Source organism: Drosophila grimshawi, unplaced genomic scaffold (genome assembly GCF_018153295.1).
Source record: "Drosophila grimshawi isolate 15287-2541.00 unplaced genomic scaffold, ASM1815329v1 contig_44, whole genome shotgun sequence".
In the NCBI taxonomy this organism is placed as follows: domain Eukaryota; kingdom Metazoa; phylum Arthropoda; class Insecta; order Diptera; family Drosophilidae; genus Drosophila; species Drosophila grimshawi.
In genome coordinates, this window is record NW_025063240.1 from 3,387,690 (window position 1) to 3,459,778 (window position 72,089).

Here is a 72,089-nt window from a genome sequence, read left to right on the forward strand (position 1 = left end):
ACGTATTAAGAGTGCTTGGCATAAAGGTGAGAATTAGTTGTATGGTTTGTGCATACCCAGAAAAGGTTCAAAATATTATACAAGGAGTTTTGAAGTCAACTTTTTTTTGCTGTCTCAATTACAACTCACTAAAGAAAGATCTTTCGAAATCAGATCAGATCATTAGGCTTGAGGTAAATGTAAGGTTGCTGGAAAATGCATATGTGTCAATTAAGAATTCTTTTGCTTTGGACACGCTCATCATTCATTCACTCATTCATTCACTTTCCACAGCAACTTGCCGAGCTGTGAGAAATTCGATCACTTCCTCTGCTCGTTGATAATGCAACTGATATATTTCAACACAAAAAGAAAAACTTGCTGTCGTTGAACTCAGAAGACGCTGCTGCTGCTGCTGTTGTTGCTGTTGTTGCTGAAGTCATCGCTGGCTTTCCTAGAATGCCCACCAGAGACGCCAACACAACCAGCACAACACACACACACACACACACATATATATATCTATGCTTATATGCAGTAGAGAAGCCACAATATTTCCAGCTCAAATATGATTAATTTTTGGGTTTCTGTTGCAGACATAGTGCCTCTGTCTATAAGTCATGCCTTTTGCAATTGGCTTGAAACACGTGTTTGCTCCCACTCTATCTCTCTCTCTCTCTCTCTCTCTCTATCTCTCTCTCACTCGCTCTCTTTTGTTTCTGTGTGTGTGTGTGCTTCCTCTGTTTTCTCTATGTTCTGGCATTCTCGAAATCGCAGCTTTCACTCATGCGTGGAACACGACTCTGCGATGCGACTGGGGGAAATGCGCATGTGCAAACGCAAATGTTGCATGGCCAAGTTTGGAGATGGAGACGCGACAGCGAACAGCGAATAGCAAACAACAAACAACAAACAACAAGCAACAAACAACAACAGCAACTACATGACATAGTGCCTGTCGTCTCATTAGGATTAGACCCACGTTATTTAATTGCATGTTAGGGATTCCAGCTTATTTATAATGAGTTAGTTAAATACACACGCACTCAAACTGGCATTGGGACTGCGGCTGCGACTCGAACTAAGACTGAAACGGGGACTGAGACTGAGACTGGAACCTTTCTTGACTCGTTGCAGGCGTTGCCGCTGTCCACTGCCAGGGAACAAATGATTAATGAGAAGAGCGCGCGTTAGGCGGGTCCACTTTAATCTCCCTCTTTCTCTCTCTCTCTCTCTCTCTCCCTTTTATGAGCATATTTAGGCGTACACAGCAAAAAAATGTAGGTATTTTAGTTACATTTAATATCTGTAGACATTGCTTGTGGGTATTCTTTTTTAGACTAGACAATTTGATCTATTCATATTTTCTGTCGTTTTTCTTTCCCAGCTTATGCTTATTATTATATTACTGGTCTCTAATGAATAATCAGTTTTGTAAAAGTTAATAAATCTAAAGAAAAAATATATATATTGATGATTTGCATTTCAAATTATTTTCAATCATTTTCCATGTTAAACATTATGCAAAATTTGTGTTAAATTATATTTAATTAGTTTTATTCAATTTGATTTCAAAAGTTAATTGAATAAACTTTAAACGAAATTATTGCTGTCTCTCAATTTAAATTGTGGTGTTATTGTTATGCATAGAAATGATTAAATTAAATCCCAATTTTTTATTGTGTACAAATCTCCCTGCTCTTAAGCGCTGTGTTTGTTTTTCGTGAATTAATTTACAAATAAAATTATAGCTTCGCCCTTGCATAGCCAACTGGTAAGGCAACAATTACAACAACAGCAGCAATAACAGCAACAACAACAACAACGACAACAACTTGGCTGACCATTTAAACACCCCATAAACAATTTGCCATAATTTCGAGCAGCGTCAACGTCACAAAGTTAAGGATGACGACGACGCCGACGACGACGAAGTTGGCGCTCCCTCATTACAAAATGACGGCAAATTGCAATTTTCGTTGAAGGTTGAGTTGAGTGGAACCCGCGTGCCAGTGGCAACAACAGCAACAACAGCAACAGCAACAGTAGCTGCAGCAGTAGCCATCGACAGTAGCCAGATCCCAGCTTGGCAGTGGCAGGCCATGCAACGATGCTGTGACAATCAACGCGCACGTCCCGCCCGATGATGTGATGTGATCTGATGTGATGAGTGCGTCTATCATATCGTCGATGTGCGTCGTCAAACTCAAACTCAGCCTCATCTTCTTCGTCATCGTCGTCGTCACTGTCAACGACAACATCATCATGCAGTCGCAGTCGCAGTCGCAGTCGTTGTAGTTTGCCTTGATCTTGATCAGCCCAGATGCAGCGATGCTGGCAGCGATGCAAGCAGCGAACCCATCATCGTCATCATCGAAATTGTCATGTCACGAAAGTTGGCTCCCAGCTGCTAAAGCTAAGCCTGCGGAGGTTAACAACGGCAACAGAAGGCGGCGGCGTCGTCTCCGCTCTTGTGGTATTTGCGGCAATCCTCCGCCAAAATGGGGTATCATTATTTTGTTATTAAGCGTGTGCCCAGCACAGCAATTAAGTGTTTAATCATAAAATGTTACATATCCTCTTCTAATTGACAAACATTCACACGTTTCCCCCCGAAGAAAAGTTAAATATGCATTATCGCATTGCTCAATCAGAGTCAAAAGCAAATGAACACGAGTAAACCATTTCACTAATGATGATTCCTATAAATGATTTAATGATAAAATTGTCTTATATTAAATATGACATGTGTCGATATTCAGTAATTAGTAAGCGACATCAAGATCATATATAAATGTATATGTACAATAGGAGCTGAATTTGTTTAGCTAGAATTTAATTGAACATTTTCAAAATCTTTTTAATTCATTAGATTCAGCAATTGCTTTAAGAAATATTTGTATTTGAAATGGAAAATTATATAAACAATAAAATAAGATCTATTGATTTTTCATGCTTATGAACGCATATTTAATAATTAATTTAAGTTTAAAAATTATTACTAAAGCATTTTTAATTCTATAATGTAATTTAATTACTTAATGTTCGATTTAAAGAATAATATAAAATAAAAAGGTACTGTTATTTATTGATTTAATGTTCACTAACATCAGTTGACACAGATCAGCAAAGTAAAACATAAATTAAATTTTAACTAAAAATTAAATGTTTTATTTAAATTTTAATTAAAAAGAAATACAATTATAAAGATTTTTTTAAATGCTTAAATGTAATATTTTGCAAGGATTGGTTAAAAATTATAAAAGTGTAAGCAAAGTAAATTTAAAGTAACTAACTAATTACTAACTCGTCTTAGCCAGAAGAAGATGTGGTATCTCAGGGAAACTTGTTTTAAGCTCGCTCAATCCGTAAACTGGCATTGGTGGTAATTAGGTTATATGCCTGATATGAGATGAGAGTGTATTCAATATTCGTTAAATTGCAGTGACTTTGGCTCACTTGCTGTAATTGTTGCGGCATCTGCTGATATTGCTGCTGGTCTTGAGAGTTTGTGGCTTAAATGCCTTTTAAATGCAGCTCCCCACGGGAATATGCCGTCGCCAGTCTGACTGCCTCTTGTTGTTGTTGTTGTTGCTGCTGTTGTTGCTGCTGCTGTTGCTGCTGCTGTTGACATTGTGATCAACGATAGCGGCTTGACAACTGATGGCAATCACTTGTCGCGCTTCAGATCATCCGCCTGTTGCCTCTGCCACTGCCTCTGCGTGCCGGCCGCCGCCCGCCGCCTGCTGCCTGCTGCCAGCTGAATGTTGAATGTTTGATATTGAATGTTTGCTGTTGCATTATTGTTGCTGTTGCCCATGGCTTGACACAGATTTGTTGGCCAAAGTTGGCGACAGCGTCGTCGCCTTTTTAGGCCCAGGCGTCTAAGTTGCAGGCAACTGCTTGTTGGTTGCTGCATGTTGCCTGTTTATCTGCTTGCCCCTTTTTGTCGCCAATTGACAATTGACGCAACATCAAAACTGTCTAATTAAAAACATTGCCCGCAATGCGTAACTGAAATCGATGAGAGGCGAAATGCCGACAAAGCATTTGACTTTATGACATTTGGAAATGAGCGAGCAAGATAGCAAGTACAACATGGCAAATAAATGAAAGAGACAGAGACAGCACTCGGCCAACATGCGGCACTCAACTATTTATTTTGTAATTTTTCTCAGCGTCTTACTTCTTTTGCACGGGTGTTCTCTGTGTGTGTTGTGTGTGTTGTGTGTGCTGTGTGTGCTGGCTAAATTATGGACTCTCGCAGCCAGGCTAAGCAACAGAAAATAAAAAGAGAAAAACGAGAAAAGAAACAACAATGATTCGTATAAATTGGAAACATTAAAAAAGCAATCAAAAATGTTCGGGCCAAGGCAACCAACAGCAACAACCACAACAACGGTCTTGGGTCAGTTTAACCTGCGCTGGCGTGTTAACCTGTTGCTGCCTCTCCACGCAACAGTTGAAATTTTAGAAACGACACACCAAGATGCTGCAGCTTCACACGATTGTAGGGGGAGGGGTAAGGGGCATACTCGATTGAACAACGATCGAGATCGAGGTTCGAGTGGTAAGAGTCTATGGGGGCAACTATGCTGCAACCTTACTCAAACTGAGCTGCGGCGCGTTGACTGACTGATATGAGGCAACAACAACAGCAACAACAACAAGCACAATAACAACAACACAACAACATCAACAATAATAACAACAACAGCGCGTCGATTGTTAATCAGTTAGATATAAAACAAAATACAGCAAAGGAATCAAACTGGAATCTCTGCGCCTATCTACGACATGTTAATGATGTTTCTTCTTTCTTTTTTATTTTCTTTTGGTGTTAGATAAAAAAAAAACGAGTGAATAGGCAAAGAGAGACAGAGAAAGAGAGAGAAAGAGATAGAGAACGAAACGAATAAGAATGTTTCGTAAAATCGTTTCGACCACGTTTCCTAGAAGTCCAAAGCCAGCGCGTTCTATTGATGTTATTTATGTGAAATGTCTGTGAAATTATTACCCTTTTTTTTTGGGGCTAGCAATTTATTTGATTCGATTGTGTTTTACTCGCTTTTAATTAGCAGTCGAAACAAAAAGTTCACAAAACCCAAATGACAGTGTGAATGAGCAGGAGATAGAGAGAGAGAGAGCGAGATAGATTTGTGAGTTGAAAGAACAGAGATGGTAATTTTATCTGTGATTCGTTATTTTGATTTCGATCTTGATTCACTTTGGGCACTCATCAAGTAGTGTCTATGGAACTTTAAAAAACGATTACGTCTATTGATCGTTTCGGTATTTTATTTAATTTTTATTCTACGTGTTTTTTTTTTTTGTTCTCAATCTTGGCCTTATCTGTTGTTAACAGTTTTGATGCTGTTCTGTTTAGTTTTTATTGCATTTAGTTGCAAATTGATGACATATTAGTGACAAAGAGCGCACTTCAAGAAGTTGGTCCGCCCATTATTTAAGATTGTGTATAGATTGTTGTGAGCCGCACCCTGATTAGATTTGAGTTAATCAGTTTAGGGTTTTTGGGGTCAGATTTTGTATTTAAAGCAACTCAAAAGAGGGACTTTAATATGGCTGAGACAGTGTGAAATTGCGTGTAATTATTTACATTTGTTGATTAACTTGGTTTAAGAAATCGTATTTGTTTTCGTAAGCAAATAAATAAATAGATTCTAGTTTATTATTTCTTGGGCATTTTATATTAACATTCTTTTTAGTAGTTTATATGGTATTTAAATTATGTTTTTAAATGCCGAACGAGGCTTTATATTTCAGCAGATTAACTCCGATCAATAAGCACAGACGTTATATATATATGTATATATACATTTCTACGGCGATCAACCGCTTTTTATTGTATTTATTCTCAATCTGTTTTATTCATTTGTCTTACTATTATTCATATATATAAAAACGAAATTAATCTCACATAAATGTAACAAAGTAACACATTCAACAAATACAAATAAAAAAATGATAATTGTAGAAACTAAATCTTTCTTATCAACTTGCCAAGAATCAAATATATGACAAATACAGATTTAGTATTTGTATTTTTAATAGATTAATCTATCTTCCTATAGATCTGTTTGACGTCGAGTAAGAAAATATTTTTCAAATGCCATCTATAATCATTTCTGGCAACTGATCTCATCGCTTTGACCTGCTGTCTGTCTGGAAGACTCATAAAGGCGACAAGTTAATTGAATTGATAGAACTCATTTATAGAGCAACTTTCAATTTTGACATTTACATATGACTGTTTATATAAATATGCACACATACACACACACATATATACAAATATATGACACAGACACACACGCATAGTTTTTATTCATGCTCATTTCCTGTGACAGACTTGTTTGTGAGTAACCCATTGTTAATTGCGAATGAATAGAAATCAAAGCGAATGCCACTTAGCATTCGGTTCGCACAAGTGAATCCGTTCTATACTCATTTGACTAATTCCATCAAATTTGGAGTTCTTATGCTAATTCCAAGCGCTACGCCCAGACAATGTTGTAGGCCGTCTTTACTTGCTACATAGTTATTATTTATAGGGCTGGCAGTCTTGGTTAGGGGGCGTTCCATTTTATTATTGCCACAGAATGTTGCATGCGCACATATGCGAATATATACATGTGTGTGTATGTTAATGGTCAGTTTGGACTTGGCAGTCAGATCAAGGTTGTTTGACGTTGTTGTTGGTGTTGTTGGTGTTGTTGCTGCTGCTGTCGTTGTTTGTTCATCAAATTATATAGAGCTACCAGTCGAGCTACTCGGTATCCTGTGTATTCGCTCCTGCCCGGCCTGGGCTGCCCTGGCCTGGGCTGCCCTGGCCTGGCTTGGCCTGCCTCTGGCTAAACCAGCCAACAATTGGCTCATACACACACAAAAGGTGCAGAGGGCGCCGCTTCTCTCTACTTGACTGACTGGCGAAGACTTTCAGTGTTCAGTGTTCAGTGTTCGAGCTGCCTGTTTGGCCGTGTCGTCTCAACGCGTCGTCTGACATCGTCTCTCTGTGCCGTGTCCACAGCATTGATGTGCGTCCAGTCGGAACGCAAAGCCCAATCCCAAACACAGCCAGCAGAGAGTATAGATGCACCCAAAAGAGCCAAGAACCAAGAGTTGTAGTTGTAGGTAAACACTCGCGCCTAAAAATAAGTATCCAAGCATAAGTTCTGGTCGTGCAACAAGTTGGGCAACCACTTTGTAGCCCAGCCACTGAGACTCAGCTCAACTCAACTCAAGTCGACTCGAGTCGAGTCGACTCGAATTGAGGCAGCTGCAACGCGCTTCGATTAGTTGCCTCGGCCGTTGCCTGTCAGTCAGTCATTCAGTCAGTCAGTTGCCCGGTCAGGTCGGAGCAGACAAAAGGCGACGCTGACGTCGCTGCTGTCTTGTTAATTTTTTGAGCTATTTATTTTGATGTTTTCGCTTTTACGCTCTCGTTAAGTCGCACCAGACGCAATGCCAAAGTTCTACCAACAACTCTCGCAAAACACACACAATAAACGTATGAAAATAACTATGAACAAAAAAAAACAAAACCAAGAATGAGTGCTCTAGTTGGGGGAGCTTGACTATCCGCTACCCTGTACTCAAATCTGATGATTATTTTTTAATCGAGTGATTATAAGAGTCAATATAAATCGAATATATATTTATAGTTAGCATAAACGTATTTTTAATATAATTATATTTTATTCATTTAATATAGATTGAAATTAGTTAAAAATTGATTTGGTTTTAAAAACAATTTTGTTTACTCCACAATTTCAATTGTGGTTACTAATTGAATTATATAAAATGAAAAGTGAATAATTAAACAAAAATTAAAATGGAAAAATAATATACTACGCTATTTATTAAAAGCATCTTCCTAAAGCACTATCATTTATTGTAAATAGAATTATACTTAAACCCTATTTATGAATGCAAATTTTGAATAAATATCTTTTATTTTATTTTCATTATATTAAATATTTATTTAGTTATACCCAAATTTAAACTGTAACTTTAGTTGAAAATTAAATTAAAATCCTTAATAACTTTTTAAAAATGCTAAGCTATTTTTCAGATTAAATAAATAAAATAGTATTATATTAAACTAATATTTATATTACATACTATTTTAAATATTTAAAAGGCGGCAATTCATCTTCTTTTACCTCTATAATTTATTGTGCAAAGAAATTTACTTAAACCCTATTTATGTGTGCCAATTCTGAATGGGTATCGGGTATTAAAAAAAGCGAAAATATATATTGTGAAATTCGCTGACCCACGCGAATGCGAAAGCTCAAAGTGGTCTTCTGCTGCTTCGTCTTCCTCAACCACTTCTTGTTCTTCCTTTCATTTTTTTTTTATGAGTTATGTTGTCTTGCAGTCTGTGTGTGTGCAACGTTGCATCACGAGATAGTTAAAGAGATATGCATACAAAATTGGAAATGCTAATTAATATGTTTTGCACAGCAGATACGAAGCGATACGCGAGAACTGCGAGTGGATCTGTTTACATAAGCGTTAACCGCACACCCACCACATATTGAAATACACACAGACAGACAGACACACACACACTCTCGCAATACACGGACAAATTATATTAAATTTTATTAGGCGTCAAGCCATAAAGAACATAAAGAACAGCTGAGCCGACTGCTGTCGTCCGAGCTGAATGAATGGGAAGCTCACATGACAACGCTTTATAATTAAGAACAATGCCAAGTTATTCAAATATAGAGATAGAGAGAGAGAGAGAGAGAGATAGAGAGGGATTTATTTAGCAAATAGAGTTGTGGAGGGGTTCATTCAGTTGCACTCATAAATTCCATTGCTGTGACACATATTAATTGTAATTGCAAGGTTTTCTTTGCACGACATTCATTGATGAATAATTCTGGGAAATACTTAGCCATTACACAAACCACATGCTGGGTAATGTGTCCTTGATATTTGTTTGTAAAATGAAAATGATTCCTTCTGTTTGCGTATAGTAAATTTCTTAATTAATCTAATTTTTCTTTTTAATAAATATAATTATTATTTAAATAAGAAAATCGTATTGGTTTACTTATTTATATACCACTATGTAAATCTCCTGATTGCATAAATAATAAAATAAAATAAACCCACAACTAACAGCAAAGGAACATCAATTTGAGTCTTTGGTTTGTTTCCTGTCGACAAGCTCCCTGTTCTCAGATTGTTGCAATAGATACTTGGCCAATGTATCCACAACAGATTTTTTAGGGTTGTCTTGCGATTGTTCGACAATTCATTGTCATTGATAAAGAGCAAGCCATTTTCAAAACGCCGAATAATTTGCGCAAGCAGCAAACAGCTGCTGCCAAAGAATGTATGTGTGTGGCTGTGTGTGTATCTTGTATCTACAGATGCCATGACTCATAAAATAACTGCAAATGGGTCTGAGACTGTGACCCAATGAGCAATATCAACACACACACACACACACATATACATATGCACCTACAACACGAAAGACTTGGTTGGGCAACAATAACATCCAAGACAAGCGAAACGATTACAAAGAAAAAATAATTTGCGCAAATTGAATGAAGTAGAAACAAACTTCGCAAGTGTGCGATAAAAAGAGGGAGAGAGAGAAAGGGAGAGAGAGAGAGAGAAAGAGGGGGAGAGAGAGAGAGAGCTGAGAATAATAGTAGTGATCCGTCATCGAAGCGAAATGTTGCTGAACTCGACTAATCTAATCAAATCGAATCAAAACGAATCAATGGCCATATACAGTTACAGAATACATATATATCTATATACAATGCTGATCTGACATATTGTGCAATGGCAAGAAAGAGGACTAATCCTGCAGCACTTCCTGGCTTACGTTTACACACCCAACTTGGCCAGATCAGTCGATAAAAGAAGGCAGCCAAAGCAAAGCAGGAACAAACAATTGAGAGGATCGCTCTTGAAACAAAATCCTAGATAGAAAGATACGCACCTGAGAGAGAGAGAGAGAGAGAGCGAGAGCGAGAGAGACAGATAGAGGGGATAGTGAGGGGGAGGGAGAGTGCAAGCAAAGATGTTTGCACGGTCAACATTCAACAAATTGCTTGGCAGCAGGTAGTTCATGTTGATGTTGTTGGTGTGGGTTTTCCTGAGAACAGGCTCAAGACTCAAGACTTGAGAGACTCTGCTAACAGGCTGGCTGACAGATACGCATCACTGACAGAGCCACTGAGGCTGTGTGTATGTGCCTGTGTTTGTTTAATCAGCACCTGTCGCGGTGCAGCGGCGTCAACAGGTACACAGAAAAGTTAGCGGCAATCAGAGTACAACAAATTTGGAAAAGTGCTAGCAGAAAGTGTATCACTACAACCAAATCACATGCGTAGATCCCGCTAACAAATCACCTCCAACTATAAAACAAGAATCGCAAGCATAATTCAGCAACATCAAAACAACAAACAACAAACAGCAACAAAAAACGAAACAGAAACAGATCGTCAGTCCGCTGATTGGAGGAGCCGTTCAGTTCCCGCGATCAGTGATCAGCGATCGGCGATCAGTTAAGGTTCAGGCCCAGAAAGAGGCCGAGGCAACTGCTCTCATAAATCAAGAAAAATCAGTCAATTTTTTTTACGTACGTATATCAAACTGACATTGGCTGAATTAACAATTGATTTCAATAATTTTTTATTATTATTATTTTGCCTCTCGTCGCTCGCTTAAGCCGCTGCCAGAGATCAGAGTCAAGCAATCGCTCACATTCAATTTAACTCAGCGCTATTCAGCGGCACTCTCTCTCTCTTTGTCTCTCTCACTCATGTGCTGAATATGAAGTGCACTCAGTTTAACTTTGGCTCAGCTGGATAAAAAAGAAACTCGTTTAACCGGTGTGACGAGTGTCAATGTCTCATTGGCAATTGTTCGCTTGGCGTTGACGCTCAACGAAGCAGACCGGGGAGACATCGTGCACAGTGGGGCAAGTGTGCTTCCGATTAGATTATTCAGCGGATAGCATATAAAATATTTGAATCAATCAATACTTATTTTTCTATATTATTTTTTGATTCATGTTAATTTTCTTAGATTCTTTTTAAAACTATGACCAGAAATTAAAATATATATTTGTTAATAGTTAAATAAATAAATGTTAAATACTCTTAATCAAAATGTATTATTGCTAGGTATATTTGTATTTAATATATACTGGTCTTATACACTTTTGAATGCAAAATTGGAAATCACATCACATTATGTATGTATATGAAATGTATTAAAATAACATTTATGAAAACTTTAATTCAAGCTTATAAGAAATGGAATCTTGCGATTTATTTCTAAAACTGGCTCCTAGGCAATCGATTATGTAAATGAAGAATTTACGAATTTGCGTAGATTAAGCATTTAGATACTCTACACAGTTGCTATATCTGCTATCTATTTGATCTTATCTTCCGCTGCTCACTTTTTGTTTCATTCACTAATCCAAATTTGAGCTTCAAATATCACCTGTTTATCTCTCGATCTCACTTCCTCCACTTTATCTCATCTTACAACATACAGCACTTCCTACTCTCTCACACACAGTCACACACATACTATTTATTTGCCTATTCACTGCCCACACACGCACACACACACACACGCACACGCATTAATCTCGCTCTCTCCTTGTAAACATTTAGCCCACTGTGCAATGCGTTGCGCTTTGCCTCGTTTGCATTGCATAGTTTTGTTTGTTCTGCTCACCCTTCTCGCTCGCTAGCTCTCTCGCTCAACGCATGTGTGTGCAGTTAGTTTTCTGCCGTCACAGTGTTTGTGTGCGTGTTCATTGAGTGCTCGCCCCGAGGCATAATTTGAGCAGCACGAAAACTCACTCAATTGCTGAACGCGCTGCTCAGCGGCACTTGCTGCTCTCCGACGTTCGCAGTGTGCGATCAGTTTTTGAGCAGACTTTGAGCCGAGCGCACGCGTTGTCGGTAAAACGCAACGAAGCGAAACAAGACGAGACGCGTAATGAAGAATCGAGTGCTTCAAAGTTACCCAAAACAACACACAATCTACACATATATTTATCATAGCTAAAAAAAAGAAAAAATATATATCATCGCTATCGCACCCCCCACTTGGATTACGGTCAACGCGCGAGCAAGCAATAATAGCAATAAAATTGAATTAAAAAGAAAGATATAACAAGAAAATCATAATAAAATAGAGCCCGAAAGGGAGCTATATATTATATATATATATTTGATGTGTGTGCTGTGTTTTTATTGATATTGTTGCACGATTGTGCAAGCAACTATAAAAAAAATATCACCCACAAAATGGGCTGCAAATAACGAGCAACAAACGAAAAAAAAACCAAACCAATATCATCAATTCCCCCAAAAAGAAAGAAGCAAAACCAAGTCTAGCTAGCTAGAAAGTTAGCTAGAAACAGGCCAAAAAAAATCCACACATACATAATGCTAGCTAGCCATATGCTTTATGTCTTAATTGCTAGCTGTGCCATGCCCATTTTTGGGGCGGCACTGAGTAAGACGGTGCTGTATCAGGCGCCCGACGAGTGCCGCTGGTCCGGCGGAGGGGAACACGACATCACCTTGGTCTGTCATCTGCGGACGATCAACTCGGAGCTGGAGAACACCAATTTCAGTGTGATCCAGCCACATAATACGGTCAGATTACGCCTCGAGTGCAACGATGCCCTCTTCTTCCAGAGCAGTCTCAGTCCGGATAGCTTTCGCTCGTTGGTCGAGCTGAGGGATTTGACCATTGAGTATTGTAAGCTGGGCAATCTGACGGAGGGTTCATTTCGTGGCCTGCACGAGTTGAGGAATCTAACGATACGCACCCACAATGGGGATTGGTCAACGATGTCCCTCGAGATGGCCTCGAATAGTTTTGTGGAGTTCCGGCAGCTGGAGAGATTGGATTTGAGTCTGAACAACATCTGGCTAATACCGGATGGAATGGTCTGTCCACTGAAGTCGCTGCAGCATCTGAATGCCTCGTACAACAAGATCCAGGACATTAGCAACTTTTACTTCAGCAGCGCCTCGCTGACCTCCTCGAGGAAGTCCCGCATTTGTGGATCGACGCTGGAATCCCTCGATCTGAGTGCCAATAAAATGGTCAGTTTGCCGTCGGCCATGTTGTCGGCACTGGTGCGTCTGACCCACCTGAATATGGCCAAGAATAGCATGAGCTTTCTGGCTGATCGGGCATTCGAGGGTCTCGCATCTCTCCGGGTTGTGGATCTGTCCGCCAATCGGTTGACCTCGCTGCCACCGGAACTCTTTGCGGAGACGAAACACCTGCAGGAGATCTATCTGCGGAACAATTCGATTAATGTGCTCGCACCGGGCATCTTTGGTGAGCTAGCCGAGCTCCTGGTGCTCGATTTGGCCAGCAATGAGTTGAACTCACAGTGGATAAATGCGGCCACATTTGTGGGGCTCAAGCAGCTGATGATGTTGGATCTGTCCGCCAATAAGATTAGTCGCCTAGAGGCGCACATCTTTCGCCCCTTGGCGAGTTTGCAAATACTCAAGCTGGAGGAGAATTACATTGATCAGTTGCCCGCTGGCATCTTTGCTGATCTGGGTGAACTGCACACATTGATTCTCTCCAACAATCGCATCTCGGTGGTTGAGCAGCGAACCCTGCAGGGTCTGCACAGTCTACAGGTGCTCTCCCTGGACTACAATCGTCTGAGCAAACTGGATCCACGCTCGCTGCTCAACTGCAGCCAGTTGCAGGATCTGCATCTCAATGATAATAAGTTGTTGGCGGTGCCAGAGGCACTGGCTCATGTGCCACTCCTCAAGACACTGGATGTGGGCGAGAATATGATCAGTCAGATTGAGAACACGAGCATTACACAACTGGAGAATCTTTATGGACTCCGCATGACGGAGAACTCGCTGACCCACATACGTCGAGGTGTCTTCGATCGGATGAGCTCTCTGCAGATACTCAATCTGTCGGGGAATAAGCTCAAGTCCATCGAAGCGGGTGCTTTGCAGCGAAATACCCAGTTGCAGGCCATTCGCCTGGATGGCAATCAATTGAAGAGCATTGCTGGTCTGTTCATGGAGCTGCCCAATCTGGTGTGGCTGAACATATCGGGTAATCGACTGGAGAAATTCGATTACTCGCACATCCCCATCGGTCTGCAGTGGCTGGATGTGCGTGCCAATCGCATTACCCAACTGGGCAATTACTTTGAGATCGAGAACGAACTGAGTCTGAGCACCTTCGATGCCAGCTACAATTTGCTCACAGAGATCACAGCCAGCTCCATACCGAACAGTGTTGAGGTGCTGTATCTGAACGACAATCTGATTGCCAAGATTCAACCGTACACGTTCTTCAAGAAACCCAATCTCACCCGTGTCGATCTCGTGCGGAATAAGTTGACCACGCTGGAGCCGAACGCGCTGCGATTGTCGCCGATTGGCGAGGATCGCGAAATACCCGAATTCTACATTGGCCACAATGCGTACGAGTGCGATTGCAATCTCGATTGGCTGCAGAAGATCAATCGGGAGTCACGCACACAGCCGCAGCTCATGGACCTCGATCAGATCCACTGCAAATTGTCCTATGCACGCGGCTCCACCCACGTCTCCCTCATCGAGGCCAAGTCCAACGATTTCCTCTGCAAATACGAGTCGCATTGTTTTGCGCTCTGCCATTGCTGTGATTTTCAGGCCTGCGATTGTAAAATGGAATGCCCCGATCGTTGTGCCTGTTATCACGATCAATCCTGGACCTCCAATGTGGTCGACTGCAGTCGCGCATCCTACGATCGATCCCTGCTGCCCTCGCACATCCCAATGGATGCGACACAGTTGTATTTGGATGGAAACACATTTGCCGAGCTGCAGAGTCATGCGTTCATCGGACGGAAGCGGTTGAAGGTGTTGCACTTGAATCACTCACGCATCGAGACGTTGCACAATCGCACCTTCTACGGCTTGCTCGAGCTGGAGGTGTTGCAGCTGCAGAACAATCTGTTGCGTGCACTCAACGGCAACGAGTTTCAGGGCTTGGATAATCTGCAGGAGTTGTACTTGCAGCACAATGCGATTGCTACGATTGACACGTTGACCTTCACCCATTTGTACCATTTGAAGATCCTACGACTCGATCACAATGCCATTGGCTCCTTTGCCGTGTGGAATTTCCTGCCCAGCTACCTCAATGAGCTGCGCCTGGCGGGGAATCCGTGGAGTTGTCGCTGCGAGTTCATCGACAAGCTGCGCGACTTTATGAGCCGGCATGAGTATGTCTTGGATCGCCAGAAGCTTCACTGCGAGATGCCCTCGAATAGTACCCAACAACAGCAACAGCAACCCGTACAGATGGCCATTTATGGGGCAACGGGAGACTCGCTGCCCGTGGTGCAGTGCAGCCAAATGCTGCAACTGGGCCTGGACAACAACTTCAACTATGCAGAACGTGGGGCAGCAGGAGGCAACGATGCCAATGGGGATGCGATGCTGAATGGGAATATGACGTCGACAAAGATGATCTTGACACAGCCCCCGAAGCAGGATTATATACCCATCCTGGTGGCCATATTGACCGCCTTCATCTTCATCATGATTTGCACACTGCTGGTGTTCATCTTTCGCCAGGAGATGCGTGTCTGGTGTCATGCCCGCTTCGGTGTCCGACTCTTCTACAATGGCCAGAAGGATGTGGACAAGAACGAGCGGGAGAAACTCTTCGATGCCTTCATCTCGTACTCCTCCAAGGATGAGCTGTTCGTTAATGAAGAACTGGCACCGATGCTGGAGTTGGGCGAGCAGCGCTACAAGCTCTGTTTGCATCAGCGAGACTTTCCCATCGGTGGCTATTTGCCGGAGACAATTGTCCAGGCCATCGACAGCAGTCGACGGACCATCATGGTCGTCTCCGAGAACTTCATCAAGTCCGAGTGGTGTCGCTTCGAGTTCAAATCGGCGCATCAATCGGTGCTCCGGGATCGTCGCCGGCGTCTCATCGTCATTGTGCTCGGTGAGGTGCCGCAGAAGGAACTGGATCCCGATCTGCGTTTGTATCTGAAGACCAACACCTACTTGCAGTGGGGCGACAAGCTCTTCTGGCAAAAGCTACGCTTTGCTTTGCCCGATGTCTCAGCCTCCTCCGCTGCCTCCGCAGCAGCAGCAGCAGCCGCCTCATCGCATGTCCAGCGTTCCGGTCAATCCTGTCATGCGGCCATGAATCATCCCGCCTATCATCATCATCATCATCATCATGTGCAGCAGCAGCCGTTGCCGTTGCCTCTGCCTCTGCCATTACATGGTGGGCATCCAGTGCAGCATCCACATCCGCATCATCATCTGCAACAGCAGCAACAGCAACAGCAGCAGCCGCAGTTCATGTTGCCCCCGCCACCGACTCTGCAGCCGGGCAGCTTCCGGCGGCAGCCTTCAACACAGCAGTCGCATCGCCCAAATGCCACAAGCAACAACAACAACAGCAGCAACAACTGCAACAATCCACAGCAGCAGGCAGCGTTGCTGATGGGTGGTGCAAGTGGTGCCAGTGTTGGTGGTGGTGGTGCTGGCAATCTGATTGCTGGCGGCGCCCAGCCACAAATGATTCCCCTGGCGGGTGGCATTCAACAGCAGAGCTTGCCACTGCCGCCGCAGGTGACGTCAACGCAGCCAACGCCAGCGTCTCGTAATTTGCATATGTGAGAGTAAGTGAGACAAAAGTCAGAAAGAGAGAGAGAGAGAGAGAGAGAGAGCGAGTGTTGGGAATAGTTGAAACAAATCAATGTTGAAGCTTTTGAATTAAGCACAACAAAAATGCAAGCAAGTCAAACTTTATAAAAAGACAGTTCAACTTCAATTTTGAGTCTGAAAAGCAAAAGTGGTTGTAGAGAGAACGAGAGAGAGACAGAGCGAGAGAAAAGATAATGATTAAGTTGTTGCAACAATTGAAATAGAGAGGAATCGCTACTAAAATAAATTATAATTGAAACAAATTAATGTTGCAGCTGTTGAGTTAAGCGCAACACAAATGAAAGCAAGTCAAACTTTTAAAAAAGGCAGTTTAAGTTTAAAATTAATTAAATTCAAATTGAGTTCTGTTTTGGGCGACTTACTTTAACTCGTAAAGACAAGGACAGAGATAGAGATATGTGGTTAACACAAAGCAAACCGAATTAAATCCAGTTTTTGAATTGCATTCGGTTTGTGCTCGGTTTTTTTGGTTTCGGTTTTGGTTTTTCAAAACCTGTTTGTAGCGCCAGCCAGGAGCAAAGCGCACAATTTGGCAAAGGGGATTGATTCTGGAAAAGCTTGAGGAAATCCACCCCTCGAAATGAAATGAGATGAGAGTCACAGCCAGAGAGTCACAATCACAATCACAGTCAGAGTCAGAGTCAGAGTCACAGCCAATATGCAAATGAAAAGCGTTTAGCGATAAAAGCCTAGTTACATGTTAAAATAGCAGCAGGAACAACCACAATTGCAACAGCAACAGCAACAATTGCAGCTAAGGGGCAGGCAAACGAGTAACAGATAGAATGAAGAAAAAAAAAAAACCCAACAGTCGGCCAAGTCTGTGTTGCAAGTGGGGCAAGGGGAAGAGTTGCTCTCGAGCGGTATCTAAATAGCCGGCAACACGGGGGAGCCGAGCCAATTGTTGTTGGCCCTGTTCTGTTTTCTTACGGCCAGCTATTTTCAGTGTTTCCTGGCTCGTAGCAAGATTCACAAAATTGATGTTGCATGCAACAACACACACCAAAAGCAACAGCAATAGCAACAGCCAAGGCCCAAAAACTATTTTTCTTTTGCCTTTTATTTTGTTTTTGTTTTCTGTTATTTTTTTCTTTCTTTTTTCCTTTTTGTATTCTGTTATTTTCTCTGTGCACCATCATTTTTTTTCTTTTCTGTTGTTGCTGTTGCCGTTGCTGTATTTCGTATGTTGTTGCAACGTTCACTCGTTAGTTCATCTTAACTGCTGCATTTTACTGTAACAAGCTCAACGTATGTGTGTGTGTGTGTGTGAGTGTGTGTGAGTGTGTGTAGAAAATAGGCAACGCTAAACATCAGAGAGCTCATGTCTAGGCAAGATGAAGCAGCAAAAAAAAAAAAAAACGAGTGGAATAAAAATGAAAAGAAATTGTAACAAAAAGTGAGGCAAGCAACATCGTCAGGGCCACCAAATGCATTTTCAGAACAGAGAAAGACGAGACAGAGGCAGAGACAGATAGAGAGACAGAGACAGAGAGAGAGAGAGAGAGAGAGAGAGAGAGAGAGGGAGAGGGAGAGATAGACAGACAGAGAGCTAGACCGGCAACAGACAGTTACTGGGATACGTTGTGACAAAGCCGTTTTGGCAGCTGCAACAAAAACAACAACAAAAGTTGTTTTATTTTTTTGGTTTTTGGGGCCCAGCTACACGTGCCAAAATTGCCAAGAGTTGCTTTCGGTTGTCCGCTGACTGTTCGGTTGCTAAGGTTACCAGTTGTGTTCGCCAAGGGTTACAGATCAAAAAAACAGCATATGCAGAAAAGAAAAAAACAGCAAAAGCTGAAAAACACTTCGCATCAACAGTTTTAGTTATTATTTTTGCTTTTGCTTTAAGGCTAGTGAATATGTGTTGTTAGCGTTCAATTGAAATCTCAAATTGGTCTATTTAATTTTTTGGGGTGTTTGCATTCTTGCTTTGACCTTGATTTGCCTGATGGTTTTTGTACTCGTGAAGTGAAATTCGCACGTGTGATGCTGGCCCAAAAACTCTCGTTTCGCGTTTCTCTCGTTGCTCGCTGCTCGCTTCGTGTCTTGCAAGTTGGGCCAAGGCAGTCAGCAAAATCAAGCTGGCAATAGAATTGCAAAAGAACGGAAAAAGAACTGAGAACTGAACATGGAACTGAACAGTGCTACAGATTAGTTGGCTGCGATTAAAATCTACCTTGTTGTTGTTCGTTACGCCTGTTTTGTCTTTACTCTATTCGCTCCCACTCCCTCTGTCTCACTCTCTCGCTCGCTCGCACACTCAATTATACTCCCTCGCTGCCTCTCTCTCTCTCTCTCTCTGTGCTTGATAAGTGGTACGATAGACACATCCAACTAAATGCATTCCAAAAGCAAGAAACTAGTTAACTGTTAGCCTTTTACAAATAAGTTCGTCTCGTCTCGTTTCGTTCCGTTTCGTTTCGTTTCGAATTACGTGTGAAATTGTAAATAAATCTTGAAAGTTGGGAGCCCCGCTTAAATGTTAAATTGTACGTTTATTTGTTTAATAATTGTGATATTTTGTTCAATTAAGCTTAAATTATGTTTGAATGTAAACACATAAAAGTAAACAACAGCAAAAAAGAAGAAAAAAAAAAAACAAAACAACTATTAATATTATGTTATTTCGACGCTATAATTGTCCTATCAATGTAATACTTACACCTAAATATATATTTAAACTGTCTCCTCATAAGTTATGTTAGTCGATAAGTTAATTAACTCCAATCTGTACACATATCGAAAAAATAAATACACAACAAATAATACACATACATACACACACACACACACAAACTCATATCGAACCACACACATTATACAGCCATATTAACTCTATAAAATGTCGTGTGTCTTAAAAGGAACTATATAAAAATGAAAAAAAAAATCAAAAAAATGAAAAGAAAGGAATAATAAAAACATAAATCGACTGATTACATCTAGATATGTACATGTATCTGCTAGCAATAACTCTTGATTATGATTTACGCAATGTGCTTGTCGTTGTAAATATTGTATTCTATTTTTATTTGTATTTGTATTTGTAATTTTATGTTTTCTAGTTTATAGCCAAAAAAGCGAAAAAATATATACCGAAACAAAACTGATAATCGAAAAACACAAAACAAATTCCAAATATTTATTTTTTATTTTATGCCTCATTTAATTTGCATGTTTATAGCTGAATTTCGCACGGCAGCAGTTTTCAGTAACCGTAAATTGTATTTATATGCTATATAAGTATATGGCTGATATATCATAAACCATCAGCATTGACATTTGATACCCGATATACCTACACAAACAGACCACTCACTGACCACTCACTGACCACTCACTGACCACTCACTCCACTCACATATCTGAATCCTAATCTGAGAGTGAGTGGGCTCCGTTTTGCTTACTGGCTGCTCAGTCACTCCATATCTATTATAAAGAATGCTCAACAATTTGCAAGATAAACACAAAAATGGGAGCAGCCGAGTGCAGTTTGGAAAATTTATTGAATCATTATGATAGATACCAACCAACAACCGGAACTCTTAAAAACCAGATAAAATGGATGAGTAAACTATAAAATCAGCATAAAAATTAGTATTTATTACTATTTTCATAATATTGAAGTATTATTAATTGAAGGGCAGTTACAAATTTAAATCTGAAATGAGATCAAAAATTGTGTTAACAAACTGTCCTCATCTGCCATCTCATCGTTCAACTGATCAAGTCTTTGTCTTCCAGTTTTTGGGGATCTTAAGTTAACTGCCTGTATATCTTGTCGTTGTTGACATAAACAACCCACGATTGCTTTATTGGTATTTAGCTCAATCACATTTTAGCCGCCTACTTTTTCCCAAGCTTTTTCCCCGTCTTCTGCTCATGCATATTTTATGGATATCGTTGAATGTTTTTCTACGACTTTGCAGACAATGAAGTCGCCAAGTCAGCCAAGCATATTTCGCTGATTTTGCAATCGTTGTGGAAATTAATGAATAATTTGTATGATCAATTAAATGAGCAATAAAATTGATGAGGCTCCCCGAGCCAACAAGTCCATCAGCGAGCTGCTCGCGTTTGCCAATCTCTCCCTGCTCGACCAACATCAATTCCCATTGCTTAAATTAGCAAGTTTTACAATCAATCATTAGGAGGCGAAATGCCGCCAACGTCGATGTGGCTTTGATCTCCAATCAACAAGCCTGCGGAATCTCAATCTCAATCGCAATATGTATCTGAATCTGTCTCTGTATCTGTATCTGTATCTGTGTCGGTTTTTGTGTGTTTTACTCATATGGTGGGCCACGTATTCGTTTATGGGTTAACCAGCACCAAGGCGCAAAAAGTTCAAGCTCAAGTTAAACCCTTTTCAATTTTTTCATCTTTTTTTTGCTTTACTGCCCCCTTTGCTTGTCCCTCGTTCAATCACCTCACCGGATCGACCTATTTCAATGCGAAAAGTTTGCAAAAAACAAAAAATACAAAAAAAAAGTCAAATATTAAAAACTTTTCTTTTGGTCTTACTTTCTACGGACTTCTTTCCTGCATTTTTTATTTTTTATTTTTTTTATCAATTTCGTTTGTGGGATTTGTTACGCCGTAATGGATGAAGCCTTGCCACAGCCGCCTACTAAGCAAAACTTTCAATTGAATTTTTTCTAATGCCAAGCGAAAGTAAAAGTCTATCCTGGGGTTGGGGTTGGAGTTGAAGTTGGGATTGCCCTGTGGCTGCGGGTAGCTTGTCATTTTGCGAACGACGTAAATATTTCGGTTAACAAGTCAGTTTAGTGTCAAAAGAGAGGTTTTTATTTTTTATTTATAGATACGGAAACTTTTTCGGTTAACAGGACCGAACTTCTTGCACTCTCTGGAACTTAAATACAGTTTTTTCAATTAAATAGCTGGGAAATTGTCTAAACATTCTTGGTTTTCTCAATGCTGACGAAGCAACAATTGTGCGCACTTTGGCCGCTGAACCGCTCCTGTATTCATTTTGGACACTAACATTTGTGTTTGGTGGCCATCGTACCTACATCAAAAAATTGGCTCAGTTTGAAGTTTTGGGCTCAAAGTCAAATCAAAGTGCTTGCCCCGCATCTATGCTATCTAATCCAACCACCTGAACTTTAACCATATATCAGAGCTGAACTAACTCAGCAAATTGCCTAACGAGCGATTCTGAGGCACACAGACCTCAACTACTAACTACGTGGCTAGCTGGCTGACTGGCTGGCTGGCTGACTAGCTGGCTCGTCAATAACTCGCTCTGCCACCCAATCGGTGCAGCAAGTGAGCAAGTGAGCAAGCAGGCAGGCGACCACTTGCCTCATTAGACTCCAACGAATCGAGAGTCATAAACGTCTGCGATGCAGCTACAATAACAATTCATTGGTGCTATAGGCAGGTATATCGATGACGAGGCTGTGTATAAATAAATATGCTTTTATTGGAAGACGACTACAACTGTTTGCAATAAAAGCAACATTTTTCTTAATTTCCATTTCTTGCTAATTTACCAGCCATAAATTGGCGGTCCATGTGGCACGCCGGGGTCTCGTTACCCAGGGGGGATTGCTGGCTCTCGGAGAAGGGGCGAATGGGGATGGGGGCCAGCCGAAACAAGCCAAGCTGAACCGCCGGTAGACACATAAAATTGGCTACAAATTATTGCACATTGTCAAAACAACATTGGTTTGCAATTTTCGCGCTTCAATGCCGATATGCAGAGTGATGACTAACACAGGGCTGGCGGGGCATTTGGTGTGGCAAGGGCATACAGCCCACAAATGTAGAGAGTCAGTCCAATTGCACTTTAACATTTAGGCGGGTAGTCAAACTATTTGTATGCCCCAGAGAAATATGTAAATATTTTCACTGTTAATATTTTATAGTATTTTTATGCAATTTTCGTCCATAAAAATTAATATTTTTATGCCACTACTAGATACACGTGTGGAGCTTAATAAACGTATACACTATAAAAATATTTATTTAATTTATTTGCGCAAACAAGACAAATATTAAATATTCTTATACATATTAAATTATTTGTGCAAATTGAATTAATTTATAGCACAAAAACATATAAAAATATTTTTTATGGAGATGAAACTTAAATTCAAGCATTTCACACAAAAAATACATTTATTTGATTTTCAGCTCATTTCAAGTAATATCAAAAATTGTAAGGTAAAAATCAGAGATATCTCAAAAGATATTTCCTTGACTAGTTTAGCTTAAAATAAATATTATTTGATGATGTTCTCAATATGAACTGTTTGTAACGAATAGTAACCCTCACATTAATGATTTCTTCTCTTCTAAAGAGTATTGAAAATTCGTCTATATGCAAATCTTATTCATTTACAGTTATGTATGACAATTTGCATATTTGTGTGCACTCCAAAATGGGTTAGGTTATGAACGAAGAGCAAGAGACAATGACATTGACATATTGGCAGTCAATTAATGAGGGGAGGTGTACAAACAGAGAGAGACAGAAACAGAGACAGAAAGAGAGAGACAGAAAGAGTGTGAGAGAGAGAGATATATAACTGTTGATTGTTTTTATTGAAATAAATGGTAGAGTTTGGTCTGTTGACACACGCCTGGCAGACTGGCACATTTGATACCCTGCATAAATAATCATCATAATTTCGGATGCACTCGGCGCTCTTGCATAAAGCCAAATTTGTATGCGATTTATCTTATCGTGATCACGTTGCATCTGTGCTTGTGGTTGTTGCTGTGGTTGTGCAGATGATGATGATGATGACGATGCGTCCGGACGGAGTCAGAAGACGCGTAAGTTTCACGTATTTTCATGCACGATTAAAGCCTTAATTTCAACGTTGGCCAGTCTGGACAAAATCTGCAGGTATCTCTGTTGCAGGTCCTAATTAATGGTTTGCATCGGCTTCTTATCGCGCCGCACGCATCGCGATCGCCTCTCCCCTCCTGTACCCTCTCCATTCCCTGCCCGTCGCGCTCCTTCTCTCTCTGCACTTGGCTTCTTTTGGCTTTGCTTTGCTAAGTGTTCGTGTATTGCATGGCGGCACCTGATCAAGGCAAAAAGCGATGAGATTGGCAACGGGCAACGGGCAACGGGGTGCGGTTGCGGGTAGGGGTACTCGGTACTGGGTTCTGGGTACTGTTTACTGGATTCACTCTGCTTTCTGCTGCTTTGGCTGCCCGCTGTCTGCGTACAATTTTGTAATTCTTTGTGGGCTCTGCGCAGGCAGCGATTTTATGAGCTGTAGCATTGCACATTATTGATAATCCTGATACGCGTTTTGAACATTGAACATTGAACATTGAACATTGAACACTGCCTGAGATTCTCGTGGCCGCATTTGCAGGGGTGTTGTCAAGCTGAGCAAAATGGTTTTTGCCTGTTCGGGCCCGTGCAGGCCTTACCTGGTCGACTGATAAGACCACATTGTTTCTGGGGTGTTGCAGTCGGCGATAGCGATCGATATCGGAATCGAGCAAGGCTACATTGTTGTAAGGTTGTAAGGTAGTAAAGAGAAAGCTGGCAGGGAGGAGCCCAGAAGTGTCTGCACTGATGGCAGCAACTGGAATTTGATCATGCAGAAGATCAGTTCCGATGCGCAAATGTTATACGAGTGATAAGCCATAAGTTTGGCAAGTGGACTAAATACTTTAATTTTGTTGAAGGTCTTGCCAAACATAACCCAAAACAAAATGCCTCAGAGTTAACTTAAACTTTTCCACCGTAAACCAGTTGATTCACATAAAATCAGTCAAATCAGAAATATATATCTGAGAACTATTTGTGACAATGGAGGAATTCAAAAGCTAAAAATGTATAACAATAATGTAAAAATAAATAAAATTGAACTTTTTTGTTTTAATAAATACATGTTTATCGAATTGATTTTATTGTATCAAAGCATCATTTTGAAACCCAATTAAATTCAACAGAATTTATTATTTTAAGCTACAAAAAATGATCCCAAACTTTCAGTTTTTTTCGACTTCATTTAAATGTTTTATTTTTCCCCTTTTTAATTGAAATGCTCTGTCTCTGCAAAGTTAAGTTAAAAGTTGACCATATTATAATTTGTATTTTATTTTAAACCCTAATTTGAGATTTAAATCAATAATGTTAACTAATCTTAAGAGTTGTTCGAATTAAAAGGTGTCAACATAATTTGTGTATAAATTTAAATGCACTCAATCCTAATTGGTAAATTTTAAGACAATATAATATTTATTTGAGTATCAGTGTATCAGTGTATCAGTTTTTGTCATCTAATTGCTCATAATAAACTTTTCAAGTGTATCTTTCATTAAGTTCATTAAGTAGGCGAGTATCACATACATATGTAACTGGGATAAGCTGGGTAAGTATTTAGTCGAGTTGTCTGCTGGACAAGATCTATCGATCGTTAAAAAGATCACAGTTGGGTGCGGATGCTGAGATGTTCCCACAGATCGTTAGGAGTTAAGTATGAACGCCAGGATATTTAATCTTATGCATCTGCAGTTTATGGCCTGGCTTAGTCATTCAGCTTAACAATTGATTAACTGACGCTCTTGGTCACTGATGGTCTCTCATAGCCAACAATTCATTACCAGCGTATCGCATCGACACCAACAGGCAGTTAGCAGCTCTTTCAACATGTCTGGAATTTACTCGTTTCAAGTGTATTGGTTCCCCTTCCCATTCCGCAACACAAACAAAGCGTTGCTTAAATGTTATTTTTACAGGGAATTAGGCCAGCGGAATGCACCGGCCACCGTCTGATGAGTTGGCCATCTGAGTTGGCCCCGTCTCTTAGGCCAGTTTCAAATTCAGTTTTTTGGTTTTCGGCACGATCAAGCATTTGAGATCTTCTCCGATCGCTTCGATCAACGCTCATCGCTCAGCTCAGTTCTCCTGTTGTTGTTGTTGTTTTATTTTGTTGCTTTTTTTTGCGTTAACGTTTTAATTGATCGCTTTCAGTTATAAACAAGTTGGCTTTTGATTTATGAGCGCGTGCGTGCAGCGACAGAAAAAATGCGTTTTAGGCCAGTTAACAGAATCGATTGGGGCTTGTGGCTCAGGGCCCTGGGACTTGGGACTTTCGGTCTTGGGTCTTGGGTCTTGGTCTTGGTATTGGTCTTGGTTGCTCATCATGTTTGCGGCTTTTGTTTATGTAAATGAAGTCGAAACTCAAAGCTTTCAATAGCTGCTGATGATGTTGTGTCTCTTCCCTTGTGTTGTATGGATGGATGGATGGAACGGCGACAATGTCTCTATTTCTCTAATTTCGTATTGCCCGAAAACAACAGCCCGAAGACTAAAGACACAATCGCAATGGCCTCTCATCCCCTCTCCCTCTCCCTTTCCCGCCTTGCTCTTAGCTTAACCGAAAAGCTGGTGTTTAATATTATTTGTCTAACGGTCACGAGCATTTGCCTTCTCGTTGTTGTTTGTGGTTAAGCGTCAAAAAAAAATTTTTTTTTAAGAATTTCCCGCATCGTTTAACCAGCCATATTCGTTAGCTGTTGTTGCTGTTGCACTGACAAGCAAATAAATCACGGCTTCTACACACCCCGCCCCCTCACTCTCCTCACAGGCCTAGTCGCAAAGCTAAAAGAGGCTGGGGCCTTTGTAGTTTGTAGTATATACATAGCGTAGGCATCTTAACAAATATCTTTACATTTCGGCCGAATCTTTCTTTATGTACATTTCTTTGAGAGGCGACAAATGTATTTGTTTTATCAGCTATTGTTGCGCAGTTCAGCGCTTTTTGTCTTCTTCTTCGTCTTCTTCTACTGCTGTTCAAAAAGCTTGTGAACTTGGTTTTTTTTGACTTCTTGTTGACTGGCCATAAACTTCACTTTCACACAGAGAGGCACAGGCCAAGGCAAGGGCCTGGAAACAAGAAGAAAAATGTTTGTTGAAAACGAACAAACATAAAACACAGTTTTGGATTTCACTTTGCCTGCCCTTTTTGTTTGTGTTGTTATTTTTGAGTGGCTTTTTAAGTTTTTTTTTTTTGCGGTGCGAGAGATGTCAGTGCGGCAATTAATCAACGCATCTTCAATTGGCATCTCGCCACACATCAGACTCGAGCCTGTGACTCACCCACTGAAAGTGGAACTCTCAAATGAGTTAACTGCTTCGTCTCTTAACTGCGATCCCAAAAGATGCGATGCGATGCGTTGCGTTGCGATTCGATTCAATCTGTTGCGAGTCGATTTGTTTATAGAGAAACAAACAGTTGGCTCTCTAGTGTATCTTTCAATTTCTGGATGTGTGTGTGTGTGTGAGTGTGTGTGTTTTGGCCGCTGTCCGTTACTCATGGTTGGCTAAGTGGGTCGTGACTTTTCAAAATGCAAACGTGTCGTCGTCGCAGTCGTCGTCTTCGAAGCAATATGCATGCGCAGTTGGTTCAGCTCCCAGCTCCCCAAAAACTACAAACACTGCACCCTCCGCCCCCTCCCCAGTATACATGTATCTCCCCTAAGTGCCGCCCAAAACGGCGCACGTACGTAAACGTAATGAAATTCTTACCTCAAATAGCACTTAACTCCAGTTTAAAACGAGCCAAAAGTGAATGGTACTGACCCCAAACCGTTGCACGTTTGTCTTAACACTTTGTTGTTTACTTTTTCTACAGTTCTGTGCATTTTTCTCTCAGTTTGCTTTTTGCTTTTTGCTTTTTGGTTTTTTGTGCTTTTGGGGCCAAAATAGAAAAGTTGGCGCTGCTGGCTGCATTCGATGATCGGCGACCGATCAGACGATCGCAAAATTTGTTTAATTGAATTGAATGTATTGAACGAAAATAAAAAAAAATGCAAAAAAAGAAAACCAAAAACAAAATTGAAACAAAAACAAAAAAAAACAAAGAAATAGTCAATGGACAAGTCAATGCGGCAATTTGAATGCGAGCTCATTTTAAGAGCTTGGCTCGGAACTCGAACATCAGCCTCGAAGCCAGCGCCAATCACGGTCATGTTTTCATGTTGCATGTTGCATGCTGTATGCTGCTTGCTGCCTGCTGCTTGCTGCCTGCTGCATGTTTCAAGATCAATAGCGGGAAAAATGTTGAATGCTCTTGTGGCCATTTGAACTGCTTCTTGAACTTATCTGTTTGCATTTTGTCGCCTGACAATTAAATGCTTGAATGAATGACAAGACAAACAAACGAATGAAACGAATAAAAGCTGAGCCGTTGCCACCGTTTTTTCTTTTTTCCTCGATTTTGTATGTTAAGTGTCGATCAGCAGGAAATTGTGATGAATGCCACGACAGAAACGTTGTCAAAAAGGCATATGAGAGGCTTGAGGCCCAAACGAAAACCAAAACCCCAAACCCAAGCCCCAGGCGAACCGATCACTTTAGAAAGCAAATTACTGATGATCCTCGGTCATGATCCACAGTTCGAGGTAGCAGCAGCCGTGACTGCCACATTCAGATACTGACAATTGTTAATGCGATAAGTGGATTTAATTTCTGTGGCTCCACTGCGATCAGTCAATATCAATCAAATGGCAGCACTGAGAATAACTACAGTCTGCACTTGTCTCCACTGGTTTCTAAGGAAAATATTATTAAATCACGATAAGCGCTCACTGATTGAGACCCATTCAGATATTATCAAAACTCATTTATATTTCGGCGTGAAGATCGTCAAGATTCCAGCTGATGATGGCACTCGTAAATCCCCCCGAGTTTTGCATAAATATGTTTGGCTTTGAAATTAATAAACATTTTGCATGCTCTATTTTATAATTTACTAATTTAATTTTATAAAGCTAAAATGTAGACATGCTGGTTTTTGATTCATATTGTGTCTGATTTAAATTATAATAGAAATTTGCATTCATATTTATGTGACTTATTCTCTTTGTTTGATGATCGCACAGAACTCAAAGAATAATTTTTGTAAAGCTGCCCAAAGCCTTTGTCAACAGTTGGAGTAAAAATACTTTCTGCCTAGAAATACTAGACTGACTATGAAATAGATCTCAGATTAGAGAGTTCTGGCGAGAAATACTTGACTTTGATAGAGAATTTTCTTATTAGAGTTATGAAGTTAACGAAAGTGTTTTTTAGAATGGCTTAAATTAAGCTTAACGTTTGATAAGACTTCATATGGAAACTCGGTCATTTTGTATTTGATGTGCATATTATGGTAATTGAGTAAGATTATGATTTGGGCTGCAGATATTCATAACATCAGTATAAACGTGTGAGTAGGTAGATATGTAGATAGATGGATATAAAACATAATTATGTAAATCCAATGGCTAAAGCAATAATGTAATCAGAGACTTATTGATGTGGCAATCATGAGTTTAGTTTCTTTTCAGACACCTGATAACCTGATCAACTAATCCAATGATAAAGCCAAGTTTGAATCGCACACGACAAATGCAATTCGACAACTTTCAAGATTGGCCAGCAACGTTCCAATCAAACGACAACAAATACAGAAAATTTATGAAGTTTATGACAAATATGATGACGGTCGAGGGCACAACTGGCCTGCACTTTGAAAGTGGTAAGGGGTAAGGGGTAAGGGGTAAGGCGAGGGTTTACTCCATCGTTGCCACCGTTTGAATGGGCATTGTTATTGTCTCTCTTTGCGCTGGCTCAGTCTCTGAGTGCAACGCACATTTTTGAATGAAAAACGAAAACAATGCCATTTACAAGACACTTAACGAGATGTCGAGTGAAAGCCATAGTCAAAGACTTGGCCAAAAGCTGATTGTTGCTCTTGTTGTTGTTAGTGTTGTTGTTGATAGTGTTAGTGTTGTGGCTTCTTGGCGATTGGCGCTGGCAGCGGCCCACAATTTGATGCGCTGGCCATTCGCTGATGATGCTGATGTGGATGATGATGATGATGATGATGGCGATTGGAGTGGAGTGGAGTGGAATGGAATGGTTGGGAAATCGCATGTAATGGTATGGGAGTACTATATGGAGTGAACTGTGTGGAGTGTGGTGTGTGTAGTGGCCAAGTGACGTGGCTTGTTTTGGCGTACAAGTGCACTCCAGTTGAGTTTCGAGTCCAATCTAAAGAAGCACAAGTGAGCGTAGACTTTCGGTCTAGTGTCGACTCTCGTCTCTCGACACACAACTCAAAACTCTTGACGTTCAACGCTTTTTTTTCTAATGACAGGCAAACAAACAGATGATGCAGGTACCCTCGACTCTCCCTCCATGCTGCTGCTTGCCCCCTCCATCACTCTGTATATTGTCTGTGTTGTGGCAGCAGCTACTGCAGCCGCTGCTGCTGCTGCTGCAGCCGTCAACGTACTTTCTCATGAATTTGTTGTCATAGTAATGGCACAAATGTGTGTACATGCAACGGCAACAACAACAAAAACAACAAAAACAACAACGACGACAACAAATCGAGAGACAGCGACCAGAGAAGGGAAAGAGAAATAAAAGATTTATGGCCAAAAGCATTCACCAATTGTTTGAGACACAGTTGCGGCTTCGGCTCGACGGCGGCTGCAAGAGGCGACAACTAGGACAAAACTGTTTTTGGTCACATGACTCAAATTAGAAATGCAACTCTGCTTATAATAAATGAAAATTCAAATGTGCAGCGCCAAAACAGGTTAACATACAAATTATAAAAAAAAATGGCTAACAAGACAGCCTCTAATACACAGAGGCACGGTGGAATACAGCAGAAATTCCCAACTCCGGCTCCGGCTCCGACTCCAACTTCAAGTCCAAGTCCAAGTCCAATTCCGATTCCCGACTCGAAGTTGGATGTGGAGGCAACGCATGCGCGTTGACCGCCCGCCGTGCCACACATTCTGAGAACTTTCCACTTCAATTAATAACTAATTTGATGTGTGCCGCGCTGATCGCGGTGCATTTTATCGATTTGGACAGCGCCCAGGCCGCATTTGGAGCAACAGTTGCGTTGCGGTGCGGGGGGTTGTCCAGAAGTAGCAACGATTGAGAATCGGAATCAGAATCAGAATCAGAATGAGAATGAGAATGAGAATGACGCTGGCGATATCGATGCGACGTTTTCAAGCACCTTCGATGCAGCCAGCAGCTTCAATCAAGTGATTGAGCAGGGTCCATGCGATACGTGACAGTGAATGCAACACAAGCGGGTCGGCGGAGGGCATATAGTATCTTGAGGTAAAACTATAAGTAGACAACCTTTGATTTGTGGCAACTTCTAGATGTGATTAGGGCTGTTGAGGTTCAGAGAAAGAAGATAGGTCATATGATTTTATTGACTGTGCTTCGGAATTCATTTAAAGAAATCTTTACAAATATAAATTATCTTCGCGTTGAACAATTTGAGTAATTTCTGCAGATTGTTAGCTTTCTAAAAAAAGAGACCCGATAAGCAAAACTACAGTAAATGTTTGACATTCGAAGCTTATCAAACATTTTTCTTAAGGAATATATTAAATTATTTGATGAAAAATAGAAAATGATTAGAACTATTGGGTTTTTTCAGCCATTTAAACAACTGTAGATTAATAAATAATGTTTAAATAATTAAATGCTTTTTTCTAATATTCGCAGTCTGAAATTATTTGTAATACAACATATATTTTGTAGATTTTATAGAGATCTGATTATTATATTAACTCGGCTTAATTATTACCCCACAATTATATTGAATTTGTTACTAGTCTACCAGTTTGTTCAATGAAGTAGATCAAAATTGATGCTTTGGCAAAAATGATAATTGTAAGAATACCCGCCTAAGGTTATAATTTATGTCTTAAAATCTGTAAGAGTTTCTATGGAGATCTGATTATAATATCAAATCAACTAAATTGGTTTTCTAATCTTCTTTTCAATTTTATCCCATTCTACAAGCAGATCAAAATTGAAAGGTTTCTCGGTAATCGTCATGTTTTCCCAGACAACAAAATAAATTTTGACGTTTCGATTGCAAAACTGATACTTGTAAGAATACCAGCCACATTTTCCCGAGATAACGTTACAAGAAATGTCTGAGCCTAGTTATTAGGAGGCGTTCTCGAAATTATATAATTAGTATACAAGTCGTGTGAGTCGGTCGTTGAGTAATGTTGAGTTATGAACAGTTAGTGCAGCGCATTTTCAGATCTATGGAGCAAATCGCTTTATGCGAGCAGAACCAGTCGGATCTGCGTTTGGATAATTATGGCTTATTGTAGTCCGAACGTATGTGAATTCTGTTTGAACGCTGGCGCAGCTGCTCCACACAGGTTCGCCCGCTCCGCCTACTGCCCGAGATCCCCCCGATACTCCAGCTGCATCGCCTTGTCAAGCGGTTAACCGCCTGGCGTGCCAGGCAAAATAAATCACTTGGCTAAATACCCCAAACGTTGTTTGGGCCCAACGCTTGCGTTTGCGTTTGATTTTTCTTTCTTTTTTCTTTTGCTTTGCTTTTTGCACTGCAAAACTTCAACAATAAATAACCAAGTCATATTTTTCACCTCCGTTTGCCGCTGTATGCAGTTGTTGTTGAGTCATTTCCTGGTTTTTGAACTTCACACACACACCTAGAGAACAAGACCCACAGAGATCAAGGCAGTTGGAGTGGCAAACCTGGGCACATTAACGAGCATATTACCCACTATCTGCACCAAGAGAAAATATGCAAAATTGTTGCCAGCTCTAAGTCCAAGTCGCAGTCTCAGTCGCAGTCGGAGTCGGAGTCGGAGTCTGAGTTGAGGCTGGAGTTGGAGTTGGAGTTTTAGTCGAGCTGCAAATCATTAACATCTCTCCTGGGCCAGAACCAACCTCCTCGACCAGAGCACCACGAACATATTTTGCACGTGACCTTATTTCCCCCGCACTTCCAGAACCAAAGACCAAGAAAAGCTGCTGCTCTGATGTGGTGTGCGGTTTTTTTGTTATACCCCTCAACCCATCGAAACAGGGTAAAAAGGGTATAATAGAGTTGTGCTAAATTACGCATCAAATATAAATATATTCTTGATGAGGGACAGTCGCCCAGCGACTTGCAGAGATAGAGACTTCAAATTTTGAATGCAATTTCTCGATCACCAACCCAGTTCAAGTTTATTTAATTATTACCGAAAACTTCATAGGCGTTCGAGATATAGATGAAAATCGTTTAAGAAGTCTCAATTCTCAATATGTAGACACATTTTTGGGTATATTTATTCCTTGACTATAATATTGATCAATACTGATCTTCGTCATATTTAGCAAAGTTCATAGCAGCAAATCTTTTCAGTGACTTAGCTTGAGGGTGTCTCCTAGTCGAGCTGGCTCTTGACTGGAGCATGCTTGCTGGATTTTTTTGGTGGTTGCTTGCTTGCTGGCTGGCTGGCTTAGCAGCAACATCAATTTTCGATCACGTTTTAAGTGTCTTGCGCCGTTCGCGTCGCCATCGCCATCGCCCCAGCCATCATCATCGCCATCATCATCATCGTCGTCATCGTCGTCATCGTCGTCATCGTCGTCGTCGTCGACTCGTAGACCAAGTTAAATGATTTAAAACCAACAAAAAATATCGTGCCAAGTGCTGCATATTGCACATTGTGCCCAGAAACCACCAACAGCAACAACAATAGCAGCAACGTCAGTCAGTCAGTCAGTCAGTCACTCAATCCCAATCGCATCCGAACCAATCCGTTAGACGGTGCTGGCCACGTCGCGTTGCATCGCATCGCTGCTGATTGTTGCCTTGGCTAAGGCTAAGCTAGGTAAATTTGGCACTCCAAGAGCGAATCGAAGCGGGAACAGCTATAAAGCTATACAACTATACAGCTATACAGCAAGCACTCACTAAACTGCATTATCACGCCTCTCCATTGCATTATTGGCAGCGGCAGCGGCGGCAGCAGCAGCAGCCGCATCGCCATTTCCATCACATCGTGTAGGTTAAGGTGAAAACAAGCCAGAGTCACAGAGACGATCTGAACGGAGTGGAGCGGAGAGTTACGGTGGATGCTGGAATGCCCAGTGAAGCATCGATCCTAACTACACTTCACTAAGCAGCCACAAAAATATATCTGACAGATGCGACTGGCGTTCACTCGGACGTGGATGCGGACGTGGTTCGCATTGCTACGATTCGTTGTGCTATTCACATTTAGGTGTCTACTTAAAAAATCAAAAAGTTATACAATCCGAGCCAAAACGACATTGCAGTCGAGAGCTGGCTGACTGGCCAACCGCAGGCCAAAAACACCAAATACCAAACTAAACATCAAATCTTAAATCTTGACTTTGATATACCCTCTACTAATGCTTTTTTGATAATTGAAATTCAGCTAAAAACATAGGGATATATGTAATCTTAGCAAGTCAAGGATAGACAAAAAAAAACATTTAACATATTTTAATAGAGCTAGAGCTATAAATCTTATTAATATTTTTTATTTTTATAATTTAAATTTCATTTTAAATCTTATTTTTAATTTGATTTTGTTACTTTTGTATTTTTTTATCTACTGAAATTAGTTGACATTAAATAAATAAATAAGAATGCATTGAGGATTTTTGTAATATAGTTAGTTAAATAATTTGATAATTACTACGAAATCCAATAGTCAGAAGCTAAACAGAGTCATTAATTTATTGTAGGACAAAAATGGAATTAAAAGTTACGTTTATACCAAACGGAGATAGTGAAGAATTAATTAAGATTTTAAGGCTTCTATTGCTTATAACCACAAATATATTAAGAAGTGTTTATTAATTCTTGCCCATTTGATTTCCTATTTAATTCAACAGCTATCATATATCATATATATCATATACCCACTTTTTTGTGCGGGGTACAAAAACCGCAAAAAAATGACGTGGCAAATAAAACAGAGCGACGTCTGCAACTGGACAGATAACTGGGACTGAGACTGAGACTGAGACTGCGACCCGAACTGAGACAGACTGGGAGACAGAGGCCCCAGATCGAAGACGCAGGCTTCGAGTTTGCTTTGCGGTCTTGGCTTGTGTGCCTTTCATTGTGTGGTGTGAATGTTATGGAAATTTGTTAAGTTCTGCATACACAAAACTCGAAACCCGAAAAGCACTTGGCAATTTGCACGAAAGTTACCTCGAAACGGCATTGCCAGCTGTGAGTTTCTCTGTGTGCTCTAAGGGGGATGACAAACCAGGAGGCAGGGAGGGAGAGAGGGAGGTGGACATATGCGAAATAAGTTTTTTTAGGTTTTCACATCCAAACAAGCGAGCAAAAGGTATACAAAAGGCTTCTTCTTAGTGGCGGACATATGTGACAGCTTTATTGGATTCCCATACACACCCAAAGCTATTTAACAGCACCGGCAATTGATATATGTACGTAAGAAGAGTCAGAGAGAGAGAGAGAGAGAGAGAGAGAGTGAGAGAGGGGAAACCAAGCGGACAGAGATTTGTGTTTGGACTCGCTCAACTCGCTTGAAAATGATTTGTCAGTTATGGATTTGCTGCAGGTAATTGGGGATTCGAGGCGATTGAGGGGCAGTAAACCGCCTAATGCATTTGGTATTCAATAATTTAAATGCTATTGGAACTTGAAGTTGAAGTTTTCTCTTCTATATACAATTGGTTTAGCCAGCTGCTGATTGATTGAGAGCTTAACTCGCTATTTCCTTTGAGTTGATGATTTGTATGGATGGTGAGTTGGGTCCTTCAGTCCTTGAAATACCACAATATCATGTATCATGTGTATCATGTATAAGATGAATAATAGGCTCTTTCAAGCGCATGAGGATGTCTCCCTAATCCTTGAAGACTTATACAAAATATTCATTCCGGTGAATCAGATGGATCAGCATGATGCCATGCTAAACATATATCAGATTTTTAAAAAAAGGCACATCCAATTTGTAAAGCATTTTTTTGTTGTGTAGAAAAAATAAATATTTATTTTTTGCAAGTGCGTAAGTGAATTGAAGTGAATCAGTTGATAATGTTTGATGCAATAGAGAACGTAAGTGTACAAATACAAATAAAGAGAGTTACACACAATCGTAATCCTTAATATATATATAAATAAACTACGACTTGAAGAAATAGTCGTCGCCCTCCTTCGCAAACAGGAGTTCGTCCGTTCCCCCCATTTCGTCCGAATCGCTTGGAACAATTGATATTTTCTTTTTCCTCATTTTGTGTGTGACCTGGGAGAAATCGGCAACAATGGCTGATATCTTGCGTTTGCCTTCTTCGTCGGCCAATTGCTGCTCAAATCGCTTGGCAATATCAAGAAGACTTATACCATCCTGATAACCCTCGAGTATTTGTTCTCGATTGGACCAGTTCATTAACATTTTTGGGGTGCACTCCTCGTAGATGCGAAAGATCTTGAAGTTGTGCTCAAAGATCTGTGACAGTTTACGCACATGCATCTCATTAATGTTGGGTATGCGCAGATTTGGCTGTCGTATTATGTAGTATGGGTCATTTTCCTCTGAGAAGTTGGCATAGCGCACCGAGGGCCAGTCCAACGATAGGATGGTGTTGTATAACTTTTTCGGGTGGCCGAGAATCCCGTGCGACACATCGATCAAATGCAACTGCGGCCCCGGCACAATATACTCCAGCTCGACCTCGGCTATGCGATGATCAGATCCCCTATATTTCCGTTCCCCGATCCATAGTAGGGGCATGTCTTCGTGATCAACATGCTTCAGGTCCTGAATCAATGGCGAGCACTGCACGCGATAGTTAAATATCTTATAATTGCGCCCAAAGAGCAAGCTGCGTTCGACGGGCGTGAACTTAATATACTCTTTGCGATTCATTAGAAAGTGTTCGGATCGGAAGAGTCGATTCATTTCCATCTCGATGATAAAATAAGCCCGTCTGTGCATGGTGATCCAAACGATCTGAATCAGCACAGCCAGGAGCTGCTCGTGAAGAGCTCGATCCTTGATCTTGGATGAAATGTTGACGATCTCCTTGGTATGGTAAAACTTTTTCAGATCACCCTCGCCACTTATAATCATGCAGTAATTTCTGGCGACCAGCATGCGATATTGACGCAAGTGGGTAGAGAATATTCGCTTCATCTCATTGGTCTGCTCACTTTGTACTTGGGCCATTTTGCACGCTAGCTCGTCCCGTCGGATCAGAGTAAACTCAACCATGCGCAGAAAGTATTCAAAGTAGATGATTAGAGAATGGATCAGCCTGTGCACCGCCGGCTGATGTATAAGCGATAGAAACTTTTTTGACAGAAACTCCTTCGGCATTAGGAATAGCACGAGATCGCGCACATCATTGATCACCACAGTGTCCGTGTCATATGTGGTGTGGGGACGAACAAACTTCTTGCGAAAGATAACCTCTTCAGTCGGATTGAGGGTGCGAAGAAATTGGTATCCATTTGTATCCATATAACGCTCGTCTGCATGCTCCAAATCGAAATGTTGCTCAAAGTGCAAGGCATCTCCCTTGTCATCCCAGGACCACTTGCCACTCTGATACTTGGGCTCGGAGTTAGTCACATGAATGCGATTCATCGTCGACCTCAATTGGAAAGTATGGAATAGTATAATAAGAAATTGTAATGTATTCATATGACAGTTTGTTATTATGTTTAGTGTTTTATTTATGGTACATTGTATATTTTACTCGAATGTGACTGTTACTGTGATCAAATATATATGAGCTTACAAAAGTCGAGACAATATATAACACTGATATACAGAATTGGTCTCCCATTTATGATGTCAAAATTGCTTGGTATAAATATTGCATTTGCATTTTATTAAATTTCTGCATAATATTACACCAAATCATAATAATTATTTAGAAATATATTATAGAGATTGTCACAGTAGGCAGGATGCAGTGAGTGGGAGCTCTTAAGATTCTGTCAAGTGACCACAGTAGTTGAATCCTGTCAGCCCACCTGGCAAGTCCTGAGAACCGGAAAGCACCACACAATCTGAGATGTTGAAAGAACTCCTTGTCAAATGTTCACACAAATGGTGTGTGGACATGTGCAATTTTCAGGCAGCTATTTGTGGGGTATTTTTATTGAATGGAAAGCGACCAAAATTAAGACTATAGATACACAAGGGAATGAAAGCGAAACGAAGACCGAGAGATCGAGTAAGAGAGGGAGGGAGAGAGTTCTTAAGCCGAAAAGAAAACTACGACAAGCGATCGATCAAAATAAATCACAAATGTATAAAAACATTTGGGTAAAGAAAACTCTAAGCCAGCAATTGTGCGCACAATTTTCCAATTTTCCAATTTTCCAATTTACCGTCTGTGTTTTGAGTAAACAAACGTTTTGCGTAACAAAAGGAAACACGAAGCGGAAAGGCAAGAAAACTGCCCGCCTGGCGCAACGAATCTGCCCAAAAGGACGCAGATACAGTGCACAAAGGAGCAGCTGTCAATGCTGTAAGACATATTAACAGAAAAAAGGTAGATGGACAGATATATGAGGTACTGTGCGGCATAGGTAGAATCAAACTGAACTGAACTGGGCGAGAAGTACAATTGCTTTGCTCTGCTGGCTAAACATGCCTTAAGAACAGGGCCCAAAAGGCAGCTAAAGGAAAAAAGGACAACAGCTGGTTGTGAGACGCACCGCAGGACCTTTCCCTAGTCAAGACTCAGACTGGGTGCTCTTTGTTAGACACGGCCAATTGCTTGGAAATTTGGATGCGCAAATGTATATATATATATATATATGTATATCCTTGCCGTAGCACGCAGGTAGACGACCAAATTGTGTGGTCTGTGCTCGCGGTCAATTTAGCGGGGTATAGAGCGTATAGAGAGAGAGAGAGAGAGTGCAAACACTGCACGGGGCAATATATCAATCCCAACTGCGGTTGACCCAAACCATGACACTAATCATAGCTCAAGCGTTAAGGCGTTGATAGTTGATATGCACTGGCCTAGGTACTATGAGAGACTTTGACTTTTCGCTTCCCGAAACTCATTAGAGTTTTACTTCAACATATTTTGAAATCTTTGATTTTTTGCTGTTGTTGTTCGTCTCTTTCTTGCCTTGAGCGCTAAACAAAATGCCATGCAAAAAATCTTAATAAATTCATCAAAAATCAGCAGCAAGCATCTCACGACCAAACAACACCAAGCTGAGGGTATTGGTCAGGGAGTACGGGGTAAGGGAGCAGGGGAGCAGGGGGTGGCGAAGCGGGCGTGTGTCAGGCGTCGCTGCTAAAAAAAATCAATGCCAGGTGATCGTCAGCAACATATTTCAAAACACAAGCTAACAAATATATTTTGCATTTTGTCCTTGCCTGCTCTACCCCAAAACAAAAAGCAAGGAAAACCAGCAGTAAGAAGACCAAAAAAAAAAAATAAATAAAATAGCTGTTGCTGCTGCAATCGGACACGTTTCTGGCCGTGCCAGTTAGCCAGTTAGCCGGTTTCGGACTTGCAACATGCGACTTGCAACTTCGGCGGTGGAGGCGTCTTTACACATTTGCATGCTCAAACAGCAATCGATCACAGGCAGCAGCAGCAACAACAGCAACAATCCAGAAGACACCGTTCACCAAGCCATATGAGGAGCAGCCACATAGGCTGACGAGGTGGGCTGAGGTGTGCCACGGGGGGCGGGGGGGATTAAACTGGTTTATTTATGCTGGCCTGCCGCCTGCTCGGCGTACACATGCGAATGAGACAGACAGAGAGGGCCAGACTTGGGCTGAGATTTTTGTTGATCGCTGGCTGCGTTTTTGGTGTGCCAGGAGCAAGAGCAGTAACAACAACAACAACAACAACAGCAACGAGCTGCAAAGTGGAGGTTAAAAAAATTTGCAAAAATATTAACGAAACGTAGGCTGCAACGGTTGCTGCTGTTGTTGTTGCATCTTTTGTTGCTCGCCTTTTTCCACTGCAATGTGCAATTATAGCGCATGGTTAGCCTGGTATCGGCAAAGGGAGAGGGCCAAGTGCTCAGTGCTTTTGGACTGGGCGGTTTGTTGAACTTTGACAGGAAGTTAAGAGCCCAGCGACCAGACAGCAGCAGACTACGACTAAGACTAAAGCTGATGCTGATGCTGAAGATGAAGCTGACGCGCTGAAGCTGAAGCCTGGCTGCCTGTTGCTGATGTTCAAGTTGAAGTTTTTTCTGCATGCGTCTTTTTTTTTTTTTTTGGATGCTGTGACTTGGCTTTTGTTTGTTGCTGGCTTGCTGCTGCTGCTGCTGCTGCTGTTGATGGGTGAAGGTTGTGGAGGAAATGGACTTGCAGAGTGCTTCAGACAATTGACAATGTGAAAACGATGTCGATTAAGTTGCTGCTGTTGCTTGCATACGATGGACAGACACGCGGACAAATGGACTGACTGGGGGAGACAGACAAGAGCCTCGAAAAGGGCACCACAAAATGCTCTTAACGATCAACGAAGCCACAACGCAAAGTTATGCGAGATTCGATTGTTGCCTCTCCCATCTCCTCTGTACCTGTCCCTGCCCCTGTATTTACCTCATCCTAACTGACTTTGACTCTGCTGGTGTAAATTGTTTTAACAGCCTTGAAGGATAAGCAGCCACTGGATTGCGGTTGCCTTCAACAATATTGTGAACCAAAATTTGCACAAGCTGTTCTGATTCTCAGGCAGCATTTTTTGTTTGATTAATTTTTTTGTTGACCAGCTGAGGAAGACATTAAATTGTAAATAATTTAAGCACCATTTTAAATTATGTTTGAGCCATCTGAAGAAGCCATTTAATATCAATGTCAAGTTTATATGTCATTATCTCATTTTTATTGAATTCTCAAGATATTAACTGATTTTATGTAAATATGTAAAATCTCGAAGTAAAATAATCGAATACAAATCGACAACTTTGCTTGTGCAACGTTAATATTTAATCATAACAAATATAAAATAAAAGAACTATTTGCGAATAATATTTATTTTAGACTTTAAAAATATAATATTATAAGTACTAACTTTGAATAATTAGCTAAATATTTGTATTTTAAAAACTCTTTAAAAAAACATTAATATTTTAATTTTGATTTTGGAAAAAAGTGCTTATATTTATTTTTGAACTCAAATATCGGATAAATATGTATAAGCTTGTAAATTTTGAAATTTCTTACTTATAACTTTAACAGGTATATATACGAGTATATATATTATTTTGGTGGATGAAATGTTTGTATTTGCTTAACATTTTGGTTAGGTGCTGAACAATATATGGGGACATGTATTTAAATATATATGAATTTATAGAGTTTAGATTATGAAAAAATAAAAATCAATTCAAAAATAAAAATGTAGTTTTATAGTTAAGGTCGATCTCAATCATTACGTTTGTTGCGTGTTCGCCTACGAGGTTTACAGCACACAGCCTCACAACCTCCGTCGAACTTGCATCTTGCATCTTATCGGTGCAATCAGCTTTTGCCACATAGTCAAGTGATGTTGCTGATAGGGTTTACACCATAAGAGATCTTCGCCTTAAGTTTGTAATTACTGTAATATATCCCTAGTGCCATCATGAGCTTCGGAGCTTCCAGGCAGCATTCTCACATTCTCTTCATGGCTGGCATCCTTAACGGCCTGAATTGCTCAAACAACTGCGGGGCACTGGCTGAACAGCGAACAGCAAACAGTGGCCTCATGCAACAATTTCAGCAAGTTTGCAAAGTGGAAATAAAAATGAAAAAAAAAAATAACAAAAAAATTGAAAACTAACTGCTCCCTGTTTATATTTATATTATATTACGCTTCGTGGCAAGTCAGCAATAACAACAACAACAACAACAACCACAACAATAGCAACAAGTGAATTTAACTCGTCTGGGGGTGTGTGTCTTGGCTAAAGAGTAACGTTTATGCCGCTCGAAGACTTCTCATCCCCGAGCTCTGCGCAGGCGCGCGCTCGCACAAGCCGACAACTCTCGAAATAATTATGGAAAATGCGTTCTGCACTGGACAGGGAAGGGGTGCGGATGGGATGGCTTCCTTTGCATGGGCTTGAGCATGGGCATGGGCAATGAGCTATGATGAAAAACAACAAGCTCATAATAAATAATAACCATGCCGGCTGCTAGGCTGGCAGGCAGGCAGGCAGCCAGGCAAGCAGGCAACACGCGGCCAGCGGTGCGCGGGGTAACAAGCGCTAATTATCGACAACAAGCTAAAACAGTGGCCTACAATTACGCAGCGACGCAAGCAGCAGCAGTGGCAGTGGCAGTGACAGCAACAGCGGCAGCGGCAGCGAAGCCAGCTGAAGGCGCCCTACGCATTACCAAACTAACTGGCCTGGAAAATATAACGACCTGGCTCCGAGTTTGTGTTTGAGTCTGACTCTGTGCCTGGTCTTGGGCCAGGCTTACCTGTTGAAAGCTGACGACCGTCTTCGAATGGGGCATGTGTGTGTGGATGCTGCTGCTGTTGCTGCTGCTGGTGCTGCTGCGGATGCAACGTCGCCCATTAAAATTTACACAGCTCTTTTTAAGCGACCATCGTCAACGCAGCCTCGCAGCCCCAAAGACTCACAGCCTCGAAGGCCTCGTCATCTTCGGCCTTTCTCCCATTGGCGGCGATGGCGCAAACTTGTTAACTTCTTGGCATGATGGTCATCATGCGAGCCAAACTCAATGCGAGAGAGAACGCAAACTCAGGAAGACAACATGCAACAGCCATGAGACGTACGAAACAAAAACAATTACAACGAATTTGCAATGCGCTTGCGGAAGAAAAGGGAAATATGAAAGATATTTTTAAATGGATATTCATCTATCATTCGAATCTTTAATTGTTACGAGTTGTTATTGATACAAAGTCAAGCGGATATAAAATCCATTTACACGTTTAACAGAAAAAGCGAGTGATAAAGAGAGATTTGTTTTTAAATTCAGTTATTGTTTTACTAACTTATTTATTTTTTGTACTTCCTAAATAAATTAATTTCGGTCTCTTTTCAAAAACATACTCCAAATTGCCATAAAATGGAATAGTTTATGTGAAATTGTTTTTATTTACTTATTTATCAATTAAGCAAAGTATGCTTTAAATTTATTTAATGGCAGACTGATGACAACAAATAGAGTCTATGATGATGCCTCTATTTATTGACTTAGAGATAATGCCCATATTGCGTCTCACAGTGCATATGCCATTAATTTTTTCGCAATTGCGAGGGTATTTAACAAGCAGCCGCGGGTTTGGGCCGCGTGTATTGGTTGCAATTTATAGGCCCAGGATCGGTTACAAGCCAACGAGTTGGTAACACAAACTGGCAGCAGTTGCTGCCGACTGCTCGGCAGTTGCAGTTTGCAGTTTGCATTGTCGACGACTGCAACGGCAATAGCAACAGCAACTGCAGCAGCGACTCCGACTCGGTGTCCGTGCTTTGGAGATTTGCAACGCATCTCTTGGCATTGAATGTGGTTGCGGTTCTGGCTCTGGCTCTGGCTCTGGTTGTGGCTGGGCGTTAACTGCGAAGTAATTGCGTTTCGGCTATGCAAGTACATAAATTGGATTTGAAATATGTACACATGTTGATGGATTCCTCTGAGCAGGCGTGCTGCGGGTACCCGAACTCGAATTCGTATTCCTACTCGTACACTCACACTCGCACTCACAATAACACTCACACTTGCACTCATAGTCATAGTCATACCTGCCACCGTCTCTATCTGTTGCTGCTATCTACGTTCAGCTGTGGACACCCGGACTGCCGCTGAGTGTTGCACTTCTAAACGGATTTGAAGCCAATGGAGAAGCGCCTCACGAGCTGTCGGTTGGTAGATGGGAGAGAAAAACACAAGAAGCAGAGGCACTGGCTGTGCGGCTGTGAGGCTGTGAGGCTGTGAGGCAGACAGCACCGTACCATTTGTCTTTTGATAATTATCATTTCACTCTGATAGCATCAATTTCGAAACAGTTGATGATTTTTGCTGCGTGTGTCGCTTGTTAACAAGCCGAGGCGAAGCCAGCTGCCAGCAAGAGTCGATAACTAAAATACCTGTGCACCAACACGGTAGCCGATCACAGATCCTACGATTTGCTCTGCTCAGGAGTGCCAGCCAACAAAATGCTGCATCATGCTCGGTTTCAGCTGCTGCATCGGTATGCTGTGCAACAAACACGATTACATCAATACTGTCCTATCAAGGTATATCTCAAGACTAGTGTTAAATATAATTAGTTCAGATACTTTTCAAAATAATAATTTTATAATTTATACAATAGATGGCTCTGCAGATTACATAAAGTCTTGCATCTCGTAATGGGCTATAATTTAAATAGTAGCATATTTTTGTGTACCGAGCGATCAGCATTCCCTGCTACACTTTGGACCTGTCAAAATTTTCAATAGATGGCGCTTTATGTAAATGTGTGGAGTACGTACAGTGCATGTCAAACTGCGTGTTCTAAAATTCTAAAATTATATGATTCATATTTTCAAATCGTTACGATCAGTGTTGTATGAGCAAGGACATATAGTCTTTTGGTAGAGGGCATCTTCATCTTATTAAACCTTTTTAATTAATGTAAGAAAATAAATAATGGTAGTGAGGTTTACTTCAATTGCTGATAAGGGCAACATATATCATGAAAATACAACTCTGCATACTTTTAGGGTTAATTAAATTTTAGGCATTATTATGTTCAGCCAAAACTAAAGTATACTTTTAGGCCTGAAACTATTTATATCACTATTGGGATTGATCAAATGAGTGTTCAGGAAAATCTCCAATCAGTCGGGACATGATGAGTTATGATTAGAGCGGCTAGTCAGGATGATAGATACCCACAGTTGCAGAAGCATTATTTTCCACTGAATTTGCTGAGACATCAGTCCTAACTGCCTAAATATGCAGTTCAAGTCAACTAAGATGCTGAAACTGCTTTGAAGCTGTGTAATTAAATATACATTTTATAATTAATAATAGTAATATTTAGAGCCATATAAATAGGTGTAGATAGAGGTTCTCCTTTTTGTCAGTAGTACAATAAAATTGTAAATAGTAAATCGAAAAGATTGATAAATGGCTTAAGACCGAAATATAAATAAAGATGTTAATTATAAAAAGATTAAAAAGAACACAACTTTTCAAAAATCACGAAGCTGAAAGGTACGTTCAATAAATAAAATAAAATCAAAAAGATACTTGTTACTGTTGTTTCGACTTATTTATATTTATTGAGCATTTTAAAGTATTTCTTAAACTAATGAAAATTGACGGCATTAGTCAAGTGAAATGTTGTCAAAGAATTGTAGGACATTTTAACAATTGAAACATTTGGCTATCAATTAAAATATCCTTTATTGAATAGATTTCTTAGAATGTTTGTAAGAATTATGCCATTGTCAGATGCAAACATGTCCAAATAACCCATTGCAAAGATTTTGGTCATTTGAATTATGACATTTAAAAGGAAGACAACAAAAATGGGGAGAATAAATTTATGACAAAGCCTAAAATGTACGACTTTTCCCCAATGCTCCGGCAAACAGAGTGAAAAGCCAGCAGCAGCAGTAGCAGCAGCAGCAACAACAATAATAACAAAAACAATGCAGGAATAACAAATAACAAATAACAGCAATAACAGCAATAACAGCAACAATAACAAGAACAATTTCCCACGGTACAACGTTACGTATGCGCAATGTGTTTGCCAACCTGAACATGTGTAGCTATCTGTAACTGCGTGTGGACGAGAGGTGTGCGGGGTTGTTATTGTTGTTGAGGGAGGCTGATAAGAGGATAAGGGGTGGTGGTGGTGTAACAACACATGCAAAACAAAAGCTGACAAAAATAGAAGCACTCTCGTATGCAGATATCGAGATACGTTTAAACAACCATCAGATAGAGGAAGAGAGAGAGACAGCAACGGGGTGAATTGAATGGGGGGAGTAGATAGAAGCAAAGATAGCGAGAATTGTACATTTCACAAATTTATTTATTTACATTGACATTTTGTGCTACTTGTGCAGTTTTTTTTTTTTGCTTCCACCCTCGCTGTCCGCTTACTCCCACCAACTGTGCGTGTTCCCATTTGTCTCTCTGTTCACTTCAAAAACTGCTAACAAAGCTCTAAACGCTTATTTAGGAGCCACCAGTTACTAGCCTCACCCAAAAGAGCCGAGGGACAGGGAGACAACAATGTATAATATATTGACTCAACTACAATACGGACATTGTCATAGCAAACGGAAGAGAAGCCAGCACGAAACGGAAGACAGGTCAAGGGAGAGTTTATTTCCGCACCTGAAGCAGCTCACAAATAAAATGAGCACAGCAGCCCTTCAAGTAGGGAAATCATGACCGATGTATACAATTTCGATTGTAATCGGTACGAAGAGCTTATACCCTGATTATTTGGTAAGATATATAACAATATCTTATGATCAAATGTTAACTTTGATTCTTTTTTAGATTTTGCTTAATAGATCGTATAATCATAATTGGTAATGATATTTTATTTGCAAACGACAAATTTTCATAAGATAAACATTTATGTTTAATTTATATTTAATTCTATTCATTACAGAAAGCAAACACCTGAAATTCCAAACTGATTTGTAATTTCTTCATCACTGGGTTGTCACCTGACAAAGTTAAAATAAACTCAGCATTGTAAAATCATGGCCTGTGGAGTTTTTCGGGTTAAGGGACGGTTGAATGATGCTAGGGGGTCAATGGGGCAATTGGGGGGAGGGTGTGTAAGCTTAGGAAATATTTGCAATGCTAAACATGACTGTATTTCATGCATATTTACAAATTTCGATATTTACAACCCCTTCAGCTCAGTCAGACTGTCAGTCTGTCAGCCCCCTTTAGCCAGCAACAAACTGAAGAGTTCACTTAACAGTTTTATTTGTCTTTGGAAAACTTTTGCCCACACTCACACACACACACACACCAGAATACACACACAACGATATACAGGACACTCACAGGACGCACACTTGAATGATTTGCTAGACGTGAGGGGTGGTGTGCAGGGCACGGGGTGGTAAGTTTGTCGACTGTTCAGCAATGTGGTCAAAGACAAGAAAAACTTGGCCCAAGTCGTAGACGGGTGACTGCTGCTGCTTCTTCTTCTTGTTCTTGTTGTTGCTCTTATTGTTGTTGCTGTTGTTGCTGTTGCTGTTGTTGCTGTTGTTCCAATATCTTGGCGCACTTGAGCAATTTGTAACATGATAGAGATAAATGCCAAACCAGCTCATTGAAATGTGTGTGCATTGTGATTGTTGTTGCATGCCTGTTGTTTTGTTTATATTTCTCTTTGCTTTGCATTGACTTGCTGCTTGGACTTTTGGTATTGAGAGGCAACTTCGTAGCTTTTTCTTTTATTTGCAAGTTGTTTGTCTAAAATATTTGCACTAAAATGGCAACAAAAGACAGCAAAGACATGCCAATGCCAGACCCCATCATCCAAATACCATGGCAAATATAAATACACATATGTTTGCAGAGAAAAACTAGTAGACTACTCTAGATTTAAGTTTTAAAAATATTATTTGTGCATTCTTTATTTTTAATAGTTAAAATATGATGTTCCTTTCGATTCGACCAAATTGTGCATTTTTTTCACTAAGCACTATAAAGAACATGCATATGAAATATCATCCAAATTAATGCACTCAAATGGATTGACACACAAATGGATTGGTCCCAAGGGGGCAAGAGAATGGATTTTTTAATTTTAATTTTTTATATTCAACATTTGTATATTGAAAATCGAAAACAATGCCCGCGTAGTGTTGCAGCTGCCCAGAAACCTGATGAACTACATTTTATGCGGGCCTCCAAACAAATCACACTTCAAACGCAGCCGCAACCCAAAAAGCTCTGACAAAATATGAATTGCGCAGTGCACAGAGTGCAATAAACAATAAATTTTGATGTGGCATCAGAAAAAGAAAGTTGTAAAATAGAATTGGAGATATAACGACGTATTTATACTCTAAGTGTATTTTAAATTTAATGTATTCCGAAATATATTGAAAATTATTGTTACATATTTCAATTGCAGTTAATTTATAAAAATTGGATTTATTTATTATTACTACTTAGTTTTGAAATAGTTATTTCAAGATGGGATTTGGTTTTAAAAACTTTTAAACTCTTTTTTGGTGTATTGTATTTGTAATAGTTTTTGTAGATGATTGATTTATAATAATAAAATTAGTTAAACTTTTTTTTTGAGCATTAGAAAATCACTTAATATAAGATTTTTAATTTCTTTATTTTATAGTCTTTCAATTTTATTTCTTACAAATAGGAAAGAGCAAAACATGAATTAAATAATAAAATATAAAATAAAGGCAGCAGAATAGAGCTATTTAATTCATAGGTCAACTCTGCAAAGTCGCTATGCTTTTCTCCAAGCAACACAACACCAATGTGTATGTGTGTGTTTGTGTGTGCAAATGAGTGAGTGTGCCATAAAACAAATTGGGTAGGCGGTCACAAAAACAACAGCAGCGAGCAAAGTGATGGGAATGTAGATAGAAATGGCGCGAGATTCGAACAGAGTAACTCCTCCATACCCTATCCGTGACAGCTTAGTGGGCTCGGACCACGAATCGAGCCAGGGCCAGGAACAGAACTAGTCCTAGGCCCGACTTCCAGTATGGCGCCGACTCTCTTGCTGGACATTCGACAGTTGCATTGGCAGCAGCACAGACGGCACAACGGTCAGCTAGGGACACGGGCAGCGAGAGGTAGTGGGACATGGCACGGGTGTGGGCTTGCTCCTGTCAAATGCAGTTGAGTTTCGAGCGGCAAACAAAACACACGTACACACACACACACACACACACACACACACACACACAGACACATACATGGGGGGAAGCCAAAAACAACAACGCTTCCCGTTGGTAGTTGTGTAGATTTGTGGCTAAAAGAGTTAACAGATAAAATCAAATATGGACTATGCGGTGGCAGCGACGCCCATAGCGATTCCGGGCAACATTCAAGCCCAGGGCAAAAAGCCTGGCCAAGCACAAATTTTTAGTTTTGTGGAAACGCAGGCGAATTTATTGTTCGAGACGTTTGCATGCAATGCACATGTGGTGTGTGTGGTGTGAAGTGAAGAGATAGGGGGGAGTAGGGGAGTCAGGGATTTGTGTGGCAGGAGAGTCTGGGAGCGTCATGCATGCACTGCAGTTGGCAGAACAACTATGGGTAGGCGTGGCAAGCGGCACGCCCACTGTCACAATCACATTTCCAAATAACGGACGCCCCAGTGACGCGTCTGCATGCATGTGTGTGTGCGTGTGTGCGTGCGTGTGTATGAGCAGATGGGAAAACCGACTAAAAGAAAAACTCAACGATTGACCTACAAAATTGCAATGCCGTGCAGTGGGCGTGGGAGTGATAGGAAAGAGGGAGAGTGATGGCAGAGGGTACGGTCTGATTCTGGTTCTGTTTCTCTTCCTGATTCTGGAGGTGGCAGACGGACAGGCATACAAATCACAAAAATACTGCTGCTGGTCGTGAGCCGAGCAAATCACATGCCCAAAAGTGTTTGAAGCGAAATTACACACAGAGGACCAAAGCCACGCGAAATGAAAGGCGGAGAGAGAGAGAGAGAGAGAGAGAGAGAGAGAGAAAGGGCAGGCGACAAAAGACAGCAGGAGGAGGAGGAGGAGTAGACTAAGTGAATGGAAATTGAGGGTTCGAAATCCGGCAATGAAAGCAGCAGCACCAAAGAAATGAAATCGATTGGCGATTTCTATGGCACAAAGCAGCCCCCAAAAGCCAACACTTCAAAAAATAAAAACTGAAAGCAAAAACAAAAAAAAAACCAAAATTAGAATCGGGCAAATGAAAAGTGAGCTTTGGGTACAACTTGATTTGTATCGCTGCTGTCTGAGTGAAGGCCTGTGTATTGGGTTAATAAAAGTGAGCTCACGCAATGGCCTATTCCAATTTGGCGATCCTAGCCAACAATCGTCAATGGACTGCGTAAATCCGGCAAGAATCGTCATCTTATTATTCATAATGTCTATTTCTGAAATGCAAGACTGAGTCTGTCTGCAAACTTGAATTTTCATTTTTTCAATTTCTGGATCTATTTTTAAAAAGACAGCAGCCTTTAAGTCTTAGTAAATGGTTTACATATTTGAATTTGGCGCCCTGCGAGTCATAATATAAATTTCTTTTTGTTAGTTGTAATCACATATTACAAATGTTTTTATTATTTACTCTTATTGTTAGAAGGTTTAGCGGTGTCATCAAACCTTTATATAAACAAAGCTAAGCCTTCTAGCCTGAATATCTATTATTAATATTATTAATATATAACTAGAACATTTTTATATATGAGGGTAATTTTCATCTCTGGTCGATTTTCTTAATTGTATGACGATTTTTTATTTCTGGTCGAAAGAACTTTACCAAGTTACTGCTTGAGCCAATTGGTGGGTTGATAAAACACTTACAGCTGTTTCGGGCTAATTAATCATTGTGTTTGTTTTGGCTTCAAACTGAAGATGCATTTTGTTCTTTCCTTTCACTTTTTGAGTAATTCCTTTATGCTGCACTCAAAATACACGTAGAAGAGCTCAAGATATGCTTGCGCGTATTCGTAATTGGTTTTTCCAGCTATTGCATGTGTATCCAAGAAGAAATTTCGCCAACTATGTCAGACAATAAAGAAAGTTATGAATATATATTTGAGTTGTCAGCTCGGTTGAAATGTTCGCATAAGTTGGTGAACCAAAAACGCTGAAAGCGAAATTTGCCACATAAGTTTTTGGGGTTGTTGTGCATGACAACCTCAGTGCCCTCACCCCATCCAACCCCATCCAACACACCCATTCATAATCCCAACAACAATTATACACTGGTCGCTTTATGGAGCTGCTCTAATTTGTGCGCTGTCTATTCAATGTGACGTTAATGGCAGCGCACGGGTCAAATATTATAGTTAATGCCAGCTCTCCGTCTCTCCACCCTTTCTCCCTCCCTTTGAGTACTTCCCTTGCAGTCGCGCCCCCTGAACCTGCACTTGTGCATGTGTGTGTGTGTGTGAGTGTGTGTGTATGATTATATGTGTGCAATTTAGCACTGCTAGCAAAGCATTTAAGAATGAATACGGCCGCTTCGTCCACTTGCCGTATTCAATCCCATTCTCATTCACAATCCCATTTCCATTCCCATTGGCAATCCCATAAAAGGAGCAGCCCCGGCTTGAGCGCAGCGGGTTGCATTTATGGAAAAGAGCGTGCAAATTGGGGTTGGGTTTTAACTCCCAGTGAAACAACAATAAATGACAATAAGAGCGCAGTTCAAGTGTCAGCCGTGGCCTCTTATTGTCACGTGTTGTCCTACCCCCTGGCCCATCCCCATCCCCAGCCCCTTCCCCGCTCCTCCCTGGTCTTCGGCTCCATTCGATGCCCAAAGGAATGCCTCCGCATGCATACACACACACACGCACATAAATATGGTGGCATTTCCGGTGCTCCGGATGGGCGCCCCAATGAGCTTCTGGCATAAATTATGAATAAGGCAAGAGGCGCGTGTTGTGTATGTATATTATGTGTGTGTGCAAAGAGTGTGAGTTTGTGGTGAGCAACATGAAGTAAAAGCAGCGACCAGAATGAAATGAAAGCAAGTGCGGCAAGTGGCATGGGATGCATGAGGCAAGCGAAACAAGAAAAGAAACCCAATTTCGTTATAAGTGAAGTCTCAATACTCTTTCTTAGAAGTGGAAACAGATAAGTTCTTCTTTAAGACTGTCTGCCACTGATCTTTCACATTGATCAACCATTAAACATAGATTTCTTTGTAACTTATTCGATTATTCAATTTAAGCTCTTCACCTAGCTAAAAACTATACATCAGACCTGAAGCTAACAAATTAATTCACATCATATATGCTCCTATTGTCCAATTTATAAGCCCGATTCAGTATAACATTTTCTAAGAACTCAACTCGAACTTGGTGAGCAAATCAGAATGCCAAGTTTTTGGGCTGTACGAAAGCGAAAAACTGTCCACTTTCGTTCTCATACAGTAAAGTAATACAAAGAGAGAGAGAGAGGGAGAGAGCGGGAGAAAGGGCGTAAAAGGCCGCAGGACACTTGGACGGGGTTGAGGAGGAGCTGGGGTGGTGGTGGTTTTGGGGGCATGTGGCAAAAGCAAATGTGTCTGGGCTGTAGGCAACCACAAACGAGCTTGACTTCGTTTGCCTCAGTGCGAGAAAGAGCTTCAGCATCAGCATCAGCTTCAGCTTCAGCTTGTTTATAGTATCTCAATAATTAATGAGCTCTTAGGAATTTTTGTGGCATACGCGGCAAGAGTCGCGAAGGATGCCACATTGTAAAGGAGGAGTGAAAACAAAGTCAACTGCCGTTGCACGCTGAGTTCGCCTTTGGCTGTCTGACTCTGTTTGTTGCCGATGCGAAAACTTAATGTACAAATATAATTTGAGACACACACAAACACTTATGTGGCCACCAAAAGCGACGTTGGTGGCAAAACAGTTGGTCGGGAGTACCCCTAATGGCAGCCAGTCAAACCAGCATTTCTCGCCGCTGTGTATGTGTGTGTGTGTGTGTGCATGTATATGTGACCCACACTTGCCCCCTAAAAATGCTGGGCTACAAAGCTAGTAGTTAGTTAGTGTGGCAGCCAAAGGAAACTGTCTCCTGTCTGGCAGTTGTCACCAGTCAGAGAGATACAGTTCATATTTTATGAATATAACCATATTATAAGGCGCGATGAACGACAAACAGTCACAGTCACAGACACATAGACAGATGGAGAGTGAGAGAGAGAGAGAGGGAGAGATTCAGGGAGAGAGAGTGAGACGAGCTGGAAAGCAAAGGGAATTTAAGAGAGAGACATACATCAAAGCATTTGACAGACAGCATTCAGTTAGATATGTCCGAGTGGTTTCCACATTCAAGAGTAATTCGACTATAGTGTACCCTCTAAGCCAGTTAAATACAAAATATATATTTATAGTTTTGATAGTCCTGACTGATTAAGACAGTTCTTGGTCAGTTCTCCTTAATTCTAACTAAGCCTAATAAATAAAAGCATTGCATTGTACTTGCTATATCGTATATTAACGTATACTAATAAAAACAACTAAGTTTGGTACAGAAATGGTTAGTGAATGGCTGTCGCTAAAAATAATTAAATAATGGCGTATAAATGATCAATTGTGGGTCTGTCAATTTATTTCTCAAACTGTAAGCGGAAATCGTGAAATAATTATTAATAAATGCATTAGTAACTGAGTGCAGTGCACTCTCCACGCTCGTGGCTATTGTCCTATTACAGGGTATATGAAAACTGGAAAAGGACATCGCTAACAACTCATTACTTATTCAGTCACGACGCTTTTAGCGCTAAATTCGCTGCACTCTGACCTTTGATGTTAAGGCCCTAACCCATCCATCCAAACCCCGCCCAACTCTCCACTCCATTCCATCATTCAGTTAAGCTTGCCTTTGATTTGCTTAATTTGTAAATTGTTGAGTTAATGCAAACGCTGAGGCGATGTGCTGTTTCACGGCTTTTAAATGCTTTCGCTGGCACGAAATTGACCAAAGGATGTGCCGCATAAAATGTGCATATAGTCCGAAAGGACATTAAATGTAACAGCCATGCCACATTTATGTTTGTGTGTGTGCGCGCGACTACATATGTTTTAGCGTAATAAAAAACGACAATACATGACAAGAACAACGCACACACACACACACACATACACTCAAGGGCTCATACATATTTTATAGCATATTTTATAATCTAATTACCTCGCAATATCGTCCAAAATATAAATGATCGCACAGCTGGGACCTTAGCCAAGCGCGGCAGTTGCGGCGCGGGCGTGGCTGAAGAGTGGGGCATGTGCAGAGTAGGGCGGAAGCATAAAAAATGCCACAAAATTAGCTCGACGCGTTTGGCATTAAAAGCGACGCCCGAAGCGTGCGGCATTAAAATAAATTGCACAATACACGCGCACTCACCCACACACACACACACACACACACACACGCACACACTAGCATTCACCTTTTGGCACGCAAGTAAGAAAATTGTGGCACACACCTAACAAAGACGGCAACCTGAGAACCTCTCTACCCAATCGACCGCAGGTGTCGATGCTTTCAACGCCTTTTATGCGCCACCTTCTTCACCACCACCAACAACACCACCCGCAATGCCACCAACAAAAAGTGTCATATGGAACAACAACAACAACAGTCGAAGGCCAGTCTCTGATAATAACAAAACACAATTTAACGCATTGGCGGCTACTTAAAAAGCGTCGCATGGCCAAGCGATAAGGCGCTCGAGCTGCGGATTGCTCCAAGGCTGGCGAAGATTGCCATGCGGGGTGGTTTCCGCTAGTTGGTGGTGCTGTCGGCGGTGGTGGTTTGTCCAAATGAATGTTAAGCAGTTGCGCCTACAAGGCTGCTAAAATATATACATATACACATTATAAAGACGCGTGTTATCCAAGCGGCAGAATACAGTTTAACTGCCATTTGACAGGCAACACACACAAAGGACATACATAAACAACTAAACGGCACTGTTGGACAGACTAAGGCTCATTGAAGAGAATTAGTTACTGCAATTTAGAAACAGTAGTTGGAAGAAAACAACTTTTGGTACAATCAAATTGTAATAGATCGGTAAATGTTATCTACAACAAAAGGAAATTGTTTATTGCATAATGCGAACGAGTGCTAAAAATAATATTAATTATGTGCTTTATTAAAAGCGATTCTATTCGAATTTACCAAAGGAACAAGTCAAACCTGAGTGTCTCAGGATATAGCTATTATGATTTTGATATCGACATTCTTGGATCGCAGGAAAAGCGTGTTCAAAGAGGGATTTTGGATGGACACAAAGTGGTTTAGAATAAAATGAGAAAATTACAAAAATTCCATCAGTCTTCCGCGTAAAACTTGAAACGCCCCTGCACATGGCTATTTCAATAATATAAACTATTATTTTTTAATTTTACATAAGTAACATTTATTTTAATTATTTTTAGTTTTAATTATAATACTTGTTTCAGTATGACTTTTGAAAAATGTTTACAATCCAACAAACATAAATACAATTTTCTATTTTCTATTCAACTGCGGATACTCACCCTTCAGCACTTAGGTCATTCACTTATCATGGTGGAAGTCAGAAGGAAATATTTGAAAACATTGTTAATTTTAAAACAGTATTCTGTTTGAAAAGGTAATCGTGCGTTGATAGTTGCAGCAATTTAAGAGGGTTGTGTCGGCCAAAAACTATTGTGTATTGTGAACTAACCCATGAATGCAAACACCAACAGCCGCTTCAATTGAATAAATCGTTGCTCAATATTAACCCTCTTTCCATAATTATCCCTAAACGATGATAATAAAATTAATTTTTAAGGGTTATATCATCTGTCTGCATGCAGGCATTTTATGGGTTAAAGTTCAGGTAAGTTGGCAGTGTGTGGAATTTACAATTCATAGGATCTACTGGAGCATTGCCCGTGTCGATAGCTACTTAATATGCATTTTCAATTGTTGTCCTAGCTCACACACACACACACACACACATGGATTAAGTGAAGCGCGTGCACCTTGAAGCATTCAATGCAAACAATACAATAACAGTTCACACACACACACACACACACACACATGGAAGGAAACCCGCGTACACGAACACATTTGCATATATTTATTTATTTTATGTCTCTTCTATTATACTATGGCAGAGGGGCAGTCACGAGTAGGCTTCAAGGAGAAATTTGCACAATAAAACTCAATGCGGTTGATGACTGCTTTTTATGCCAATGACAAACACAAATCCACGCACACACACATACACACACACACGCACACACACACATATACTTCATATATAGTGTATGTCTTTGCAGCAGTTTGGAGCCTGTTCGCTCCTTACTCTCCTCAGCGTACAATATTTATTGGTCTATTTTATGATCCTTTTTGATATGTACTTAAAGAAAATTTTACATTTATTGGTTTGACAAGCGCAAACAACGACAAACAACAACATAGCACCAACAACAACAATAAGGTTTTCTTTGTGTTCAAGGCGAAATTATAGTTGGTCGAGGGCAGTGAAGGAGGTTGTCAGGAATATGATGGGTCAAATTCTGGTCAATGTCTTGTACCATTTTCGGCTTGTAATCTGCTCATTTGCTTATAAAATTATTCACCTCATTTGTTGCCCCTTTTCTGCTTGAAAAGACCGAACATAACCCCGAGACAACCTCAACCCCTCAACCCCCCGACCCTAGCCCCACACCACCAATCTGACTTTGACAACGTTGGTCATTTGATGAATTATGGTGCTGGTTGTGGGAGACTGCCCGGGCATCTGCTTACGGCCATTTTGTTGTTTTGTTGCCAAGTGGCAACGCACGTAAATTGTGCCCCATAAAAGTTTAAGTGCGTGTGTGTGTGGACAAGTGTTACTCCCACTCACCCCCTAATAGGCTCCTTCGGTCCCGGAAACGTTTAATGGCCAATGGCAATTACAATTTGAGGCTGTACCCAGTCTCAGGCAGGAGGATTCCAAAGGATTCCCAACCTTCTTGAGCAGCACTCAAGTGTCAATTAGATGCACTTCTCTTCATATGCCAATGCCAAACACCCTCTCCCTGTGTCTCTGACCTTGAAGTTGCTCTAAGTTCAACCCTCCGTTAACTTTCATGCTCCTTTTGCTACGTCTTTGAAGTGTAGTTGACGTCATGATGAAGCAACTTCCCGTCGTTAAAACCGCACCGCCCTCCATTTCCTTGTTCAGCCGTCAGCCAACAATTTGCAAACGTTGCGACGTGCGATGTGGGCGTGGCTGCCACACACACAAAAGCACACATACATTGAGCTGGTTAACGTCAACGTCAACGTCTTCCACTTCCACTTCGTCTTCGTCTCTGCCTTGTCGGCGTTATAGTAGTTTTTATTGCTGCTTTCTTATATTTAGGAAACAGTGCTGTAAAGCAAATTAAATCAGCGCCATGATTTTCGACATTTAGCCCATTCGATCGAAGGAAGCGTATTTATTTTCATGAACAACGAGGCGTATGAGTAATGAGCTTGGCATGATTGGACAGTTGGCAACTCTATTAAGTGGGTCACACATATACAGCATAGTTGCTGGATTAATATATTATAGCATAGCATTAGCTTAAAATAAACTGTTATTTAATGAAGCAACAATGGGGCACGGTTTTGATTTATTACTCAGCGGGCAACAGATCTATTTATTTATTTTTGTATTTCTTCATTGCCGACCATATATAGTCTAATAATCTTGAGAGATATTTGTTTAATTTGATATTCGCTTAAGGTTATTCAATACATAACAGAATCTTATCAAATGGTTTAATAAATTAGTTCAGGTCTTAGAAGACTTCACCTAGAGAAGCTTATATGTATATTTCTTTTTAATTTGCGACACACATAATACCAAACTCAAAGCTAGAATTCTGTTCAATTGGCTTTGCAATAAATCCGCGTTGATCTTCATGGCAAGAACTTCTCTAATTACACAACATTTTATTTTAGCTTTTCCCCTTATCCAGTTTATATCTAACTTTACCACACACACTATTCCCTCTCTCCATCTCTCCCTCTCTCACTCTATCTCTCTTTGTTCCGTTTAATGTTGTATTTCCTATTGGTGTTTTTGCTAGTTAATTGCCAAGAAACGAGCATGTCGTGAAAAGTGACTTAACAAAAAAATTTAATAAAATAAAACAAAATAAAAATAAAAACATTTGTTTGTGTGCTCAGCAAATGTTGCGGTCTTAGAGTGTGTGTGTGTGTGTGTGTGTGTATCCTGTTGTTTTGCCATATCACTTTGTATGCAACCGTCGCCTCGAAGCGTATCAAATTGACGCATTGATGCGGAAGCGGCGATTGCCACGGCAAATGGCGCCGGGAGGTAGGCGGTGGGTGGTGAGTGGTGGGCTGTGGGCGGCAAATGGCGGATGCGCCAAACGAGACATAGGACACAGACAACAGGAGGCCACGTTAGTCGAGGAGGTCACATGACTCAGACGTCAATTTTTGTTAGCTCAATGGCCTAAACACAAAACGCCTTGTAAATTAGCTTCTTGCTGTTGTTCTTTGTGTTGTTGCATGTTGTGTGAGTTGGCAACATTTTGTTGCTATTTTTGTGTGTGCATGTGGGTGTGTGTGTTTGCGTTGCCTGTGGTCGAGTAAATTGTTCAATAGCTCTAGAAGACGCCCAAGTTCGAATCGCGTGGAGACGCAACGAGAGAATGACAAACAAAAAGGGCATTATTTTATACGAGTCTGCGAGTATACGAGAATGAGCTGGCTAAAATTCACTTCAAGCAGGTTTTATGCTTCAACAATTTTGTGAAATTCAATTTATGTTACCCAAGGACATAAAATATATACCGAATCATTACACACACATATACAGTCGGGGGGTGAGTGGGGCTGCCGGATTCATGTGCTCATATAGTTGGAGCACGTAAAATATCAGTTATAGTCATGCATATGGCTACAGCGTGTAGTATAACCTAAAGCCCCCACTCCATCCCAACCCCGCCCACTTATTGCAGACGTGCAATGACGTAGTCAAAGCGTCAAATGCAGCCAAAGGAGCGAACATATCTGTCAGCCAGTCGGTGTCTGACATATCCTTTCGTTTTTCATGGCATTGGATACAGTTGAGCGGAATTTCCATTCACATGCAGACGATACAACTTCAAAGTCAAACTGCACAACGCCAAGTTTAATGATAACTTCTAAATAAAAAGGCCAAGCTGACAGTTTGAGCTCTCAGATTGCAGGTCGACGTGGATGCTGCCGTGGGACGGGGACAGTTTTGGATTCGGATTCGGGCCTGAGTTTGGGTTTGAGTTTGGGGTTCCAGTGACGTTCACACGTAGCAAACATAAATTTCACTTTATGGTTTGTTAACGAGTTAAATTCGAATACAGTGCGAATCGCACAAAGTTTGTCATTTGCTGCAGGAAGAAAGCCGAGTTGAGAGCAGCCCGGTTAGGGTGCGGGATTAGAGGTGCTGGTTGTAGTCGGTGCTAAACGTGCCGGAGAGTGGAGCGTGATAAGTATTATTGTTAATGGTTTTTTTGGGGTTGCCTTGGGGGAATCGCTTTAGTCGAAAACTTGTTTTGCATTCTATTCTCTTTTATGAAGACTTTGAATAATAATTCCCTTCATTTCAATTACACAACTTCAAAGTGCACAACATTAAACCAAATTATTCCTCATAGTTTAAAACTATGAATTTAACTGGAATATAGCAATGAATTGAATTGCTTGTTGTGAAAACATTGCATTACGAATATGGTTAGAATTTTTATTATTATTAATTCTCGTCGGTTTTATTACCTACTATAAAAATCATACTATCAATTTATTGGGAAACTATTGCCTCTAGGCCCGCTGGTTGTGGGAAAGAGGTTTCTTGATTTCTTGAATTTAAATATGTCTAATTCTATTCATTTTAAACACTGTCTTTTTATTCTTATTAAGTATTTATTGTCAGATTGAATTACTTTAAGTCGACAGATTTTCATTATTATTTTATTGCAGTCGCTAGAAATGAACAGAAATTTGGAGTAGATATTCTTTTTAGCATGATTTGTTTGTGATAGAATTGCTTTAGATAATTAAAGTAGCTTTAAGAGTAGCAAATTTCTTTCCATTTACTTTGTTGTTTGATTTTTCTCTCTTTAATTATGATTGGCAGGAATGTTTTCTGCTTTCAACAAAGCACCCGCACCTAATCAAACTCATTTCACTGTTTGTCAAACAATTCCCCAAAGTGTTTCTGTTTTATTTCTGATACTTTGACATATTACAGCCCCGACTTGCCGCTACTTATTTACTGTAATGCTAAGCTCCTGTTTGGGGTATTATATGGCTATAATCTCTCGCTCTCTCTCTCTCTCTCACTCTCTCTCACTCTCTCTCATTCTCTCCCTTGTTGCTCTGCATTGATTAACTGGTCCGACTGCAGTGGTACATCTCTCATTCCTTGGCGACTTTGCTCATTAGCGTTTCATAAATTTGATTAAGACAATCCCATGGGTATTTGTTGTGTGTTGTGTGTCTGCCTGTATTGCTTGTTGTTTGTTGTTGTTGTTGTTGTTGTTGTTTACTGCTGGAGGGGAGGGGGCACAACAAAGCCACCCTGCAACATCTGCCAAATTAGCACAGAGCAACCACCAGAACTGCATGCAATCTCCGATAGGTATTCATATATGTTCTGGGGGTACAGTCATATATATCATAAGGTCTTTTACAATTTTGACGCCAGTTTAATTGGATTAATTTGCATTAATATTTATTAGACGCAAATGCTGAAGGCAGTCAACTGACAACAGACGGCATCAGACAGCATCCGACATGAGGCATGAGACATTAGACGGGGCCGGGGAATGGAGATTTGGCAGACGGGATACCCTCTGGCCATTTAAGTGGCCATTTTCATATCAGCTAGCGAGGACCAAGAAGCATTTGCAATGCAGAAAAAGGCACACAAAACGGCAAATGGATGTCGGAGAAGAAGAAGCAGGATAAGTTGAAGATGATGCAGGGGAAGCAGCAGCAGCAGCAGCAGCAGCAGCAGCAGCTAAAATGTGCACTTGGAACTGTCAAAGCAAATATGTCAAACATCGTCGACGTTTGTCCTTCGTCCTCTGGAGCTGCAGCAAATTTTTCTATTTGCTTTGCTTTCCAGCGTTGTTTGCGCTTATATTGAATGTATATATGTATGCATGTGTGAGTGTGTGCGTATGTGTCTCCTGGCGCGACTCCTGCTCCTGATGTGTGCTTTTGTTTGTTAGCAAACATGTAAGTTGCCTTTGGCCAGCAACGAGTGCTTCGTCGGGCCCCAGGGGTGCGGGTAGCATAGAAGACATGGCCCAGACGAGGCAACCATAGAGCGAGAGAGAGAGAGGGGAGAGACAGAGAGGAGAGCAGAATGACACGCAGCAGCTTACTTCAATCATCTGGCACTTGGCTCGCCTCGAAATCGAAATTTCTCTCTTTTCCTTTTCTTTTTTACAATGCAAGAAAATTCCATTCACGAGCATTTCTTGCTGTCGACTACTTTTGCGCTTTGCTCTGCATTGTGCCCATTTCGGCTGCTTTGCTTTCCCTTCTATCTCCTCTTCTTCTTTTACTGTATTTTGGCAAATACTTCATACTTTGGGCCATGCCCAAGCCCATGCCATCTGTCCCATTCCCGCCCAGTCTCTCGCTGTCCGACGCTGTATTTGATTTCGCAAAGTGCGCGCTGGAAATTTGATTTCGCTGTTGCACTTGCTGCCGCTGATGCTGCCGATGCTTCCGATGCTGCTGGTGCTGTTGCCACCAATACATGCCCCGTCAAAACTCAATAGCAATCACAGAAACTCGTCTCAAACGTCCGTACATAACACACAACATACAACACTCTATACGTCATGTATTGTCGCATGTGTGCAGAGTGGAGCACAGAGCCTCGACAGGATGCAGGCAAATGGCAAATATCTTGCGTCCCAACTTGACTGCTTAAGTGTCCCTCTTAATTGTCAGATTTCAACACCATCTATCAAAAAAAGAAGAAGAAAAATAAAGAAATCAATTTCAATACTTATTCTGAACTACTTTCATTAAAGTAAAATGGGATTATTTACGAACGAGAATTCTTTATAGAAATTGTTTTCTTTTTTAGTTGTTGCTTCAAAAAGTTAAATTAAAAGTTACACGTTCACAACAAAACTTCTTTACTTTAAAGCATAACCATCACAAAAAGATAACTTAAGAATAGAATATCTGTTTCAATTAATCACTTTCTTAAATTTACGTTTAAGGAATCTAGTGTCAAAAAGTTATTTTTCAAGAATGCGTATTTGCTGATTGAAGTTATCTAAACTTCATGCGATCTGTCCATGCATAACTGAAATACCCAATAAAGAATGAACTGACTTTCAACTCAAATCAACTCAGCTCAAAACAAGCGTCAAGTCATTGAGTTAATTTTTAGCTGCAATGGTGACTTAAATGAACAAGAGTATAGAGACATCATATGCCTTATTCAACTGCCAGTAATTAAGCTGAATAATCAGTAAGCCAATAATTTCAGCTCCATCGGCAACTGCATCATTTGAGGAAACAAATGACAAGCTGCTGGCGAACAACTGAGCAACAAATGAAGCATCCATCATTTTAAGAGCCACCCAATCAATTAAACAAGGTCTTTGTTCCTCTTTTTCACTCTCAGACAATTAGGAGCATTGGAATAGCTGCCAACGTCTGACCCTTAACGGCAATTAGGAGCTCTCGAATTTGCTATACAATATAAGTGGGTGAGTATATCAGCATAAATCTCTAGCAATCTTATGCCCTGTTGAACCCAAGTGTGAGCACTAAAAGGCAAATGGCAATCGGCGAGCCTCCAGCCTGTGAGCTTCCAGCGGCGAACTGCATTAATGAGCCATGGGCCAAAACGAACCTAAAACTCCTTAACAATTTTCCTTACTCATTTTTCCATGTGCAGCAAAAGCAACAGCAGCAGCAATAACAACGACACCGAAAACATAACAAAAACAATCAGTAAGCAGCCACACTTAAAGCACTTAATATAATACTCTTCCTTTTGCACATAGCTGTAACTTTTATTTGAGTTTAGATATAATATTAGAACTTCTGTAGAAAAATTTAAATTAGTTTACAAAGCTTAGAGGTAGAGTTAATACCAATCTAATAAATGAAGTGGAGTTCCGCATATTTTTTGTGAAGACTTTAAATAGTTCAAAGTTCATTTATTAATTCCACTATGTAAATTTGATTTAAGTTTCTCAACTGGATCTGATAGTTGGTGTACCCGTGTCCGGTATAGTAATATTATACTATAGAAATCCGAGCGTCTTTCTCCCTTTGCTGCAAATCATCATTAATATTCCAAAAGTTGTGGGCGAAGCTTTCAGCGCAAAGTTTTGCCAAAGCGTAAAAATTTTTATTCTGTTTAACTTGGCGTAAATTGTGCTCTATAATAAAAGCCTGAAGTGCCTGGCGATGACGATGGTTGAAGTGGTGGGGAGTCGGTGTGGTGTGGGTGTGGGTGTGGGTATTGGTATGGGTGCTATACAACGTTTAAGTCCATCTTCAATTAATAATGAAGGTGTTAAATTGTCGAAATCTGTGCGGTGGCGCCACCTAGCGACCTACATTGAGCACACACACACACACACTGAAGAAGCGACAGAAAGCGACGGCTGCAACAGCAGTACCAGCAGCAACAGCAACAGCAACAGCAAGAACAACCACAGAGGCTAAAGCAACAGAGGCAGCAAAAACATCGCCGGCTAATTAATGAAAATGCTTTGAAATAATTATGCATAATTTTTAGTGTATACATTGAGCAGTTTATGGCTGAATTATTACAGCAGCTGCTGTCGAAAGTAATTAGCATATGACCGAAGGGGCATATTGTTGGGTGGCACTGGGTTGAACTGCAGGGTGTGAATAGGTGGGTGGGGGGGATCGGAATAGACTGTAAGGATGGCCACAACTTTTTGGCAGCATTTATGGCTTGCAAATTCATTTGGAAATGCCAAAATCGTATGGCAAGTTTTGTTTGACAACTCGATTTCAAAGTAAACAAATGAGCGACACACACTTAAGCACACGCACACGCACACACACTTACACACCTACACACATACACGCACAATCATCTACAAGTTGCATTGCACAACATGTTTTCCATTTCGAGTGTAAACAAAATTCTAATACGTAGAACATATTGCTAGAAAATTGCTTTGCTTTTGGCAACAGCAACAGCAACAGCTAACAGCAATGGCAACAGGGAACTGTGTTGTGTTGGGAACTAGAAATAGGAGCAACAAGAAGCAAACCCGAAAAGCATTGTTAACGACAAAAGCTATCCAAGTCGGGCCTGCAGAGGAGACCAAGACAAGCGGCGGGGAGTTGCAAACCGAACGAAGAACGTCAAACTTTTGATGTTGCAATTTGTAATTCAAGCAGAAAACGAAGCGAGCAAATTTTTTACTTTCTTTTCCTTCTTTTTTGGCTCTGCTGACGAATATGTGAATGGCGTGTGAGTGTATATGAGTTTGTTACTGGGTTCTTGAATATGGGTGCGAGTGATGCATTTTATATCAAAAACTTACAAAGCGAAGTCGACCTTAAAATACTGTACTATACTAAAATGCCAGTCACATAAAATTGCATTATTTCCGGTATATATTTTCAATGATTATAATGATGTATTCTAAGGAATAATGATAATCAAATTACTTAAAATTGTGTTTCCAAATTAAAATGCAATTTCAAGCCAAATACCATGACCATGCATAATATACTTTGTTAAATTTATGTATTCATTTTTCTTAAAGCAAGTTTCAATTATTTTCCCAATATAATAATTATGGGAATGTGGCCAGCCCTTGTGCACGATATATATACCCTCATATCAAATTCTGTTGCCATTTGCTGTTGTTGCGAAGTGCTTTGGCAAACCAAGACGAGCTAGTGCTCGTAGGAGTTTGCCAGAATTTTCTCATTCACATTGAGCCCGTAGATTTTTCTTTTTGTTGAGCTCCCTTTTTCTTTATTTATTTTTCTTTTTTATACGGCATATTGTGTGGTGTACAAAACCATAAGAAAACTTTGGCGCTTGAAATATTGTTAAGCGTACCGTTCCCTCTCCCCAAAACAGAGCCGCAAGTAAACAGAGAGTGGAGCCGGGCCTTTGGATCGAGGCGACACATCTGGCAGTCCGTCGAGGCATTTAAATTGTTTTGGAACTTTTCGATTTGGCCATAATCCCGGTCACTTGTTTAGCGACCCAGTGTCCATTTAATGCCCAAATGCGAGTATCTCTGCTCGTAAGTAAGTACGAAGTACTTTTCTTCATATTTTGGGATTATCATTGTTATTTTTTGCCGCCTGGTCGCTCTAAAACCCGCCCCTATCATTAGCGTTCGGGCATTAATTGCTTAAAGATTAAGAATGTGGCCTTTTAGAGTATTTCATCTTATTTTTTTTGCGCAAACTCAATTGTTATTTACTTAGGAGGCAGGGGATGAGTACCTACTTATAAGTAGGGAGCGGCTCGATCAACGACTTTACGGTTCGGCGACTCTATAAGAAATTATAAATTGCGTTGAGGGCAGCTGTCGACGACATCTTTTTACCCTTTTGAGTTGACGTCGAACAAAAGATCCTAAATTTCTATTTATTGGCAATTTAAGTGCGATATAAATAATTTGGCATTCAGGTAGCAGAAGGGTTGACTTTGATGGAGCATGTGAATGATCTCCTGCATAGATCCAGATAATGCATTATCAATTCGCTACGGTTGAATTAGCTCGATTTAAATGCTTTGGGCCACAGTTGAATGGAAGGAGAATTCACTTTTGTTTGTGGCCTGGCCCTAGCGATAGGGTTTAATTGATTATGCACTATTTTTCACTACACATTACAAACAGGGGTGGTTCTTGTACGTGATTCATTCACATCACTCGTGTGAGCCTATACCTTAATGTAAATGAAGCCTAGACTTCAAATCTTTTAAAACAAATAATCCATTATTTCATTTGAAGTTGATTTTTAAAGCACAGTTTGCATATGGTTACATATTTCAGGCAACATTTTTATTTTAATCTTGAGCATTTACTTATTAGCTTCTGCTCAAATTCTCCTCGTTTTCATAATTAATTTTCTACTTCTATTCAAAGGCTGATGTTGCTCAATTGCCAAGCTTGATTACTTTACGGTTAACTAGAAAATGCGACACAAATTGAAAGCAAAAATTGTATAATTAATTGAATTATTTAATTTGCCTCGTACTACGTACGTATACCGAAAAAACCTCAAAAACACATCCAACCTACCCACATTTAGACCAAATAAAAAGCAAACAAGGTTGGCAGCAACACCAGCCAAAATACCTACCGCAGTCAACAAAAAACCTTGTTAGTAATTGCGGTAAATGTGATTAGAAACTTTCTTGCAACATCCTCCTCCTTAGCAATGCTTTCCCCTATTTGATTTTTAGCACCAGAAAAACCAAAACTTTTAACCTAGACACCAGCTACGCAGTCACACACACACACACACACACACACATTGGCACACCCGTAAATAGTTGGCCTTTTACGTGCGTTAATGATGTTTTCTCAATCAAAAAGTTAAATCTTTCAGAGCGTAAGAACAAATTTCGCTAGCTGCCGAGGCACGCAAAAATGTGTTGCTACAAGTGGAAACGCAAAGAGCATGGGACCAGTAAGGGGTAGGGAGTAGGGCGGGTGGTTGTTTCAGTTTGGATAAGGCCTGCGTGTTAAGCGTTTTAGGAACTGTCGCTTTTAGAGCTGTGTGGTTCAAGTTGTGGCTGCCAGCGAATCGAACAAGAAAAGCTAATTACAAGTAGCTAAAAGTTGTGCGTGTTTTCGCATGAATGGTGGGCAGCCAAGGTAAATATGGTGGGAGGCGGTATGTTGCGGCATCTGATTTAGCAATGTATGACTGAGCGGTGCATGCTTTGGCAAAACACCTGTTCCAAACTGTTTGAAACTTTGATTGCTTTTTATATGATTTTATTTTTTGAGAGTGGCTTTCTGGCAACTTTGGCAGCGTCTTGCCAAATGTGTCAATAATTGACCTAAAATTTGTCTAAAGTTTTTTAAAACTTGCAGCAAGCTTGAAATATAAATGCAGATAAGACCCTGAATTAGTTGGTTGTTATTATATAATTCTATAAGTTCAAGTTGAAAATGTTTTCTGTAATTTGCCGTTTGCAAACAGAAATTTAATTTAAAGCCAACAATAATTCTGATGCTAAATATATGCAAAGCTAAATATAAGAGAATGCCACTTAAATGGTATCTAATGGCTTTAATTGAAGCTCACTTGCGAGCATAACTAATATCAATAAAATAACAACTTATGTGACAATTTAATCAAGCTGAGTTGGCAGCTTGGCGCATAATTCATCTAACCAAACATGAAATCAAGTTTTCAGCATTCCAAAACATAATTAAAGCATTTTAAAGATTAATTAAATTTTTCGTTGGAAGCATTAAAGTGCTGATAATAAATACAAAAATATAATTAAAATATAGCTGTAAGTTGTTCTTGTGTCCCTCATGCGGAATACACAGACCTGCAGCAATTATGAATTCCATTCTAGTTCGGCAACTTAAGGGCTCCCTAACTCTCATTCATGCAGTTATCCATTCATTCATTTATTCATTCATTTTGTGCTCTAAGCTGATGGTCCTGCCATTCCTGCAGTTACTGCTGCTTCCCCAGCAGCATTCCAATGCGTTAGAGTTTTCTACTTTCAAACTCTTCATCTTGCCATAAATTTGTATGCAAGGAGTTTTGGATCGCTTTTGTGGCATTGCAGAGCTCAAGCCAAACACTTACTTAAAATTTTGAACCCCTTTTCGGATGCTCAAAAATCGTTTACAGTTCAGTTTTCAGTTAGCTTCACTTTTAGTTCACTTGCACTCATTTTGTGCTTGCTTTTCTACTGTTCGCTATTGTTTTCCTTTTAGCTTATTCGGAATTTTAATATAAGTAAGCCAAGCCATTGCCGGTTCGAATTTGTTGTTGTCGCCCAACAATTTCTTGGGCAAGAAAGTTTTTTTTATCTACGACCAAATAGTTTCCGACTATTTCGCCATCAATTTTATTGGTAATACTTGGAGAAAAGTTTATCCAGTGTGGGAATGCGAAGAGGACAAATCTAGCTGTTTTAAATTAAAGGATTCAAAGCGTTAAACTTTTGTGGGCCAAATAAAATGAAGTATTAGAAAAGCGTTTGAATTTGATAAATTGGGTAAGCGAACTGCTCCAAACACTTTACTACCCACAAACTAATAAAGAACTTGTGAGTGCAATTCCGTTTTGATGTGTTGCCTTTTGTCTTTTGTAATTGTAATTACTTTTGGGACACAGACTGCCTCGCCCCCGACTGGGAAGCCCTATAATTGTGACAATTGACTGCAAAAGTTGCCAACTTGTAATTATCACTTACGAGCAACCCTAAGCCGGAAGGGGTATGAGCTTACCCATAGACGCATGCAGCTTAATTAATAGACAGAATAAACGTTCCGTGAACCGAAATCTGCACACAATCCTTCTTTGGCTTTTGCCTCCATAACATGACGCACAGAATTCCCTGACCGCAATAATAATTTACATTTTAAGCCAATTCTGGAAACGCTACAACAATAACAGCAATAACAACAACAAGAACAATAACAACACCGACAACAAAAGAACATAACGAAAATTTTCCATTTTCACAGTTAAATAAAAATTAATTACAACAATTTATCGTCGTCGCTGCGACCGCACTACTAACACACAAAAAAAAAAAGAATGAACGTCACAAACGCAACGTAACGAATGAATTACAAGGCATACAAGCCTCCAGGACAAATATCCCATTACCAACCAGCACCCACAACGCACCTCACCACCAACACCACCCCCACGACCCCCCTCCCCATCCTTGTTCAGTGCACGCCCCATAATGTGCGGCTTGTTGTTGTTAAACGTTGCCGGACGTCGCTTCGGTCGAAACTGGCTAAAACGCCAAATGTTAAACCCTTTTGTTAATGCAGAATAATTGCTACGGTTCGGGGTGGTCCCAGTGCCCAACTCTGAGTTCCGAGCTCTGATGTTGCACGCCAAAAAAGTCAGAGAGCAACGGTATTTTCGTCGTTTTTTTCCGCTTTTTTTTTCAGTTGCTACCGCTTTCTGTTTTTTCTGTCTCTCGAAATTAGAGCGACGGGCGACCGGGCAAAAGTGGGCGTTTGCCGAGTTCCGTTTCATTTAGTTTTCAGTTTCCACCTAATTTACCCAATTGGGTAAAAGTGCTTTGTCATAATCAGCCCGGGAGCAGGGTTCGCATATCTAATGAATGAGGCCCAAAACGAACAAGGAATTGTCGGGGGGTTGGGGGTAGGCGCCATAAAGCAAACTTTTCGCATGCCAAAAAAATGTTGCTTTATTGGAATGGGTCTATTTGCTCGGCAGCTCTCCGCTGGGCACATATTTATCGAGTTGCTAATAGGCTGTCACATAATTAGCCTTATAACAACACAATCGCCTGTCCAGAAAAGGTAACCAATACCAGAGACTAGAGAGAGAGACATCAGCAGAGATGGAGCGAAAGGACATTAGCATTAGCCAGGATAAACGTCAAAGATGTTTACGATAATGTCCGGCCGTATCGCAGCCAGCGACTAATGCGCTTTTCACAAACTGGAATTGGATACGGGCCTGTTTAGGGTTAAGTTTTATTTGAAAGACACTCCAATGCGCTGTAAACTGATTTATCTTAGATCTAAGATAAACGAGAAGCAATCCGAGACCCTAAAAATAAACGAATTTCTTACAGAATAAATTTTAGTCGAGGATAGCTCCCGATTATATGCTGCTGAAAGTTTCGCACGTGCTCACTATCTGAACAAAATAGTATACGAGTATCTACCAATTTTTCTTAATCTATTTTAGCTTGTTGTTTACAAATGCTAGTAACGAAACTACCCCTACTGTGTTGAAGGCAAAAAAGTTACCATCTACTCGAGCCAAATGTTCCCTCCCAGAGGTGTCATCAAATTACAGAAAGTGACTTTGAAAAATGGTGTGAAAAACGAGTGCAAGAGAATGGCCATTAAGCGAATTTTACATGGCTGTTGCAATTAACGTGGCCGAACAACAGCTGCAATCAAGCAATAAATATTCGATATTGCGCGATGAGAGTCGATGATTTTTGTTTCAACGCCTCAATAATTCGAAACATTTTTTAAAAACTCTCAAACAGAAGAGAAATACAAACACAAACTGTTAAAGGATGCAGCATTCATAATACGGACACGGGCAAATATTTGTTGCCATTGGCCAAATGCAAAATGCAAACGCTGACCGTGCTGTAAGTTGCTACAAGTGTGTGTGTGTTTACATATGTATGAGCGAGAGTGTATGTGCCATGTTGCTGTCTAGGCCAATGGCCAGTGCTAATTGCCAATTATGGACAAATGCGTTCGTGCGCGAAATTAAATTAACCCCTTTTTTGTTTGACACCAGCAGCCTGTCCAGCTGTCCTTCGTGCAGCAGCTTCTCTTCATCCTTCAGCATGTGCAATCCTCAGTCGCTTGTTACCAAGTGCCTACCATGTCATCAATCAGCACAGCCACAGGACATGGACAAAACACAGCTACGCGATGCGCAAATATGAAATATATGTATGCTCTCACAACCAAAACCCGATCAAATCGAGGGGTATATGCAACAACGGACACAGCTGGTAACAGGAGAAACAAACATTTACTAAATACATAAATTGGCTAATACTCTCCGATAGGTATTTCTTTCTTATTATGCATATTTTTCCAAACTAAAGACTCAGATTGGAAAAGTAAAACAAAAGATTGAGCTGTGCACAGAACAATTTACAGAGGTGGTTATAAATTGAGGAACGATGCTTTTGCCAAACAAAATAATTATAAAGAAATATATTAAATAAATAAAATTTTAAGTCTATAAACATAAGATGCAAAACTTTCAGTTTCTACAACTAATTGATTGAATTAAAAATAATAAATTAAGAGTAAAAACTCTAAACATTTTTGTATAAAAATTATAAGAATCGTTAACATATCGAAAAAATAATGGAAAAAGGTCAAACAATAAAATTGTTTGCTCTCTGAAAAATTAATTTCTGAAGATGAACATGAATATATTATTTAAAATTTAAGTTTGCACATTTGAGTGCGGAAAGATCAATTTAAAGTCAGCTATGGGAATTGAATTTTGGTCGTTTTTGTCTGTGGTCAACTGTCAACGTACATATCGCGGTGCAATTATTAAAAATTGACTGATTGGCACTGGTTATATGTACGTGTGAATATACATAAATACATTGGCGTAAAAAACGAGCAAATAAAAATACAAAAATATAAAAAATCAACAACAAGTCAACACCCATATGAATTAAATGGCGAACTGAACGAACCGCATTTAACCACATTACAAGCGCGCATTAAAAGTAATACAATTTTGAAACTTTCATAAATATCGACTGACATTACAATTTATTTAATTTTTTTCCACAACACCCCCCCTTTGCCATCTGTACGCACATATGGTGCTTATACGAGTTTTCGCCGAGGCTGAAAAAGCCTGTCAATTGCAAAAATGAAGAATAAATGAAAATAACAGCACGCGTCGTGTCAGATTTTTCGATGTTCAGATATGATAATGCAAACAATGAGAAATGTTGTTTTTTTTTTTTACCATTGTCAGAAGTTCACAGCTCCAACCACTTACTGTGAAAAAAGTGTGCTTTAACCATCAATAACAATCTTTGTCACTGAAATGTGAATCCGACCATGTTTCAGCAAAGCTTTTTGAGGCTTTTAGGAAAGTCGAAGAATATAAATTTTATAGAAATGTGGAAAATGACAGTTGTATATATAGTTTTAATTGATTAATTAAATAAATACATTTTAGCACATGGAACATATAATTATTTAATAGGTTTTCAAAACCACATCTTTTTTATGTATATTAATAAATGTTAAAATTATTTGCTATTCATATTTATCTTGTTTATTATTGGGAACTGCAGACTCTTCTACGTGCTCCTCTTCTCCCTCCGATATGGGTTGTGAACCAAGGTCACTACTGCGTGGTGATGGGGGACGTAATACCGTAACCTTATAGCGTCCTGATGAAGAGGGTCTCTGATTGGAGCGCATATTAAGGAATCGATGACGCAATCTCTCGCTTCTCTCGCGATGGCGCTGCTCGATTAGCTCCTCCAAGTTCACTGCAATTGTGCACAGGTATTTTGGAGCTTGGATTAGTTGTCTTTTGAAGATTTTATCTTATACTTTGTCACTTACAGCTTGCTGCTGGTTTCACTTTCAAGTTCGAGTTGATGTCGCGGAAGGTTACGCGAGAATTGTTCATGTTGTGGTTGCGCATGCGTAGAATTTCAGAGGTGGACCATGAAATAAAGGTGCTAGTTGAGCCGCTGCGTTGCATAACATTTTCAATAGCTTTTCTCGACTGAAAAAATATGTTTTTAATGTCGCTCATTAAAACTTTGTACATTTTTTTCCACACTCATATGTGAGTTGTTCTGTGGTGTGAAAAATGTCCAAAGCAATATCATATATAGTTTAGAAAATATCCACAGTTTTAAGCATTTTACTCACTGCTCATGTACGACCTATCGGAAAACTTAATTAGGATACCAAACTATTGATTTATCGTACCTCAGCGACAGGTGTTTTCGATGCAACCAGTTTGGCTGTGGATGCTTCTGGCGGTCCCTGACGCTTCGATTCGTCGGTATAAGGTAGCTCATTGGGGAACACTTCATCCCAGTATTGATCTTTGAGCAGCTCCGGATGATCCTGATGCATCTCATCTACAATCAAATAGGACA

The 72,089-nt window shown here is 40.3% G+C and overlaps 3 protein-coding genes across 3 annotated transcripts in view; 1 reads left to right on the forward strand and 2 right to left on the reverse strand.

Moving 5' to 3' along the window:
* The first annotated feature begins 12,265 nt into the window (after positions 1–12,265).
* On the forward strand, positions 12,266–17,773 carry LOC6570791 (toll-like receptor Tollo). Its single transcript, XM_043215497.1, has one exon. The coding sequence runs from the start codon at positions 12,447–12,449 to the stop codon at positions 16,692–16,694; it is 4,248 nt and encodes a 1,415-aa protein (XP_043071432.1). The 5' UTR covers positions 12,266–12,446; the 3' UTR covers positions 16,695–17,773.
* A 17,775-nt stretch (positions 17,774–35,548) lies between these two features.
* LOC6557472 lies at positions 35,549–37,236 on the reverse strand. The gene has a single exon (XM_001985347.3). It carries the CDS (start codon positions 37,224–37,226, stop codon positions 35,706–35,708), a length of 1,521 nt encoding a protein of 506 aa, XP_001985383.2. The 5' UTR covers positions 37,227–37,236; the 3' UTR covers positions 35,549–35,705.
* Positions 37,237–71,151: 33,915 nt separating this feature from the next.
* Positions 71,152–72,089, reverse strand: part of LOC6557499 (bestrophin-4) — a 2,110-nt gene continuing 1,172 nt past the window's right edge. The window contains exons 4-6 of the mRNA XM_032739764.1: positions 71,917–72,089; positions 71,542–71,707; positions 71,152–71,465 (exon numbers count right to left, since the gene is read on the reverse strand). The exon at positions 71,917–72,089 is cut by the window's right edge and continues 31 nt beyond it. Of these exons, the coding sequence (XP_032595655.1) occupies positions 71,227–71,465; positions 71,542–71,707; positions 71,917–72,089 (578 nt within the window). The 3' untranslated portion in view covers positions 71,152–71,226. The remainder of the gene's footprint in view (positions 71,466–71,541; positions 71,708–71,916) is intronic.

Bases quoted from the DNA above. Each gene is read 5' to 3' on its own strand.
- LOC6570791 (XM_043215497.1), top strand. From the start codon at position 12,447: ATGCTAGCTAGCCATATGCTTTATGTCTTAATTGCTAGCTGTGCCATG.
- LOC6557472 (XM_001985347.3), bottom strand. From the start codon at position 37,226: ATGAATACATTACAATTTCTTATTATACTATTCCATACTTTCCAATTG.